The following is a 52,869-nucleotide window of genomic DNA, read 5'->3' on the forward strand; positions in this document are numbered from 1 at the left end:
TTATATCATAAAAATTTATATTTGTATATCATTATTTAATAAAAATATGTTTAGATAAAATTTAATAATGAATAATTATAAAATGTAATTATGATGATAGGAACAAAAGAATGGTAGGAAAAAGATAAAATAATTATTTAAAAAATTTTAAGATAATTTTTCAAATACCAAGAGATAATCTGTATTAAATAGAATAGACTGTTAATTCCCGATTTCTGCTTTCTCCCTTCGTCTTGCAATATTATTATTATTAAGATTATTATTGTCGTGTGAGTGTAACTCTGTGCGAGGGCGTGCGTGCGTGCGTGCGAGTGAATTCGCGCGTGGCGTTGGGCGGTGACCGACCTTTGCTCGTCTTTGCCCCTTACTTGCTATCACCAATTCAATCAATTCGATTTATCGGCAATACGATTATACGATACTGCCATCTCCAAGTTTTTTTCCGGCAAATGAAAAGCTCCGATCGCTGCTTTGGAGCTACGTCCCTTCCTCAATTGCACTCTCTTTATCTTTAGTCGTCCTATCCTTCTCGTGCTTGCTGCTGAATCAGGTTCGTCTCTTCCAAGTAGGGTTTGCCTTTCTTTTTTTTTTTTTGTGCGACTTGTTTAGTTTTTTTGATTCATCAATCGCTGTTTCCTGAAGGTTTCTTAGGGTTTTGACTTCAATTTCCCACTACCCTAATCGGTTCTATTTGTTCATCGCTAATCGACTTATTCATCTGCCTGCGAAGCAATTTGGGGCTTTTCAATTGTGTATGTTGAAAATTGTCAGTTTTGCATCAAGTTTCGGTTTTCACGTTTAATTGCTATCAACCGTGACTGCCCCTGTCATTTATCTCATATTTGTCAACCCTACAGATTTGGACAGAGGACCTGATTATATAGTTGCACTAGCCCCTAGCCCCTCAGGCAGTATTGCCCAAGCATAAATCAGTTTACCCAAACTCAACCCAACCCACTAATAGAAGTAAATAAATAAATAATATGTGCTGTGCTGTGCTGTGTAGCATAGCTTTTTGTTTTGCACATCAGGTAGTCCCATTCTTGCCCTGCCAATTTTTGAATCAGTGCTCTGGAAGATTGCACCCATACAGTCTATTCTTTTGCCTTGTTTTTTGTGGTTTAGAACATTAGGCATCTTCATGCTTGATCGAACCATCATTTGCCCTGTTTCAATTCTTCTCTTCACATCTATGTTTGGTGCCGTTTTAGAAGTTTCATGAAATCTTTCTCATCACACGATCTTGTTACAGTGTTCATACTTGAGAGTATGTAACTGCAATTTTTGCGTGTCAATGAAATTGTTTAGAGTGAACTTAGATGGTAATTCTTAAGAAATTTGACAGGTTAATTGAGTCCTATACCATATCTTTACTAGCTTTGTGGTTCATAATTAACTAATGTGAATATAACACAATATCAGGGCCACAACAAATTTCTACTCAATTCTTACCAGTAATATTGCACTATTGAGACCCAGATGAGATGGCCAGAACTAATTTCTACTCAATTGTTACCAGTAATTCTTATTATCTACCCTGAGATTGCCATAATGAGTCTGTGACCTTATCTATCATAGCACCATTAGTTGGACTGGTTAGAAGAGTTGTTTTGGGAAGTAGCTATTTTAGTTGACTTTTTGACTTTTTACAAAAAGACGTGTAGAAAAGCAGAGAGAAGAGTTGACTTTTTTGTAGTGACTTTTTGGCTATTTTAGGGTGTTCCCAAACAGCTCTTAAGGCTTCATTTGGCATTCCACTTGACGGCAACTTTTTTTACTTTTTTAGCACAGAAAACTAAAAAGATCCTTTTCCAACCCCAAGTTCCTGCCAAAAAGCCCAAGTTTCCTAGCAAAAAAACATTTAAGAAAAACCACTACAAAATTTCGCTTCCCAACCAAAAAACCCACATTCCCAACAAAAAAACCATGTGTGCCAAAAACATGACTTTATTTAAAATCAACTTGGCTTTAAGTTCAGCTAAAATGTTGGCTTAACGAAAACTCCCAAAGGAAGCCTAACAATGTATTTCCTGGAAAAAAAAAAATGAAAGTTTTATTTTGTTAGTAGGGCTACCAAATATATCCAATCTATGTTTCGTTTTAGTGAAGTTATGAAATATATATTTAGGAACTGTAAGTTATCACTTATTAAGTGAGTGAGATTTTTATTTGCTCATGCCTAGATCAATTGTTTGTGATTGACCAACTTTAGGAAGAGGTTTCATTAGAGAGGGAAAATTTACAATTAGAGATCAAAAGCTCTCAAGCTCACAAAATACAATGTCAAAATATCATAAACTAACTACTAAAGCCCCTAAAGGCCAACTAAACACACTAAACATGACAACCACACTAACTCACAATACCTATTTTTACATCAAACTCTCCCTCTAAAGTAAATAACTTGTTCTCAAGTTGGGGATATTAAACCAAAAAAAAAAAAAAAAACTCAACAATGACAAATGGGAAGTACAATGGACAAGCAAATGTGAATAAGACTAAGTGGTTGCAAGTCCTTAATTAAAAGCATCTTGACAAATACTCTTCCTTAAAAGTGAGTTTTCATTTATGCACATCTATTGAAGCCATGTTGAGGTGTGAATAGGCCATCCATGCAGCATGTGTCTTGTGAAGCAAGATGTCATCAAAATAGCTTTTCGTACTTGCTTCCAACACACACCAAGGCACATTCTTCCTAGAAGTTTGAGTTGGCTCCACATAGCCATTTAACTCAAGTTGTCACATGAGTGTTTCCCCTGCACATTGGCATAGGAAACAAAGTTGGCTTGAAGTCCACATCAACACAAAGTTGAACAACTTGCTTCGGAAGAAACACAAGAGGTACTGTTTGAGAGCAAGGTTTCAAAAAGCATTGTTACATAACGATTGCGGCTGTTATGTAATGGTTGTGGTGGTAGGCGTTACCCGTTACACCCAAAGTGTTTAAAGGCGAATGCGTAGCTCGAGGCATTTTACCCTTCATGAGGCGAGGCGTAAGCCTCAAGGCGTTGAGGCGTAAGCATTTCAAATTTCAAATTTTAATATTTAGTGAATAAATTAAATATTTTAAAATAGTAAAAAAAATAAAAACAATTAATTATAAAGGTGTAAATACTTCTCCCCCTAAGGTTTTGAATATTCTACTACATAAAAAGAAGCTTTCCTTCACTAAAAGTGATTGATTTTCTTGACTTTAGTGATTGAGCTTCTCACTTGACCATTAACTGTGCTTTTTTTTTTTTGGATTGATCATTTACTTAATTTTCCCTGTAGAATATAGTTGCAAAAAAGGTTTCTTTTATTTTTATTTTTATTTTTTATTTTTTATGTTTAAACAATCTAATAGACTAAGTTTAACAAAAGTCCAAGGCAACCTCTGCATGTGCGTACTCCTCACATGCTTATGCGCAAAAAACGTACAAAGCGCACTTAAGGCGCATGTCTCAAACTGTGATGCGCAAGCCTTTGGGGAGTAATGCCTAAGAATCAAAGCCTTGATGCGTTTTACCTTAGTCTCGAGGCGAGGCGAGCATCAAGGCGAGTCTCAGGAAAGCCTTTTAAAACTCTGGTTACACCCGCTTTTGTGATGTGATGAAAATTCACATGTGTAACGGCCGTAACAGCCCATTACACATTGTTATAATATTCTGAATAGCTTCTTTTCCAAAAAAAAAAAAGGAAAAAAGAAAAAAAAGCTTATAAAAAATAACAAATACTCAAGTGATCTAAGCTAAAAGAAAAAACCTTGTATGATTTTTTTTATTTATAATTTATTTTTTTATTTTTATTTCATCACATTAGCATGTAAAATAAAAAATATATAAATAATAGTTGTATTTATTTTTATAATTATTTCATTTAATATTTAATTATAAATATTTTTTATTTTGTTACTATGATGTGTTGTCTAAAAAATGTCTTAAAAAAAAAAAATAGTAGGTCAAAAATAATTTTTGCTTATGGCACAATTTTTATTTTTATAATCATTTCATTTAATACTTAATTGTAAATAATTTTATTTAGTTAGCTGTAAAGTGTTGTTTAAAAAAATGTCTTTAAAAAAAAATCATTAGCTCAAAAATAATTTTTATTTATGGTACAATTTTTATTTTATAATCATTTCATTTAATAATTGTAAATATTTTTTATTCAGTTATTTCTGGTATTGGTCAAAAATAATTTTGTGGATATTTAAAATCAATTATTTTTAAAATCATTAACTATTGAAATAAAATGTAAAAACTTCTTTTATAGTGACTTAATAATGTGAAATATATTGGATCATATTTAAAAATTAACAAAAGTTGATCAAAATCTATTTTCAACCCTAATAAATGTGATTCTAGAAAGAAAAAAAAAATGCGTATCGGTAAGTTTTTTTAAAATTGTGCGAAAAACTAAAAAATTTACGGTTCCGGTTACCGCAATCGTTATGTTATGATCTTCACACCCTACAACCGCAACTGCGCCACCACAACTGTTACGGCGACCGCAACTACTTCTCGAAGCCTTGCGTCTAACCCCTTTAGACCAAGTATATGACTCACCTCCTCAGCTTCCATTGAAGTGGAAAGTTGGCTTTCCGCCACATCTTCTTACATGGGAAGCAATTGGTAAGCAACAAAACTTGCTTGATCTTCAATAGCGCACCTTCACTCTCTACAAGAAGGTCGTTCTCATCATCATAATGGTCAAAGATTGGAACTCCCTCTTATTCACAAGCATCACCTTTCTCTTCATATGCACAAGCATTAGCTTTTTCATAATCCAACTCCTCACTTGTTGACACATCAAAGGGGAAAACATCTTGATCGTAATCTTGCTCTACCTCTTTGTCAAAGATAGGAACATCTTGATACCAACCTTGTGTTTGATCATAATCTTCTTCCATATCTTCTTCACTAAAGATGGATGCGTCCTCATCATCATATCTTGGTTCTACAACCTCTTCACTAAAGAGTACCTTATGATGATGTTCATTGTCAAAAGTCTCCTTCATTCCAACACTAGTTGAATAACAGACTTGGACATAGTCATAGAATGGTTGTCCAAAATCAATGATGCTTTCGTATTGATGTCCGAAACTTGAAACACTCTTTCTTTATTGCTTCTCAACCAATGAAGGTTGCACGTGATTGGATGGCAAAAGTTGCTCATTAATCTTTTTTCTCATTTTCTTTCACTCTTTAATCTTGTATTTGCCTTTTCTTTGTTTACAAACTTGTAGTTGTTTCCCCCAATTGGAGGTACTACTTTTAGGGCGTGGAGAGACCAATATCACCTTCTTTCCTTACGGCACATCATGATACTCCAAATGACTCTCGATTGTGTGTGTGTGTGGTTTTTTTTTAATCAGCAACAAAGAAAAATTTTATTAAAAAGGGAGACTCTGAATTGTGTTTAACCATTCTTGAAACACATCTAGAATGTAGCTCCCATGAAATTTGAGAAATCCAAAATCCTTGACTTCATAATCCCGTGTAGACTCAAATTCATTGGAATATGTTCTACCCCAATGCGGACCATCAAGTGGATTATCAAATGCAATTTGACGATCCTTGGATTCATCACTACATTCGGTGAGAAGTTATAACCATTGCACTCTTCCGATCAAAGAAGAAACTTGTTTACTCAACTCTTCCACCTCATTCCTTTCATCTTGGTTTATCATTGGTTCTTCCAATTGATGATTCATGTCCACATCTTTACCCAAATGCAGGGAAAAAGCTTTTCCTCTCCCTCCTTGTTGATCTCTACTTCGTTGGGTCATCAAATTAACTCTACAATAAACAAGAGTGCACTGTATTGCTTCAAGTCTTGATTAAACCAAAAAATTGTAACTCACTCATTGAGTCAAAGAACTGTAAACTCATTTACTTAGTCAAATAAAGGCAAATGCTCCAAATCAAAATTGATGTTCCAAAGAAAAACAAAGTTGACTCCTGGACAAATCGCGAATAAAAGTAATGAAGGGAGATCTCAACTCGATTACTTTGATGACAATCAAATCAGTGCAGTTCACAATCTTTGATAGGGTTCCATAGTAGTCCTTTGAAATCGCAACGCAAACTGAAATCAGAGTCAACCTAGGGTTTCATAGTCGTTTTAGCTGGCTTTGATAACAAGAGAGTCTAGATTGAGAGTTTGAATCGTGATTCCAGAGTCAAGTTGTGAAAGTGGAACCTAGTTTATACAATTTTAGGTCAAATCTGCGATTGATTATATGGGAGACCTAAGGCACCAAAGTCGATGCATGTCTTCAAGTTTGATTTGAAATCACAAGTGAGATCAAGCCTCTATGGTGAGATCACAAGTCTAAACCGAACCTCTAGGTTGAACAATTTGCACAATCTGAGAAGATTTGGCTAAGATCCAACTTGTACATTGATAAATTGTGTTGAGTAGGCTTTGCAAGGCATCATATTTCCACTATAAACATATTCGACTTGAATCGAAGTAGGTCGATAGAAATCTAGTTGCGTGTTACAGCTAAACTGTCATGGGCAATTTTTATTCTCTTCAAAGCAAATACGAGTATCTCTCTCAATCAACTCGAATTTGAGTTAGATAGATTCTTGAATCATGAAATTGTTGAAGCAACAAATTAGGCAAAAATGACCTAAACTTTGCTTTGATACCAAAATGATGGACCAAATTTGGGAAGGGATTCCATTAGAGAGAAAAATCTCAATTGGAGATACAAGAGCTCTCGAGCTCACAAATACAATGTCAAAATCTCATAAACTGACTACTGAAGGCCCTAACCACCAATTACAGGCCAAAGGCAAACTAAACACACTAAACATAACAATCTCACTAACTCACATGAACTCTTATTGCATCAGTTTCCCTTGTTAATGCAACTATCACCACATTAGCCATCTCTGGGGCTGTGGTGCAACTATCACCACTAATGCTCCAATGGTTGTTATTGTCAAGGCTGCATTTAGCTGATGTAAGGGAAAAGAAAAAGAAAACAAACCTAGTTTTCTTTGAAGTATGTTCATTCAGTTGTTGCAAGAAAGTGCGGGTTCCATTGACCCCTTTATTGTATATTGTAAAAATACAGTGCCTAAATGTTATTGTAGGTGACGTTTTAACTTCCCAGTTTGTGTTAACTTAACTCAAACTTGGATCCAAATTGGAATAGAAAATGATCAGTCGAGGCAAACATTAGTAAACTTGTTGGGATCTTGAGAGATTCTGCTGATTAGGAAATTCAAAAGGTACCTGGGCCATAAAGCATGGTACTGACATGAATAATACCATGTTTTCAATCATATGTGGACATGACTTTCCAAGTGTAGATTATTTACTTTTCATCATTGAAATTATTAATCCCTTTCTCTTTAATCTTTTTTGTAAACTTGCCAAAACCTGACCACTTTCATCTTTTGGACTGGCATTGATTTGCTTCCATGGTTTTATCATATTTGTACAACTTTTTTGGGAAAACTTGCCCGATATATTCTTCTTGTTGTGGTGATTTTCGTATGTTAGCATTTAATGTTCGAAATCCCTTTACTTGTATGGAAAATTTTAATTGCTCTGTTTGTTTCAACACTTTATAGAAATGGTTTCCCTTGGACTAAGATCTGGAGGATACAAGCAAGTCGTTAGTTCTAATTATGCCATTCAAACCAGACCAACAAGTTATTTTTAGATTGAATAAATACTTGTGCGGTAGATTTTGGTATAATCTTAAAAAGCAAGCAACAGTCCCGAGGCAATAAAATATGAAAAATATATATTTTGCATGCTATGTGGTTAAGCAACATGATTTGCAAATAAAAATGTTAATGCTATAATAAGTTCATTGGTGGAAGTACATTTGAAAGCATTGAGTGCCATCGTTGCAGGTGGAGGATAATAGCAGCTTCAGGAATGTTATTTAGGTTTAGAGACATCGGATCAAAGATCTTCATTTGTTGTACTGTGATAATTCACATTATTCTTGGTTTATTTATTTATTTTTTCCAGATTTTACGCCGTTGTACATTATGTTTGTTATTTTGTGCTCCCACTTATTTACCAAAGAATTGTTGTGTTCCCATTAATATATCTTTGTTTAGTCATATTACAATTTTGTAATTTGTATTTGCCTTAATTTTTAACCCATAAGACAATGCCTTTTCTTCATGACTTGTATTGCTTGAGTTTGGAAAATAATTTCATAGTTGACTGGAATTTCTTACATTCTTTTGGTACGGAGCATGTGATCATTGTTTATATGATATATGTATTAGTTCATTACTCATAACAGCATTGAATAGATGAAGATTCATCTTTGCAGGTGATGTGACATGGGATTTTCATGTAGATTGTGGAAGTGTAAAATTTTGAGTTCTGCTGTTCTTGGTATTTAGGAGCCTACAGAATAAAGATGAATGTGCAGGCACATATGTCAGGACAAATCTCAGGACAGGTACCTAATCAAGCAGGCACTCAGTTGCCTGGATTACCTCCCCAGAATGGAAGTTCTCTCTCTAACCATATACAAAATTTAGCTGGTCAGCGTAATACACTGAATATGGAGCCTGAGGTATCGCAAGCTCGCAGATTTATGCAAGAGAAAATGTAAGAAATTTCTTAGTTATTTGCTATGTTCATTATGGGTTTGTTGGGGTGAGCATGCTTTTGTTGAAGGGGAGATGCAATGGGTCAAAAAATGGCAGCATTTTTTTTATATGAAATTAGGTTACATTAGAAAAGTCTAGCAAGAAATCAGGTATCAACTTAGGCAACTTTAATATGACCACATTCGCATGACATGACACTATCAGTCTTTACGTGTTATTCAATACCAACTGATTGCTATGTTGCTCAATAATTTTTTCTAAATGAAAATTAATAAATAAGAAAAAAACAGACACTCATTACTCCTTTTCTTTTCTAGAGGGGAAAAAAGAGATGCTTCTTTCATATGTTGTGTATGTCATCACCCTGTGGGTCAACCAAGTTATACTATCATTTAGCTTTAGCATGGTGTGGCATGTGGGTTGCTATTTGACTTGTGTTGTTTAACCATTGAATGCAAAGTCTAAGGATGAAAGCTTGTTCTCAGAAAGATGGAGTATTATTTGTGTGATATTCAAATTAATTGCTAGCTGCATGTATCTTGTTTTTAAAGAGTGATGACCAATAAACACTATGGTGTAAAAGAACATTACACCCTAACCAAAGGCCTGAATGTAATTTGCCCCAACTTGTGTTTCAGTTTAGCAATCTCCACCGTAAAATGGTCCACACGAGACCTCTTTATGGAGATTTCATCATTTAAGTTATGTCAAATGTGCTCAACAATGTTAATTTACAGTAGCATCATTATATTGGGGTTTGGTGGGGGACTGTGGTAGGATCTTTACATGAAAAAGTGTTTGGGTACCGGGCAAGGTTCTGAAAAGCGGTTGCGGTCGCCGTAACGATGGCGGTGGCGCGGTTGCGGTTGTGGTTGCGGAGTGTAAAGGCCGTAGTGCAACGGTTGCGGTACCCAGAACCGCGAATTTTTTTATTTTTGGCACAATTTGAAAAAAACTTACCGATAGGCATATTTTTTTTCCATGATCATATTTATTGGGTTTAAAATAAATATTGATAAATTTTTATAAATTTTTAAGTATGATCTAATATATTTCATATTTTTAAATTACTATAAACTAAGTTTTTACATTTTATTTTAATAATTAATGACTTTATATTATACAAAAAATCAATCACTAACTATTATATATAAGATAAACAATGACAAAAGTAAGAAAATAAATAAGAGTTTAAATATATATATACATACATATTTTAACCAAGCCAAATAGATAATGACCACACTTCTTCTTCTTCTTCTTCTTCCTATTATTATTATTATTTTCAAACAATATATAGATAGGCACACACAAACAAAATGGTTGAGTGATAGTAGCTGAATAGAATAGCATAGGTTTTACAGTTTCAACAAATCAATAACATGTTCTTCATCTTCCCTTTTCTCTCTCTCTATCTCTTGCTCCTCCATCTTCTCTCTTTATATTCCCTCTTCTCTCTATTCCTCTTTTCCCATTTTCAGTTTTTTTTTTTTTGTGTTTTTTCGAAAGAAGTAGTTCGGAACCGTTACGTAACGGTACGTAACCGGCTATTACGGCACCGTTACGACCGCTACGGCACTGTTATGACCGATATGGCACCCGCGACGGCCGACACACCTGTGAATCTTAATCACATTGCAAAAGCGGCCGTAACGGGTGGCGGTAACCACCACAACCGTTACGTAACAGCGTTACTTAACGATTGCGGCTGCTTTTAAAACCTTGGTACTGGGGGTTCCGTCTAAGGCTGCTTTTTTCATGTGGATGGCAGCCTTAGGTCGGAATCTTACGTTGGATAATTTGGTGCGTTGGGGGCATGTTTTAGTGAATCGGTGTTGTATGTGTTGTGGTGATGCGGAGTCTATGGACCATTTGTTTCTTCATTGTTCGGTGGCTTCATATTTGTAGGGTTTCGTTTGCTCACTTTTGGGGTTGGTTGGGTTCACGAGGCGTACGGCTTGGGCGTCGACGTCGGCGGGCGTGGATACGGGTACCGTTTTGTTTGATGTGGCATGTTTGGTTGGAATGGAATAGACGCACCTTTTTAGAGGTTTTTCATGGTGTTTCTTGGTTACAAAATCGTCTTCTTGTAGTTATGCGTAGTTGGTTGGAGGGGAAGGTAGATCCAGATTTATTTGTTTTTTTAGACTTTTTAGATGAGGTGAGTGGTTAGCACTTGTTTTTGTTCTCCCCAAACTGGGGTGGGGGGGGGGGGGGGGGCTTTTTGTATTTGTCATCTTAATGCTTTCTCAATAATATTTGCTTATTTATCAAAAAACTAAATAAATAAATGGTGCTCAACAATGTTAATTTATGAGGAATCACATGTTAGAAATACATGTTTGCTAGTATATGAAGTTATGCACTGTAGATTTTATTTTTGGGAAGGCAAGTTACGTGGTTAAAAATTGCTTGTTACAGCATTGAATGATTTGCAAGAAAACTTTACTAGTTTTGTAACATTGCGGTTCGTCTTTTTCTATCTTCTATATCACATAATTTCTGCATGGAATTTGAGCCTAATGGGTCCTCAATAGACAACCCTTCCCTCCCGTATTTTCCCCTCAGAAAAGATGCTGGGAGGAGTGCACTGGGTGGTTGCACAAACTAATTACTGCTAGACTTGAACCTGCATTCTCATGTTTGGTAGTCCAAGCTTTTACAATTGCACCCAACAATGGGCCCTGCTTAAGTAGACACTCCTGCCAAGTTATTATTTCTGTTCCTGCGTCTATTTATTTATTTATTATTCCTGTTTCTGATATTTAATTATGTATTTAAGATGGATGACTCCATATTGTTTGTGTGGTGCATGTCTATAAGATTTTTCATATAGCATTGAATACTGATCAAACTTTGTATCTCCTTTCCTCCAGCTATGATTTTCTTATGCAGCGGCAGCAGCAAACTCATGATATACCACCAAAGCGGGTTCTGGATATTGTAAGACGCCTAGACGAGGGTCTATTCAGAAATGCTGCCACTAAGGTTTTTTATAGTTGTCCTATGTTTTCATCTTTATGCAAATTATTCCCTTGTTTTCAATTGAGTAATAGCATAGAATGACTGTTCCCTTCTTCTTTTTTGTGTTAATGCCAAAAGGATCTTTTGCATTATTGAACAACTTAAAAAAAATAAAAAAATAATTAACTACCAATTAGTTTGCTATATTATTATGTCGACCCTTGTGTGTTTTATTTATAATATGGGCATTCTTGTATCGCTAGGAGGAGTATGTGAACCTGGAGACTTTGGAGAATCGTTTACATGTTTTGATTAAGCGTTTACCAATGAGTACTCACAACCAACAATATCCGCACCTTGTTAATGCTCCCTCTCCTATTGGTACGATGATACCAACCCCAGGTATGCCTCATAGTGGGAATTCTAGCATGATTGTTGCATCGGCTGTAGATACTTCCATGATTGCTACCGGTGGTGGTAATAGCATGCCATCTGTGGCTGTCAATACTGGAAGCTTACTGCCTACTGCTAATGGGTCTTCTGTTGGGATACATGGTGGTTCTTTCAATTCATCTGATGGTACTTGAACTTTGATTTCCTCCAAGTCAGTATTTATAATTTCTCTTCGAACACGCAATGTAATAGAACCTACTTTTGCAGGGGCTATGTCTAATGGATACCAACAGTCACCTGCCAATTATTCCATGAGTTCCAGTGGAAACAACATGGCATCCTCAATTGGTGTACAAAGAATGACAAGCCAAATGATCCCTACTCCTGGATTTAATAGCAACAATAATCAATCTTACATGAATTTGGAGTCTTCCAATAATACTGGTGCTTTTTCAACTGTTGAATCTACAATTGCATCACAGACACTGCCACAAAAGCAGCATGTCGGGAGTCAAACCAGCCGGATACTACACAACCTTGGTAGCCATATAGGTGGCGGAATTAGGTCTGGTTTGCAGCCGAAATCTTACGGATTTTCAAATGGGGCTTTAAATGGTAGTTTGGGTATGATGCGGAGCAATTTGCAGATGATCAATGGTCCTGTAACTTCTGAGGGCTATCTGACGGCAACAACATATGGCAATTCACCCCAACCTCTTCAACAACACTATGATCAACATCAGCGACCAAAGTTGCAGGGTACTCTTTTATTTTCAGTATGGTACATCTTGTAATGTATGACATGTCACCTTCCAGCCTCCAGAAACTTGTGGAAGACATGACCTTTAAGTTGTAGTTTTTGAATAGAACTGCATTCTTACTGCTCATAATATATTTGGCAGGTGATGGTTATGGGATGAACACTCCCAATTCTTCTGGGTCTGGAAACTTCTATGGTCCTGTAACCTCTTCTGGTTCAGCAATGAATAATCAAAATTTGAATCCAGCAAACTTGCAGTCTATGTCCAGAACCAACTCTCCTTTGATGACTAATCAGCCGAATTTGCATACCACCCAGCAGGCTACACATATAAAGTCTGAATCAATTGATCAATCTGAAAAAATGAATTTCCAAGCCTCAAACTCACTGCGAGAGAGTCTCTTACAGTCTCATCATCAGCAACAGTTTCAGCAGCAGCCTCATCAGTTACAACAACAATTTGTTCAACATCAACGCCAACAGAAGCAGAAAATTCAGCAGCACCAGATATTGTTAAAGAACGATTCTTTTGGCCATTCTCAGCTGACTTCTGATCTAGGGAATCAACTAAAGCCTGACCCTGGAATGGAGTACCACAATGAATCTCTGAACTCACAAGTTTCAGAACAGTTCCAGTTTTCCGAGCTGCAGAACCAACTCCAGCAAGCTTCTGCTGACGATCATTCTGGAGGCTCTCAGTTGCTTTCTCTTCCATCTGTCTCGCAGGATATATGCTCGTCACTTACGCAAACTTCACAACAGATGCAACAATTGTTGCATCCTCACCAATTGGTTGACTCTCAAAATGAATTTAGCTGTCTTCCTGTTGGAGTACAATCAGATAGACTACTGCCAGGTCAATGGCATCCCAAGTCGCAGGACAGGTCTCAAGTACCAGCGAACTTTTTGCATGAGCAGAATATTCAAGAGGAATTCCATCAGAGAATAACTGTGCAAGATGAAGCTCAGCGCAATAATTTATCTTCAGAAGGATCTATTAGTCAAACTGTTGTTACAAGAACAGCAAAGCTGGAAAATTCAGGTGGCGCTACGTGTAGATCTGGTAATCCAAACCGTGAACGGCAGTTCAAGAATCAACAAAGGTGGTTGTTGTTTTTGCGGCATGCCCGTCGATGTATGGCCCCAGAAGGGAAATGCCAGGAAGTTAACTGCATAACTGCTCAGAAACTTTGGAAGCATATGGACTGCTGCAATGTGTCGCAATGTTCTTTTCCTCGTTGCCACCATACAAAGATATTACTTAATCATCACAAGCATTGTAGGGACCTGGGATGCCCTGTTTGTATTCCTGTCAAGAGTTATATAGAAACACAACTGAAAGCACGTGCTTGTACAGATTCTAATTCTGGCTTGCCATGTTCAATCAATGGATCATGTAAACCATATGATAGTGGAGACTCTGTAGCTAGATTTACTTCAAATACAAATCCACCAGTTGAAACTTCAGAAGGTTTACGGCTGAAACGCGTAAAGACTGAGCATCCATCACAGTCTCTTGTTCCTGAAAGTGAAAGTTCTGCCGTTTCAGTTCCTACCAGTGTTGAATCTCGTGTAATCCATGACGCACAATGTCTGGAATATCAACATGGTAACACTAGTATGCCAATGAAATCTGAAGTTACAGAAGTGAAGATGGAAATTCCTTTAAGTACTTGGCAAGGAAGTCCTAATATTAATGATATGAAGGACAATATGGATGACACCTATAACCAAAAGCCTGTTGGTGACCCTATTATATTAGATGATCCTGCTGGTTCTGCTCAACAAGAAAGCATTATGAGTGACAAAGAGATGGACCAATCTAAACAGGAAAATGTGACACTGCCTGCTGATAATGCTTCATCTGGAACCAAGTCTGGGAAGTCAAAAGTAAAGGGAGTATCATTGACCGAGCTGTTCACTCCTGAGCAAGTCAGGGCACATATTACAGGTCTGAGGCAGTGGGTTGGCCAGGTCAGTTTATGGATCTGCTTTGTTATATTTCTTTAAGATCATTCATTTTGTTACTTTTTTCTGGATGAGTGAAGGCTGACTGGCATACATTCTACCCTTGGGTGCATGGAGTGTGCAATTTGCATGAATGTCACTTATTAGATATTTGATAGAAATAACAAGTATTGCTTGCCTTCCAGGAGAGTGGGTTTACTTTAGATGTTACAAACAACTTCATTTTAATAAGTTACAATCCGAACCATCACATTTTCACTGACATTTTTTTTGTAGTAGTATATCTTGTTGCCCTCGTATCATTATTAAGCAGGATCCAAAATAAAGCAATGTTCTGCAATTGTTAGTAGCGAGTATTAGAAAAGTTGGAACAAAACTAGCATATGTGCCTCAGATTATCAATGCTTTTAGTAGGAAAAATTGCACACACAAAAGGAACCAAATTTTGTTTTGTTTAGGGGTGAGTGCGATGGGGATCCATTTTTATTGATTGTGCTCAGGAAGAGGTTTTGGGTTAAGGGTTTATGGTTTTCTCATTATTGTTCTCTTTTTTATTGTTTTCTTTTTTTTTTCTCTAGTTGTGGGTTGTGCCCCCTCATGGCACATTCCCCAGTACTCTCTTTTTTTGTGTTGGATTAAAAAAAAAAACACTACAAAGCATTCTACAATAGTGAGTTGTTTTGACACCTATTATCTAGTAAGAGTTTTTTCTATTTAACCTTTTTTTTTGTTAAGAAAATATTTGAGAACAAAAAAATCTTAATTTTTATTAAATAAACTAAGAAAGTAAAAAGGAAAGGAGGGGAGATAGAGAGATGAATTGAAAGTGAATATGGTCAAGCCACTTATTTTCTTTCTTTTTATTATAGTTACCTTTTATATACATACATATATATATTAACATTCATACTTTCTTAGCATTTCTTATGAACCTCCTTTCTTTACCTAACTTGTTAAACTTTATTCTTCATCTTGTTTAAAAAATATAAAAAAATAAAATGTATAACTCCGTTTTCCCAAAGGTCCTCTCGCATCGTGCTTTGGACTTTGGTTTGGGATGTTGGTTAATTTGGCTTTTTGGCTAAATTAGCCACAAAAAGACAAAATAGGTTAAAAAGCCAATAAGACAAAATGTCACATCCAAGTCATAATCATTGGACTTTTTCTCTCACAAAAGCCAAAAAAGCCAAAAAAGTCAACCCAAACGAACTTTTTAGCCGGGGCTAAAATAGCCAAAAAGCCAACCCAACTTCCCAAATAAATATATATTTAAATATTTTTGTCAATTTTTTAAGGTTGGAACTTTATTGCAAAGAGACTCGTATACACTTATTCTTAATAAGATTGATTTGCTTGACATTAATTTAATGATTCCTAGTTCGTGTTGAATTTATTTTCAAATTGTTTATTTGTGCCCTTATGTAAAGATATATGTAGACCTCCAATGTGTTCAATTAGTTAGCTTGTATAAGCCATATTTGCACGCACCCTCATTCTTTTTTACGTGAGCAAGGCAACTATCAAACAATTCATTCCTTTTCTCTTTCCTGCTCTCCGTCGATTGAGTTTCTTATCGCAAGCATAGATTCTTTTCTTTCAACATAGGTTACTGGCTGAAAGGGGAAGCTCTGCATAATATGAATACTCTTTCATTCAAGAAATACCCCCTCACCTTCATCATAATATAGCTGAGCACACGGTTTTAAAAGGCTTTCTTGAGACTTGCCTCGATACTTGCCTCGAGGCTGAGGTAAAATGCATCAAGGCTTTGATTTTTAGGCATTGTTCCCGAATGGCTTGCGTATCACAGTTTGAGACATGCGCCTTAAGTGCGCTTTGTACGCTTTTTGCGCATAAGCATGTGAGGAGTACGCACGCACATGCAGATGTTGCCTTGAGCTTTTGTTAAACTTAGTCTATTAGATTGTTTAAACATAAAAAAAGAAAAAAAGAAACCCTTTTTGCAACTATATTCTATAGGAAAAATTAAGTAAATGATCAATAAAAAAAAACACAGTTAATGGGAAGTGAGAAGCTCAATCACTAAAGTCAAGACATATCAATTTCCCTTTCAGTAAAGGAAAACTTCCTTTTATGTAGTAGAATGCTCAAAACCTTAAGGAGAAAAGTATTTACACCTTTATATTTAATTGTTTTTATTTTTTTTAGTATTTTAAAATATTTAATTTATTTACTAAATATTAAAATTTGAAATTTGAAATGCTTACGCCTCGCCTCATGAAGGGTAAAACGCCTCGAGGTACGCATTCGCCTTTAAAAACTTTGGCTGAGCAGCTACAAGCTTTTGGTAATGTATCGAGTGCCAACTGACGCTTGACAATTGAGGTGTTGACTTTGGAATAGAACCAAAAAACAAATGCATATACCCAGCATTCGGAAGCAGCAAGTGTAGTCTACAAAGCGAGCTTGAGTGTTTCATAGAACTACATTCACTGTGTAATTTACTTCGTTGTTGTCTGTTGTCAGCTTGACGAGTGAATATTTATATAGAGTTTAATTTTTATTTCCAAACATTTCCATATGTTTCCCCTTTCTTTTTTCTTTTTGTTGTTTCTTTTATGTTTCCAAAATGTTTTTATTTCCAAGCTAATTGAAACAATACATCGAGACAAAATTTTGACTCTTGCATGCATGTATACAGACAAACATATACACGTCTGCGCATATGTATGTATTTAGAAGCTCACAAACTGTACAAGCAAATAAAGATTCATATAGCAATTTAGTGACGAATTGAGCATATTACACTCCTATATATTTGCAAGTTAATTTAGCTTTGTGAAGGTATAATTAAATGCATCTAGATACCACACATAGTTTGTGACATGTGATGCTATTAATTAGATCAGCACTACAACATTGGTTTATAAATTTAAGATCTGGTTTAATTATCTTTGAGTGGATATATTAAATTTTGTCTAAAAGGAGTAAAGAGATAGAAACCAAGTCTCTGTAAGTTTATAAGCAAACAAAATTTCACCTCTTCAATATTAATATCAGAGTTTATAAATTTAACATCTGACATAAGTTAATGGAAGTGGTTACAAAAAGTCACCATAATGGGACCTGCAGGAGTCTACATATACATACAACCATGTGTTTGCGTGTATTGGTAAGCAATCTAATAAATATTTATTCTGCAATCTATTAAGTTAAAGTTGGTAGGTTATGTGGCAGGACTTCCTGCATATGGTTAATGAAAATTTTCAAGATTTGGCTCAACCCATATGCCAAAGTTACTTTATGCATCTGTTTATTTATCAAAAAAAGAAAAAGAAAAAGAAGTTACTTTGTGCATGAATTTGAATAAGTGTTGTCTTTTCTTCTTTTTGATTGTATGTTTCTGTCTTTTTCATTTCTGCGAAGTTGGTCGTGTTCTTTTTTGATGATGAGATTTTATTCCTACTTTTTGCTTTTGACAGAGTAAAGCAAAGGCAGAAAAAAATCAAGCTATGGAGCATTCAATGAGTGAGAACTCATGTCAGTTGTGTGCAGTTGAGAAGCTCACTTTTGAGCCACCACCTTTATATTGTTCGCCATGTGGTGCTCGCATTAAAAGAAATGCAATGTATTATACCATAGGAGCTGGTGATACGCGGCATTACTTCTGCATTCCATGCTATAATGAGGCCCGTGGAGATACTATCCTAGTTGATGGAACTGCTATCCCGAAGGCAAGGCTGGAGAAGAAGAAAAACGACGAGGAGACTGAAGAATGGGTATGTTACATCCTTTCTTTGTTTACCATATTTAATGCTCCTTATAAGGGCTTTAATGTATCTAATCTTTACTTTATTTTATACAGTGGGTTCAATGTGACAAGTGTGAGGCTTGGCAACATCAAATCTGTGCATTGTTTAATGGTCGAAGGAATGATGGTGGGCAAGCTGAATATACTTGTCCAAACTGCTATATAGCCGAAATTGAAAGAGGGGAGCGTATGCCCTTACCACAGAGTGCTGTTCTTGGAGCGAAAGATTTGCCTAGAACGATCCTCAGTGACCACATAGAGCAACGATTGTTTAGGCGGTTAAAGCAGGAAAAACAAGAGAGGGCAAGACTTCAGGGGAAGAGTTATGATGAGGTGATTCCTTTGACTCTCCATATGATGTTATGTGGGGTGACAATTGATGTTTTGTGTTTTAAATTCCATTATTTCAACTTCATAAGACGCTCAAGAAACTCAATTAGGTTTAGTGAAGGACACTTCAAAAAACTTGCACAGTTTATAATTTTAATTCAAAAATTGGATCAACTGTTTCACCTTACTTTTTGGGAATAAATAACCTCTGAAGCTTGGCAGTTCTATTTCCTTTTGGAAATATTGGGTCTCATTCTATTTAATCAGTTATTAAACCCTGCATTAATTATTCTGGTTGAACTTTCTTTATCTGTGTACGCACATATGCACATATGCACACATGCACATGTGTGTGATATGATTAGCTGATGGACAAATTTTTATCGGCCTCTTTTAGAAGACTAGTGTAGGTGATGCTTCAAATTAACATTTGGCAATAGCCACGTTGGTTTATTCCTCACCTCGCTAGTCTTTTCTCTCTGAAATTCCGTGTACTGTAAAAGACTAGTCTTGGTGATATTGCATACTATTGTCTCTTCTTTTTTTTTTTGTGTGTGGCTTATATCTGTTCGTTGATTTGAGTTGTGGCCAAGGTTTTAAAAAGCAGCCGCAACCGTTACGTAACGCCGTTACGTAACGGTTTTGGCGGTTACCGCCACCCGTTACGGCCGCTTTTGCAGTGTGATTGAGATTCACAGGTGCGTCGGCCGTAGCGGCTGCTGTAGCGGTCGTAACGGTGCCGTAACAGCCGTAACGGCCTGTTACGCACCGTTACGTAACGGTTCCAAACTGTTTCTTTAGAAAAAACACAAAAAAAAGCTGAAAATGGGAGAAAAGAGATAGAGAGAAGAGGGAAGATAAAGAGAGAAAATAGAGGAGCAAGAGATAGAGAGAGAGAGAGAAGAGGGAAGATGAAGAACATATTATTGATTTGTTGAAACTATAAGATGTATGCTATTCTATTCAGCTGCTATCACTAAACTATTTTGTTTGTGTGTGTCTATCTATATATTGTTTGAAAATAATAATAATAATAATAAGTGTGGTTATCATCTATTTGGTTGGGTTAAAATATGTATATATATATATTTAGGCTCTTATTTATTCTTTTACTTTTGTCATTATTTATCTTATATATAATAGTTAGTGATTGATTTTTTGTAAAATATAAAGTCATTAATTATTAAAATAAAATGTAAAAAACTCAATTTATAGTGATTTAAAAATATGAAATATATTAGATCATACTTAAAAATTTATAAAAATTGATCAATATTTATTTTTAACCCAATAAATATGATCATGGAAAAAAAATATGCGTATCGGTAAGTTTTTTTCAAATTGTGCAAAAAATAAAAAAATTCACGATTCCGGTAACCGCAACCGTTACACTACGGCCTTTACACCCCGCAACCGCAACCGCGTCACCGCCACCGTTACGGCGACCGCAACCGCTTTTCAGAACCTTGGTTGTGGCACAACACATTTGGGTGCAATTCTAACAACTTGAGCTTTTTGTTTGATGTGCATAGTGTGCATTCAGACTGCCTGCCCATTCCAATTTTTCTAATCTATTTTACCATTGGTATTGTCAGACTCCAGGGGCAGAAGCACTTGTAGTTAGAGTCGTGTCATCGGTTGACAAGAAGTTGGAAGTTAAGCAGCGATTTCTTGAGATTTTTCAAGAAGATAATTATCCAACAGAATTCCCATATAAATCCAAGGTATGCTGGATATACACTAATGTTTTTTAGTCTTTAACGTTCTCTTGAAGTAGAAAGACATGGAATACTGGCGTCCTTTTTTCAAGAGCATTTTGTGTTTCACTGGTGACTGTCATCTGTGGTGTTGCTAAATTATGAAATAAATAATAATTTTTCCCCCCTTCCAGGTCATATTGTTATTTCAGAAAATTGAAGGCGTGGAGGTGTGCCTGTTTGGCATGTATGTTCAAGAATTCGGATCAGAGTGCCAACAGCCAAATCATCGTCGCGTTTATCTCTCATATCTGGACTCTGTTAAGTATTTCAGGCCTGAGATTAAAGCAGTGACTGGAGAGGCACTCCGTACATTCGTTTACCATGAAATTCTGGCAAGTTTACATACTTGCTATTTTATTTTTTGTTTTTGTTTGCTTATTCATATATTTTGTTGATGTGCTGGTGCTTCTTTTATTGTCATCATTAGCCTCATTGTTTATTAACCTTCTCGATTGTATGTCTGATTTTCTTTTCAGATTGGATACCTTGAATATTGCAAAAAACGTGGTTTCACAAGTTGCTATATATGGGCTTGCCCTCCGTTGAAGGGTGAAGACTATATTTTGTATTGCCATCCAGAAATTCAGAAAACACCAAAATCTGATAAACTCAGAGAGTGGTGAGGCAAATAGCGTTTAGATGTGTGATCATTTTACTGTTGTTCATATCATGAAGCAAGATTTTATCTGCCTCAGATTTACATGGATAATTTTTTTTTTTTTTAAATTTAAAATTCAGGTACTTATCAATGTTAAGAAAGGCTGCAAAGGAAAATATTGTGGTCGAGCTCACAAATTTATACCACCATTTCTTTGTATCCACTGAGGAATGCAAGGCTAAGGTGACTGCAGCTCGGTTACCTTATTTTGATGGAGACTACTGGCCAGGTGCTGCAGAAGATATTATCTACCAGCTTCGTCAGGAAGAAGATGGCAGAAAACTACATAAGAAAGGAACAACCAAAAAGATCATAACAAAAAGGGCTCTGAAAGCATCTGGTCAATCTGATCTTACTGGCAACGCATCAAAGGATTTGTTACTAATGCACAAAGTAATACAAATATCCAATATCTCAATTTAGTTATTTTCCTATGAACAAGGTTTCAAAAACTGGTGTTACGTAACAGTTGTGGCTGTTACGTAATGGTTGCTGCAGTAGGCACTACCCGTTACATCCGCTTTTGTAGTTTGACAGAAATTCACACGTGTAACGGCGGTTTCGGTGTCATGTAACGGTCATAGCGGTACCGTAACGGTCATAATGCCCCAGTTACACACCGTTACAAACATTTACAATATTCTGAACAGTTTTCTTTCAAAAATAAAAAAGCTTACAAAATATACATTATACACGTTCTGCAATATTTGGTTGCTCAAAAATAATTTTTGTTCATGTCTCAATTTTTATTTTTATAATCATTTCATTTAATAATTGTAAACATTTTTTATGTAGCTAGTTCAGGTATTGGTCAAAAATAATTTTGTAGACATTTAAAATCAATTATTCTTAAAAAATAAATAAAATTATAGGAACAATATGGACTAATGACGTATAAAATTATTAACTATTGAAATAAAATGTAAAAAACTTCTTTTATAGTGATTTAAAAATATGAAATATATTGGGTCATTCTTAAAAATTAACAAAAATTGATTAAAATAAATTTTAAACCTCAATAAATGTGATCCTGGAAAAAAAAATATGCGTATCGGGCAAGTTTTTTTCAAATTGTGTGAAAAATAAAATAATTCACGGTTCCGGTTACTGCAACCGTTATGCTACACGGCCTTTACACCCCGCACCCGCACCCGCACTCCCGCTACCATTATGGTGACTGCAACAGCTTTTTGAAACCTTGCCTATGAATGTGAATACATGTTCCTTTAGTTTTCCTTAATCTGTGTTCAATTTCTAACTTTGTTGTATTGTTGTTATTGTTGTCATTTGTCTATTTTTCTTTTCATTTCCTGCGTACTGCGTTGGTGGCAAACTCACATTACAAATCTTCTGCTGCTGTTATACATAAAAAAAAATATTGTAGTTTTTGATATTATTTATATTTAGTTTAAAGGTTGTGACCTGTCACAATAGCATAAGTGCTATCTGCCCTAGCGTTGTGGCGTGGGAGTATGTGCATTGAGTACAACCTTTTTATACTATTTTTCTTTTAATGGCTTTGAATTGAGCCAACTGGAGAAATTAGATCCTTGTAGCCGACTCCAAATAATCGGGGATTTAGGGAGTTGAGTACTGTGGTATATATGTTTTGGTAATTTGAAATTGAATATTTATTTGTTTGGCTACCCTTGTTCTTAAAAGCTATCCATTTTGTCCAGCTTGGTGAAACAATTTGCCCAATGAAGGAAGATTTTATCATGGTTCACTTGCAGCATGCATGCACCCATTGCTGTATTTTAATGGTATCTGGAAATCGTTGGGTTTGCAACCAGTGCAAGAATTTTCACCTTTGTGACAAGTAAGAGTTTTGGAACCGGAGCTGTATTATTGTTTGTAATACTGTACATTTTTTGACCTGCTAAACATATGTACATGTACACGCAAGTTTTATGTGGTAAGTTTTTTAATTATGGGTTCATTCACATATTTCTCTAATAGCTATTGTGTTGCCATTGGGAGCCATGTCTCTATCAAAAATGGAAATAAGGAAAGGGAAGAGAAACTGAATTTAAGGCAAGGCCTTGGAACACTGATGTCATAGATCGGTTGAGATTCCAAAATCTCGTGTGTATGGATATAGAAATGTCCATTTGAACAAAATTATTTGTTGATAAACCAATAATAATTATAAATACTCTGTAACTGAAAGAAAAGCAATATAAACATGAACAAACATGGCTTACAAATTGCTAAACCAATACGACTGCCAAGAAAATTACAAAATAAATAATATAATTCAGTGAAATTTGTATTGTTTTTCTTTTCCCTCTAGATATGCAAAACTACCCTGTATGATTACAAAATAATTCTATAGAAAAGGAAAAACGAAAAGAAATATTTTCATTAGCCAACTAGGCTTATGAACTACTGCATTATCTCAAATGAGGTAAAATGCAATGGACACAGATATGACTTTGTGCCTTTGTGTTGTCTTTAATGTAAGTATTTGATTATGAGGCCTCAACTAGTGTCTTAAGTTTCCACAAGCAAACCTAATGGATCTGCAAAAACTGAGACAGATGAAGATTGAGAGAGCATAAGTGGAGAAGGCAGTTTATTATTGTCGCTTCTGTTGCACTGAAAATCAATTAGTCTTCCTGATTTCTAGTTCTTCTTTAAATTTGTTTGTACAGAACTTAGTTCTATTGTCAACCTCACATTCCTTTTCCTTAACTTGGATTCTTCTACAATTTTGTGCATTTTAAACTTTTTTGGCATTATAATACTAATAATAACAATAAACAGTTATAGTAATGATAATAATAATAAGAATTTAGCAGGAGAACTGGCAGGGTAAGACATTGCACTCCTGTTGTGGACATGATTCAAGGCCTTCAATTTCCCCATCTACTTCTTTCTCCTTTTGAAGTGATTCCAGTTAAAGAAATCAATTCTTTAAAATGTCTTAATTCCTTAAATGTGAAAATTCAAATGTATTCATCTATGGTTATGGCTTCATACGGTCCATGGACTGTTTGTTCTGCATCCTTGATGTAGTGGTGCCTATTTGATAGAAAATTTGTAATTGTTGAATTTTTTGGGGTTTCATCTGGATCATCAGTTAATGGTTCTTGTAACGTAATGTATTCTTTAATCTCGATTTTTTGCTATGACTGGTTACAATTTGCATTTGATGTTTGGGCTTATACGCCTACAGGTGTTATGAAGCTGAACAAAAGCTTGAAGAGAGAGACAGACATCCTATCAATCAGAGGGACAAACATGTACTTTATCCGGTAAGGTTTGATATCTGTGAGTTTACTTGTTTGTCATCGTACAGTGAGCTCTATTTAATTATTGATGCATGGTTACTTTGTGACTATCCCGATTTAGAAGTGAGATGATTAAACCTTGCAGGTTGAAATCAATGATGTATCTGAAGATACCAAGGATAAAGATGAGATTCTTGAGAGCGAATTCTTTGATACAAGACAGGCATTTTTGAGTCTTTGTCAAGGAAATCATTACCAGTATGATACGCTCCGCCGAGCTAAACATTCCTCTATGATGGTCCTTTACCATCTTCACAATCCAACTGCTCCTGCATTTGTGATAACGTGCAATGTATGTCATCTTGACATTGAAGCCGGCCAAGGTTGGCGCTGTGAGATCTGCCCTGATTATGATGTATGCAATGATTGTTATCAAAAGGATGGAGGAATTGATCATCCTCATAAGTTGACTAATCATCCATCCATAGCTGAGCGTGATGCACAGAACACAGAAGCTAGGGAACTACGAGTTTTACAGGTTTTTTTTTTTTTTCCTTCTGAATTTCTTTATAAATTTTTACTTCCCCTTAGTTATTGAATTTCTTTTTGTCTTGTTGGCACTTTCTGTTTTTTGTGGTTCGGTCGTTCTTTATTTCTTTTTTCTTCTTCTTCTTCTTCTCCATTTTTTTTTAATTTTTTAATTTTTTTGTGGGAAATTCATAGAAGAAGTCCGATGAGAAATAGAAAATATAGTACTACGCTGGGAGACATTGTAGTTCCAGTTGATGTCATAAAGAAGTGACAATTGAAAATGTCATGTCCTTTTTCCTTTATGAGGAAAGCCTAAAAGCCTTTCTTGTAGGAGCAAGGAAGGGATGGTGATTGGAAAATTAGTTTGTCTTGCAACTTTCAAAATTCAGTTTTTGGGTTACAACTCAGTGCATTTTACAAACCATTATAAGGTTGTATACATTTTTTATAAGTATATTATTTGTATCTTAAGGCCTTTTAATGTTGTATAAAGCTTTTTGATGAGGAAAGGTCATAGGGCTGCTCAAAAACTTATTTAGCTGTCAATTATTCATAAATTGGGATCAGATCCTCTCATGTGCTGTGATGAGCACCACATCTATTTTTTAGTAGACATGTGACATGTGTTATGCATAAAACAAAACAGAGTTTTGAGGAATACACTGATGTCACGTGGGGGGGCATGACCTTTAGTTGACTTGAGCCTTAAGGCTATCTTGGAGCATATTCCTTTGTCCACATCTTGATGCAAGTTTATATATTTGAGCCTTAAATATATTTTCTAACTGTTGTGAGCGGATATTAGCTCTTGATGTGGATATCATTCTGTGTGGTTGATTATTATAAAAGGTTCTGCTTATCTGGGATGTTTTGTGGTAGGGGATTTGGTTGGGGAGGGAGGTTTTTTGGGAGAGGGTTCGGTTTAGAGTGGGGGTTGCTGATCAAGTTCGCTTTTGGCAAGATCGGTGTTGTGATGGCTTGACTGTGGCGGCCATGTTCGCTTCGATTTATGCTATTGCCGCTGATGGGGAGGAGTTGGTTGCTTCGGTTAGGGGGAAGCAAGGGCAATCAGTTGTTTGGAATGTTCGTCTTCGTCGTGCTGTACTGGATTGGGAGCTAGACCAATTGGTGGATCTACTAGGTTTTTTGTATGGGTTGCAGAAGGGATGGGATGGATTCTATGGTCTGGGTTGTCCAGAGTTTTAAAGGTGTTTTCACAGTGTCCTCTTTTTATGGGGTGCTTGCCGGGGGTGTTGGTGGTGTGTTTCCTTGGAAAGGTATTTGGGCAACGGGTTCTCTTTCCAAGGTAGCCTTTTTTGTTTGGATAGCTGCTTTGCGCTGTATCCTTACTATTGATAATTTGATCCGGCGGAGGCATGTGTTGGTCAATTGGTGTTGTTTGTGTTGTAGAGATGCGGAAACGGTTGATCATTTGCTTTTGCAGTGCCCGGTGGTGTCATGGCTTTGCTGTAGGGTGGTTGCTCTTTTTGGGTTGGTTTGGGTGCAACCAGGATAGGTGTTGGAAGTATTGCTCAGTTGTTGGGGGGAGGGGGGCAGGTAAGAGGCGGCAGAAGGCTTTGTTATTTGCTTCCCATTGTTTGTTGTGATTGGTTTGGTTGGAGCGTAATAGGCATGTATTTTAGAACATGTGCCATTCCTTTCTTTGGTTAGAAAGTAGGCTTCTTATGATATTGCATAATTGGGTTACCAGTCCAGTTGATCCTGATGTGTTGACTTTTATACATTTTGTGGAGGATTTGCTTAGATCGTGTGCTTTTGCAGTCCATTCTGGGTTGCTATTTTCCATGTATTCTTTGCATCGTCTTGATACTTTTTTATAAAGTTCGTTTATTTATCAAAAGACCACATTTCTCCAATAAAAAGACTAGTTCAAATCTCGTTCACTTACCTATAAAAAGAAAGGTTCTTTTTAGTGTTTAGACCACAATCCCCCCAATAAAAGGTTCTCTTCAGTGTTTTGTCAGTAGCCTCAATCTGTAGGTCCATTTACCCTACAACTTCCATCACTCCTTGCTATTTAAGGTATTGATAGAATGATTCAAAAGAGTTGTATGTTTTCTACTTGAGGCCTGGCATGATTTGATTATTTGATGTCGCAGCTTAGGAAAATGCTCGACCTCCTGGTTCATGCGTCTCAGTGTCGTTCTCCTCATTGTCAATATCCAAATTGTCGCAAGGTGAAGGGTCTTTTCCGACATGGGATGCAATGCAAAACACGTGCGTCTGGAGGGTGTCCTCTCTGCAAGAAAATGTGGTATCTTCTTCAACTTCATGCTCGAGCTTGCAAGGAATCTGAGTGCCACGTACCACGTTGCAGGTTTGTATATGAATGTCCTCCTATTTACAAACTTTGAAGTGCCACAGTCCCTCTCCTTTTTCTTTTCCTCTCCTTGTTTCTGGTGGCTTTACTTGTTAGACCTGTCATAAATATTATATATGTTGACATTAATTCAGAGATTTGAAAGAACATGTGAGGAGGTTGCAACAGCAGTCTGATTCCCGGCGAAGGGCAGCAGTGATGGAGATGATGAGGCAACGGGCTGCTGAGGTTGCTGGCAATGCTGGATGACTGAGTTGTACATAATTAATGTTTCGCAGAAGACCTTCCAGAGGGAGGTAGCTTCTTGTTCCCATTAACTCTGTTAAGAGAGTGGACTGGACAGTGATATCTGAAGTGGGGTTTTAGAATTAAGATGAAGACAGCGAAAAGAAATTGCAGCAGATTGGTTAATAATTTGGTAATGGACAATTCTTTCATTCATATCTTCATGGCTGCACTCTCCCTAAGGAAGACAGTGAAATTTGTTGATCGGAGCTGCCTCATCTTCAACAACCACTAACTATATCCTTTGGAGAAAGAGTACTTGAGATGTCTTCGTCTGTGGCAAATTTGGTGATTCTTTGATTTTATCCGCCTCGTGTATCCATCCAGTGCCATCATTGGTGGCGAGTGTACTATAGTTGTCTGACTTGTGTAGAATGTTTTGTTACAAAGGAATTTGGGAGGGAGCCGAGTTTTCGAGTCCATTTAAGTATTTCTTCTGTTTGTTGTTCTTTCCTCCCTAAATATCCTTTTGTAGACTGTCTTCTTATTTAAAGATGAAAAAATAAAGTAGTGATTCTAAAACAGAAATCAATTGATTTTTGGGGGAGATGGGTGGGGTGGGGAAGTAGTTTAGGAATCAAATTTTTTATGTGACAGCTGATTTTGTCTTCATCCTTTAATTTCAGTATATTTTATTTCAAAGATTAATGTTCTATTATTGCATGTCACATCAATCTTTTTTTTTTTAATTTATAAATATTGTTAAAAAAAAAATTGTGCCATATTTTTGTACAAAATATTCAACAAGAGCTTTTATCTGTTTCTGTAAGTTACGATTGTTTATCAGCCGCGCTACCAAGGGATGTAAGGGTGGTGTTTATTAATTTAGAATCATGGTTTTACATAATTTATTGGGAAATTTACCAATAAATTTCATTTCACAAACTATTAAACCAATTAGTCCCAACTTTATTCTTTTGTTCGGATAAGTCCTATCAGTGAAAAAGTTTATTTCTTGTTGATCCTATTTTTCATATTTAGTGTAAGTGATGTGATTTGATTACATTTGTTTTTACACCAATACCTTTTTCATGATTGTTTAACATTATTTCATTATTACTGATTAACATTATTTCATTTCTCTTCTCCTCCTTCATGTTCTCTCTCCGCCGGCGATGCAATCTCCATTTTCAAACTCAGATTCCGACAGCCGAAACCCCAAAGAGTTCGCCGGAATCTGACATCAACGCCGGTGGCATCCATGTTTTCTGAAAACCCGATCGAGATCATCGGAAATCCAACAGATCTGAGATAGATGCAGCGCTGATCTAATATACACAGAGGCGCCGAAGAAGACGTCGGAGAAGACCCATCCGCCATTGCAAAAATGATCCTCACCCATCCGCCATGTTGATGATGTCTACCACTGATGTTGATGATGGATCGGTGTGGATCTGCGCTGATGTTGACGATGTTGAGCATAGCGTTGATATCGCTGATGTTGATGATGGAACCAATGTTGATGATGTTGATCATGGCCCTGATGTTGATGAAGATCCGGAAGAAGACTATCTTCCTCCTCCTCCTCAGGCGCTGGACCGGTGGGGTAGAAGGGGAGGATGTTGTTAGCCACCCAGGTCACGGCGTATGCCCCTCGTAATGTATGTGTGTATCTCTGTGTGTGTGTGTGTATCTGTGTGTGTATCTGTGTGTGTGTGTGTATGTATCTGTGTGTGTATCTCTGTGTGTGTGTGTGTATCTGTGTGTGTGTATCTGTGTGTGTGTGTGTATCTGTGTGTGTGTGTGTGTGTGTATCTGTGTGTGTGTGTGTGTGTATGTATCTGTGTGTGTATCTCTGTGTGTGTGTGTGTGTGTATCTGTGTGTGTGTGTATGTATCTGTGTGTGTATCTCTGTGTGTGTGTGGGTGTATCTGTGTGTGTACCTGTGTGTGTGTATATGTGAGCAACGGTTAGATGAGGGTAGTTACGTCCCTCACAATTAAATGGGACTAAACGGTTTACTAGAATAAAAATGGGACTAATTGGTTCATAAGTTTACATTTTGGGATTTATTGGTAAATCTCCCTAATTTATTTATAAAAAAATTACATAACATTTTACAAAAAAATTTACTTATCATAAATTTTAAAAATAATAGTAACATGTTCATCAAACAAATTATTTTCATAATATTCACAAGTTAAGCAAATAATAATCTTTCATACAAATTATTTTCATAATATTCACAAGTTAAGCAAATATTAATCTATCATAATTTTTTAAATGGATAAATTACAAATACGTCTCTTGAGATTTAATTAAAATACGAATCCTGTGATTCTGGAATTTACATTTCATCCCTTGAGATTTTTAATTTCATAACAAATCGTCCTTATTATTAATAAATCATTAAGTCAATTAGCAGTTTTTAATGATGTTAGAAATATATTTCAATAATAATTTAAGTAATTTTATTATTGTATAAGAGAGCAATTATAAATTTTATTTTTTTAATTAATTCTGTTAAATAAATTTTTTTAACAAGGGTATTTATAATTTTTTATACCACGAGAGGTAATTTATACTTTAAACAAATCTCAGGAAGTGTGATTGTAATTTACCTTCTTTTTAAAGGGTGTTCAATTTAAAAGTATGTTCAAAAGATGAAATATTAACTAAAAGGATAAGTTCAAGTAAAATGACTAACATACCATTCTTTATATATCTCATTGCACTGTTCCAAAACCCCAAAACAAGTCACGGTTCCTCTCTCTCTTTTTTCTTTCCTCTTCAATCGCTTTCTCTCTCTTTCTCTCTCTTCATTCACTTTCAGCCTCGCCGCCTCCGTGGCTTGGTCCCCACTACTGCCGCTGTGGCGGTGGCCATGGATGTTGCCTCCGCCACTTCTTTTTCATTCCAACTCTCTCTCTGTTTCTGATCCGATCGACTGACCTTGATTTCTCTTCCTCACGGCAAGGCCTACGGAGGCGACCTCTTCCACAATCGCCACTGTAGCCACCGAATCGCCCAAAACAGCACTCAGATCAAAAAACAACTCAGATCTGCTAGAGGAGAGAGAAAATGTAAAGAAGTGTGAAACCCTAACCCTCGCCAACGCCGACATCAACACCTTATCGCCTTCTCCGTCTTCGCCTCATCTACAAAAACAACAAAAATCAAGTTTATTGAGTGGAGGTTTCATGTATAGATCCGTACTTGTTCTCACCGAAGGCACGGAGGTGTTCAAGTAGGTGAAAGGAGCTTCAATAAGCTCTTTTTCTTGCTCCTCCTCTTCAGCTTCTTTTGGTTTTAGATTTTTAGCCAAAAAAAAAAAACACAAAGACAAAATTAGCTACATAAGTTAATAAGACAAAATGTCACATCTAAATCATAATCATTATATTATTTTTCTTACAAAAGTTAAAAAAATCAAATCGAATGAGGTTAAAAAAAGTCAAGCTAAAAAAATTCTAACACAAAAAAATCAGCTAAAAAAATCAATGCCAAACAAAGATTTCATCATCACCAAGAAGTTCATCAAGTGGTAAAGAAAAGGTATAATGATTATATTATTGTGGGGATATATTTTCTGAATACCAACACGTGGCAAGGTGACGCCGACGTGTCAGCCGAGGTGCCATGTGTTTTGGTCGTGACGCCGAGATTATCTCGGCATGCCGAGGTTATCTCCGAAGATATCGGAATCCGAGATAAGAAGATAAAAGATAAGGGACAAGAGTCCTAGGTAAAAGAGGAGACTTAGTTAAAATGAGGATAAAACTCTTAGGGAGTTTATCTTTATCTCTTGAAGAGTCCAAAGTAAGTACTGAATTGGAGTCCATAGAAGACGGGCTTCCTGTGGGACTAGGATTAAGTGAACTATAAAAGAGAGGCACTCCCGTGGGTCTAAGGTACGCAATTTATATTCTAAGCATTAAGTTTAGCACTTGATTATCTTTGAGAGATATACTGACTTGATCGTCGAAGTGCCCCCGGGTGGAAGAGCCATCGCCGGAGCTTTTTCTTTCTGTTGCAGGATAACTGAAGCCATCTATTTTACCAGTGCTCTCAAGCTGATTACTAAACGGGCAGTGTGATCAGAAAATCACTCACACAATTTGGCGCCGTCTGTGGGAACTTAGAAGAATAGATGGCCAGTAACGGACAGAAGGAAAACATTGGGGGCGACACTCCTATTGGGAGTGGCAGACTAATTGACCTTGACGTTGAAGGAGACAACCATAATGCAGGAACTCATGACCAGGGCCACGGAGAGAAAGACGTCGGCCAGGAGGGCGACACTTCGAAGAGGACAGACCAAAGCAAGTACTATAACGAAGATAACCTTCAGGTATGGAGGGATAGGTGCCTACGGAGGGATGAGGAAGTAAAAGAATTGGCAAACAAGTTGGCAGACCTACAGTCGGTCGTCAACTTCATGATGCAAAACAATGTCATGCAGCCACCATACCCGCTGCAGGATACGCCGATGCCAGCAACTAATACCCAGAAAGGAGGAAGAAGAACAATCCCCGAAGTCCCTCAACACACCAGGAGCGGAAGGCACTCTCACCGACCTTCCAGGGAAGTCGGACGAGAGGAGCCGAGACGAGAGGAGTCCCGAAGAACATATCACACGAAGGACCCAGAGCCCAAAGAACATCGGCATGTTCAAGGGCAGGCACTCTGCTTTGACACAACACATGGAAAGAGATCAAAACGAGCCTACCACGAAGCCGAAAGTAGTGTGCCGAAGAAATTGAAGTCCAGAGATAGCCGAGCTCCAGGGAGGAGTAAAGAAGACTTGAGAGATTACCTCAAGAGGAAGCAACAGAATGTTGAAGCCGAGGTAACTTCCCCGGTTAAGCCGAAGACACCATTCTCGGTGGAACTGGACAAATTTGAAGCACCAAAGAGATTCAGTATGCCGAGGTTCCAAATATATGATGGTAAATCAGACCCCAACTTTCACATTGGACTATACCTGAATTCAATGGCATTATATAGTGGGAACGAGCCGTTGCTCTGCAAAGATTGGTTCCATAAACTACCGAAGGGAAGCGTAAAGACTTGGGAAGGCCTGGCCGAGATGTTTGTGGCCAGGTTTGTGACAAATAAACTACAGCCCTTGAGGGTCGACGCACTGATGGCTTTAAAAATCACCAAGGATGAAGGCCTTAGGGCCTACGCAAAAAGGTACTACGAGGTGTTCAATCGAATACCCGAATGCAACCAAGAGGTGGCAGTCGTGTCTTTCAAGAACGGCCTGAAAGATGACTGCCCACTACGGAAGTCTTTGGCAAAGACATCGCCAAAAAGCATGGAAGAACTCATGGCGAGAATCGAGAAGTACGCCAGAGCCGAGGAGGATGCGTCGGGAAATAAAGAAACAAAGCAGGAGAAAGGAAACGGCTCGCCGAAGCGAAGCCGAGGTAACAATGGACCAACCAAACAAGAAACAGAATTAAGGGCTAAACAGGCAGTAATGACTATATTCCGAGTCCCGATCCACAAAGTCTTGGATCAAATACGAAACCAACCCTATTTTAGAGGACCGACAAGAACACCAGGGGAATTCATGGGAAGAAACGTCGGTAGGCGTTGTGCTTATCACAATGAAGAAGGGCACCCAACTCAGGGCTGTAGAGCCCTAAAAGCACACTTAGAAGACTTGGTAAGGCAAGGACATATGAGGGACCTTGTTGATGAGGCCAGGACTAGAGAAGAACATGCAAGATTGCCTCAAGCACTAGCAGCTCCGCCTCCCCCAGCTCAGCAACCACAGGCAGGAGGACCGCGGGTGGTTAATGTAATTCACTCAAAGGTGAACGAAAACGACATACGTGGAGAGACCCAGAAGGTAAAACACCTACTGCACGTGAACCAGGTCGGCCATAAAAGACCTCGGCCTGAAGAATGCCAGGGACCAACGATAGCCCTTACTGAAGCCGACCTAGAGATGGTCCAGCACCCGCACAATGATGCCTTGGTAGTATCCCTCCAGGTTGGGGAGTGCCAAGTGAAACGCATCTTGATTGATCAAGGCAGCTCTTACGACATCATGTATGTTAGATGTTACAAGGAACTGGGCCTTCATCCTGATGACTTGGAGCAATCCAACGGCCCGATGGTCGGCTTCAATGGAACGCCAACGTGGCCACTGGGCGCAACAAGCTTGGAAGTACAAGCTGGCACTAAAAAGATCAAGACAGAATTCATGGTGATTGACACGCCTTCGCCATACAACATCATCCTGGGAAGGCCATGGTTGCATGCAATGGGGGCAGTTCCCTCAACATTGCATCAACTACTGCGATTCCCAACAGAGCATGGGATAGAGGAAGTTAGAGGCGATCAGCTACAAGCGAAGAGTTGCTCCATGGCAGCAATGAAATCTACCTGCAGCGTGCGAGAGCCAGAGAAGGCAGAAATTGAAGATGAGGACTTGGAAGTCCTAGAAGACGTCGGCAAATAACCAGCCGAGAAGAGAAGAGGCACTAAAGAAAATCCTCGTCCAGGAGGGAAATGAAGAACGTTTCTTTCTTCTCGGCTCCGGCTTAGCCGAAAAAGAGGAAAAAGAGTTGGAGACTTTTTTAAGAGCAAATATTGAGGTGTTCGCTTGGACACCTTACGAAATGCCTGGCATTGACCCCGAGGTCACTTGCCACAAACTGAATGTTTGACAAGTCGGCCAAACCTGTAATTCAGCGAGCCAGAAGACCGACGTTGATACACGTCGAAGTAGTAGAAGAAGAAGTAGATAGACTTCTGGAGGCCAGGGCCATTAGAGAAGTACATTACCCAACATGGCTATCCAATACAGTGGTGGTAAAAAAGAAGAACGGTAAATGGAGAGTCTGTGTAGACTTCACCAGCCTCAACAAAGCCTGCCCCAAAGACAGCTTCCCTCTGCCCAAGATTGACCAGCTAGTAGATGCTACTTCAGGGCATGGAAGAATGAGCTTTCTAGATGCCTACAGGGGGTACCACCAGATAGCCATGTACCCTCAAGACGAAGAGAAGACCGCGTTCATCACCCCAAAAGGCCTGTACTGTTACAAGGTAATGCCTTTTGGGTTGAAAAACGCAGGAGCAACTTACCAAAGATTGGTAACCAAGATGTTCAAACACCTGATTGGCCAAATAGTAGAGGTCTACATCGATGGCATGGTCGTGAAGGGTCATCTTGCCGACCTAAAAGAGGTCTTCGATATACTCAAAACATACCGGCTCCGACTCAATGCATCAAAGTGCGCGTTTGGAGTTGGATCAGGTAAGTTTTTGGGGTACCTGGTAACAAGAAAGGGCATTGAGGCCAGCCCAGATCAAATCAAGGCCATCCTAGAGCTGAAAAGCCCAACGTCGGCAAAACAGGTTCAGATGCTTACTGGAAGGGCCGCAGCCCTAAACAGATTCATCAGCAGAAGCTCAGATAAGTGCAGACCCTTCTTCAACTTGATAAAGAAGGCGACAGACTTCCTATGGACTGAGGCATGTGAGGCCGCTTTGGCTGACCTAAAGAAATATCTGACCACGGCTCCAGTCCTCTTAACACCTGAACCTGGGGAAGAACTGTTTTTGTATTTAGCAATTTCAGAACACGCAGTAAGTGCGGTACTAATCTGAGAGGAAAAAGGGGAGCAAAAAGCTGTTTATTATGTAAGCAAAACCTTGGCCGATGCAGAAACAAGGTACCTACCACTAGAGAAATTAATGCTAGCCTTAGTAATGGCTTTAAAGAAGCTGAACCATTACTTTCAAGCGCACAAGATTATAGTGCTAACAGAGCACCCATTGAAGTCCTTGTTACAACAAGGAGACTTAACTAGAAGAATAGCAAGATGGGCAGTGGCCTTGGGCTAGTACGACCTGGAATTCAGGCCGAGAACAGCAATTAAAGGTCAAGTTTTGGCCGACTTCGTGGCCGAATTCACGCCAAAATCCATCGAACATCGGGCTCCGTTGAGCCAAGATGAACGATGTTCAAGCAAACAAAGAGAAGCCCAGCCAAAGGCAAAAGAACAAGGAAAGGAAAAACTCAGACCCTGCAGCATTTACATCGGCGACTCCTTTCGCCTGTTTGTTGATGGGAGCTTAAATCGGCAAGGAGCGGAGGCAGGAGTAGTGTTAATATCTCCAGATGGAGAAATATTGGAACAGTCCATTCGATTAGGGTTCAAGGCCTCCAACAATAAGGCAGAATATGAAGCATTAATTGTAGGACTAAAACTGGCCTTAGCAGCAGAAGCAGATAAGGTAATAATTTTTTGTGATTCTCAACTTATAGTAAATCAGACAACAGGAGAGTTTACAGCCCGAGATGAGAGGATGTCGACATACGCAAAGAAAGTCATCAGGCTGGCAGCCTTGTTTCGCAACTGCCGACTTCTTCAAGTTACCCGAGATGATAACAGCCATGCCGACGCATTGGCCAACTTGGCAAGTTCAATACAAACTGGAAAAACAAGAACAATAATGATTGACTACTTGTTAGGCCCAAGCATAGAACCACCGATCACAGAACAAGAAGCAATGCGTGTGGACTTGGGACCAAGCTGGATGGATGCAATTGTTGTATTCCTAAGAGAGGGAAAACTGCCAGAAGACCATAAGGAAGTACATAAGGTCAGATTGAAGTCGGCAAGATTCAATCTGATAGCGGACGGGCATCTTTACAGAAGGTCCTTCACTGGACCCTTTTTAAGGTGCGTACACCCTTTGCAGGTTGAAGATTTTTTATATGAAATTCATGAAGGGATTTGTGGAAGCCACGCTGGGGGCAGATCACTAGCTCACAGGGCCATTACCCAGGGGTATTGGTGGCCCTACATGCAGAAAGATGCAGAAGCCTACGTAAAGAAGTGTGAACAATGCCAAAGGTTCGCACCTTTGATACACCAGCCAGCTGCTGACTTGAATCCTGTATCTAGTCCATGGCCATTTGCCCAGTGGGGCATGGATCTTGTTGGGCAGTTGCCCCAAGCAACTAGGCAAAGGAAGTACTTACTAGTAGCAACAGATTATTTCACGATGTGGATAGAAGCAGAACCTCTTGCCAAAAGCTGAGATGTAGACGTCAAGAACTTCATATGGAGAAACATCATCACCAGATTTGACATTCCAAGAGCAATAGTTGCCGACAACGGAACGTAGTTTGACAGCAAACTCATCAAGAACTTCTATGCTAAATTCAAGATAAAGAATTACTTTTCAACACTAAGTTTTCCCCAAAGCAACGGGCAAGCAGAAGCATCCAACGAAGTAATCTTGGATGGGATAAAGAAGAGACTGCAGGCAGCAAAAGGAAAGTGGGTAGACGAGTTACCCAATGTACTCTGGGCATATCAGACTACGCCAAGAAGATCAACAGGGGAAACCCCCTTTGCCATGGCCTACGGCACAGAAGCCGTCATCCCACTGGAGATCGGCATCCCAGGGATCAGAACCCAGGGAGTAGAGAATGGGACTAATGACATACTTCTAGCCCGAGATCTGGATCTCTTAGAAGAAAAAAGGGAGAAAGCTGTAATTCAGCTCGCAGCATACCAGCAGCAGCTTGCTAGAGCTTACAATAAGAAGGTCAATCCAAGGGAATTTCAGGTCGGTGACCTAGTCCTGAGAAAAGTTGTTGGCAACAAGAAAGACCCCAGAGAAGGCAAGCTTGGACTAAACTGGAAAGGACCCTACAGAATCACTTCGGTATAGGGCAATGGAGCATACCGGCTTGAAGACAATGAGGGCAAAGCATTGCCAAGACCCTGGAACACTTGTAATTTGAAATTTTTCTATCATTAGATGTTCCTTGTTATTTTTTACCGACGTCATCAATAAAATTTTAGCACGATTCTCCAAAGACTTGTGAATTGATAAAAGATGCATAATGTTGTTTCTGAATAATGAGAACTCAAGTGGAGCTCAGGTTCACATTGGGGGCAGGGAGAAGACAAAAATGCTTAACGCTTGTTGAAATTTGTAGCAATTTACAAGTTAAAGTTAAGCCGAGATAATTGTTTATCTTCACTTGTTGAAATTTGTAGCAATTTACAAGTTAAAGTTAAACTGAAGTAATGCTTAACGCTTGTTGAAATTTGTAGCAATTTACAAGTTGAAGTTAAGCCGAGATAATTGTTTATCTTCACTTGTTGAATTTTGTAGCAATTTACAAGTTAAAGTTAAGCCGAGATAATTGTTTATCTTCACTTGTTAAAATTTGTAACAATTTACAAGTTGAAGTTAAGCCGAGATAATTGTTTATCTTCACTTGTTAAAATTTGTAGCAATTTACAAGTTGAAGTTAAACTGAAGTAATGCTTAACGCTTGTTGAAATTTGTAGCAATTTACAAGTTGAAGTTAAGTCGAGATAATTGTTTATCTTCACTTGTTGAAAGTTGTAGCAATTTACAAGTTGAAGTTAAAACCAGAGACAAGAACTTGCCGAGGTAGATCATCGGTTGGCATAACCGAGGTGTGTCACCCCGAGAAGGTTACACAAAGGAGGAAGAGTATACATATGCAAGATATTCTAAGTATAGAATCATGCAAAGACAAAAAAGAAAATACAGGAGTGCAAGCACTTAGAAAAGAATAGTTATATTCATTCACCAAGAAATGGGCACATCGGCCATACAAAAAGCATACATTGTTCCAAAAGATTAAGAAGCAACAAAATACAAATAAGCAAAAGAAAAAAAAAAATGAAGCTAAGACTCCTCTCCCTCAGTTGGTTGAATTTGAAGATTAAATGCTGGTTGAGAAGACATCCCAGCAGCCTTATCCGCCGCTATCTCGGCATCAATTTCTTGCAGAGTTTCTTCAACACTCTTTTCCGCAGATGAGATGTCGGCTATTACATTCTCGGGAACAGTTTCTATGGGAACCTCATCACCTTCCTCATCCTGAGTCAAGTCTAGGACTTGCTCATTCTGATGAGAGGACTTGGCCCCATCAGCATCCTTGGATTTTCTCACCAAGGCCTGATCCTCATCCTCATCATTTTCCTCGGATTCGGATTCGCCGACGTCATGATTTGGAGGTTGAATTGGAGGAAATGGCAGAGGAATGACATCAGGTTTTCTTAATGGCGAGTCCTCTGGGATGTTAAGTTTCTTCAGAAGGGACATCCAACCAAGGGTAAAACCCTTATTGCATGCCTCCTTCACTTGCTGTTCGTAAGCATCAGTGACGTCGGCCATGCCTTGGGCATATGCCTTTTCATCCGCTTCTTTTATTTCGACGTCCTTGGTGGCCAGAGCCTCCTCAAGCTCATTTTCAGCCTGGGCCATTTTTTCTTCTACTTCTCTCTTGTGAGACTCAGTCACTTTCCTGATGGCTTCAGCGGCCTCTGCCTTCTCTTCGGCATTGATCTGGGCTTTTATTGCAGCCTCGGCTTGGTCCTCCAGTTTTTTCATCTTCGATTGAAGACCTTTGTTGGTCTTTTGGAGGGAAGAGAACTCCCTCTTCATCTCAACAAACCTTTCCCGATTCTCAAAAGACTGCATTGAAAATGAGTGGGCATGTTGGATGGCCTGAAAGAAAACAGAGGTGTTAGAGAATACTTAAAGTATAAAACAAAGGGAAGGAAAGAGGAAAAATACCAAATAGAAAACATTTACCTGAACGGAGTGTTGAAGCATTAGAGCATAGTTCTCATACTCACTATACTGGGCATTTCGCTCCAGGTCACCTGGAAGAAGCAGGGCGGTACTGAATGCGACGTCGACGTTTATATCATCAGCACTATAACTTGCCATGACAGGCTTGTCTTCCAAAGTAATTGTGGGGGCCCAGGGAGCATCGGGCTTTTTTGATCCCGAAGTTGTTGCAGAAGAAGACCTCGGCTTTTTTGGTTGTTGGATTTCTGGTGGTTGAGACTCAAAGCGCCTCTTTCCAGCAGAAGGCTGAGATTTATCACTCTCAGCCAACTTTGAAATAGGCAGAGTGTCTTCAGACTCAACTTGAGCAACCTTGGCCTTTGGTTTAGCCTTTTTTATTCTTTTTGGCTTAGGTAGAGGAAGGGTTTGTGCAGGTTGATCGTCAACAGACGATGGAATGCTGGCCAGAAGATCTTTTGCAACTGGTTTTAGGCGGCCCATCTCGGCAGTAAGGACAAGTCGTCGCCGACGTTTTCGTTCTGATATCGGGACCAAGTATGGAGCTGAGGTTGATGGCTGATCAGCTGGATCAGATGTTGATCCTTGATCTGTTCGTGATGTGGATACAGTCAATGGAGTTGTAGCAGAAGGTGGAGACAGGCTTTTCTTCTTTCTCTTAGGGACGTCGGGCAAGGTTGACTTATAAGTTGGGATAAAATTAAGGAGCAGAGGCGCCTTTCTTTTGTGGATTGGCAAGTCCAGAAGTTTCTTCAAATCCTTGCTGGAAACAAAGGATTGACGAAAATTTTTTGGTGGCTGACGAACAGCTGCAAGAAGAACAGACGTCATAAACAGACAAAGTATCTAAGACTTCAAAAGAAAACAGGCAAAGCTGAATATTGGGCTCTTACCCTTGCCCTCTAAAACTGAACGAGAAAGAGTGTAGAGATGGACGTCCTCGTCTGGAGCAAACTCCCAATTTTCCGAGGTAATGAAATAGTCATCTCCAGTCCCCTTGTTAGAGTCTGGGAGGTCGGCTACGATTTTGAATTCTGTAGACCTCGGCTTAAGGTAATAAATGTATCCTTTTTCTTTCAAATTAAGGGCACACATGGTATAGCAGTACTGGATATCGGCTAGGGTGATCCTAACGTTTTCCTGTTTAGCTAAAGCAATAATGCCGTAGATCACTCGATAAGAGTTAATGGCCAGTTGCATGGGATTCAACTTATAGTAATGAAGAATCTCGCGAAAAAGGATATTAAGTGGAAACCGGAGTCCACACTCGATAAAGGCAACCACAGGGAAGGGCATGGAGTTTTCGGTAGGCATGATGGAGTCATCATCCCTAGCCAACCTCAGATTGACATCGGCTGGGATTTCAAACTCTTGCCTAAAAAATTCCAGCTTAGAGGGGGTGTTTACCCAATGTTCCCACATACCCATGATGTCGGGATAACTAAAGGTATTGGGTTTCAATAAGAAGATGGTTCAAATACGGTTATTGGGACCTCGGCAAAAAACCTAGGTTTTAGTTGATGAAGAAATTTGAAAGGGATGTTTCAGTTTTGCCCTAAAAATGTGCATTCTACAAACAAATCCCAAACCTAAAGCTATGAAGATGAGGATCAAAGGCACAGATCTGGAAAAGATACAAAAAACAGAAAACAAATACGAAGTTTCAGAATCAAGAACAGAGATGGACTATCAAGAATATGAAGAATACAAAGGGTTGAAGGCCAAGAACAGTGGCAAAGCGTGCAAGAAAAACTATGAATAGTACATGTATTTAGGGCATAAGCAAAAGTGAAATCAACACATTCAGGTGTATTAATCGCAAATTAAAAGTTTCAATAGATGCAGTAAAGGCAACAGGTAATGAAGAATATTAACAGAATTGAAAACGAAAGGAACAGTAGCTTACTAGAAAAGAGTGAAGCCGGTATGAAGATTGCCAAAGTCAGACTATAGCGATCCCGGTTGTCCCTTTACTGTTCTGTTGTATTCCGGACTCGGTTCCGTGAAGTTGGTAGTTGTATCCATCTTGTTGTCGTCCTTTAATTCTATTTGTTTGAGTTATAGGATGTGTTGGGCTTGTTTCGAACAGGTGGGTTGAACCTTGGTCTGAAGTCTTGTTGCCAGGTTTTTGGTCGTTCCGCTCAAGCGGGTCTTGTTGTGCTCGAGCGGATATTGCACACTCCCAGTTTTTCGTGTCCCTGCAAAACTTCTGCACGTGTGATTTCTACGCTCGAGCCGGTTTTTTTACGCTCGAGCGGTGGCGCTCGAGCGGGTAGTACCTTTTTGGTGTAAGTTCTGGGAAGGAGAAATCTACGCTCGAGCGGACTAGTTTTCGCGCTCGAGCGGATGTGCTTTATTCTTGTGTCTTGGCGCTCGAGCGAGTCTTCTTGCGCTCGAGCGTACCTAGTTTTTTTGTTCTTGACGCTCGAGCGTTGTGTTCTCCGCTCGAGCGGGGAGGTCGTATATCAGTTGGCAGCTGGGCATTTTAAAATCACTTTTTACATTCTCTCTCTCTCTCTCTTACTTTCTAAAAAGCTATTTTGAGAGCTCCTCTCTCTAGAAACTCCCTTTCTTTAGGGTTTGATCTAGTTAGAGTGTCTCTCCATCCTCCGGCCTTTGTAAAAAGTGTGTTGATCGTCAAGGGCTTCGTTTTGATCCGAGAATCGTGGTGTTTGGAGCATTTTCACTTTCTTCTCCTTCCCCATTTGAGCTCTAACTTCAAGGTAGGGATATCCTACTCCTTCTCATGAGTTTTGTCTTTGAATTTTAGTATTTTGATGAGGTGGGGGTTGTTGGGTAATTTTGAGAAAGTTTGGGCCTTTGTGAAATTTTACAAAAGTTGGGGTTTTGTTTATATAAACGTATATGCATGTTTGGCATAGAGAAATGAGATCAATATTGGTCTATTGGTAAAAATGGAACCTTAGGATTGTGATGTTAATTATGGGAAATGCTCTAATTACATTGATGAATTAATTGGTATAATTAATTTGAAGAAAAGGGGAATTAAGTTGAGAATGTTGGAATTGGAGGTGTATGGGATTAAAGGGTGTAGTTAGATTCGTTTATCGCTCACCTAGTTGGAATGTTGATTATATATCCATTTGGTGCATTTATTTTCAGTATAGAAATAACTGCTTTGGGCTATCGGTGGAGGATAGTCTTGATTGTTGTAGGCACTGCATGATGATTAGGCAAACTAAAACTAATCGATCGAGTATGCTATTGAATATAGCAAGTGGAATAATACCTAAATTCTATGTATTGATTGAATGTATATGATCTATGTTTATATACATGGGTGGTGTGGGAGGAGATGGGGGATGTACTTCACGGTTTAGGGAAAGATAGGGGATGGACCTCTAAACCGGATTTGTGTGACAGTGATACAGCACCACAATGTGTATCAGGCTGCGAATTAGAAGTGTTTTTGTTTCATTAATACAGCACTACAATGTGTATTATTTGAGACTTATGGAAGTGTTTGAATTGATTTGATATAGCACTAAAATGTATATCGTTATCAATTGTAAAGTATAGAAGTGATTCTATGTTATGTTGATACAGTACCGAAATGTGTATCTTTGGCAAAGTGTGGGAATGGTTTATGTGTTATTGATACAGCATTAAAATGTGTATCCCTCATGAATTTTTAAAGTGTTCTAAAGATGAGTCTAAACCTCATTAAGTTATTTGGTTAAGTGTTGAGCCTTGTTTTCAAAAACTAAAATTTGAAAGGACGTGGGAAATAAAATGTAACATGAACTTAATGTCATGAAATCGAATGTGATGTAAGTGGATGCATCTGTGTTGACCATCTATCAACTGCTAATCTTTTAGTCATTGTTCATGGCTGGTTTAGTGTAATTCTACTGGGCTGTGGCTCACCCTTTATGGGACATCATTTTCAAGTACAGGTAGCATGCCACCTCCAAGGACATAGCTTGGGAGGCTAGAGGCAGACGGACTGTTTTGTTTATTTTCTTTTGGTGTATTACATGTAAATTCAGGCCAAGGGCTTTATATGTATTGAGTTAGCACTCTTCTTTTTGTAACCAAGTGTTAACTTGGAAAGCTGTAAGCCTATAGGGCATTTGCTTTTGTCGTTAACATGTAATATTTTTGTAAGGAACTACTCTGTTGAATAGAAGAATATTTAGCTTTTTTTTTTACCACTGCATGTCTATGTTGATGGGTTTTAATGTTATTATTTTGAGGGCATTACAACTTGGTATCAGAGCGTACCGGGTTCGAATACTTTAGGTACGTGGGAAGTGATTAGTATCACAATGGGTTCGTCTCGCTTGTTAGAGACTTATGTGTGACATTATGTGTTTATTTGATAACATGTTTATGTGACTACTTGGGTATGGGATTTAGTTTCTAGGATGTTGATTGGATCCTTGGGTTTCTGTGAGTCTCGTTGGAAAAACACTTGATCAATGCTGTTTCTAATCGGAACTCTAGTAACGCCTCGGGACTATCATTATCCGGAAATGAAATTCGTAAGTGCTTATGTGTTTATGTGCTTACGTGGAGTGAATTACAGTTGTCTATGTATTAGGACGCATGTGTTTAGTTTTGGCACATTTATGAATGTGCTAACGTCCTTCGTTACCTTTATTAGGATGTCAGGACGAGGACGTGGTAGACGTGGCAGACGTGGCAGGCAGGAGATGCCTTTACCGGATGATATTCCGGCACAGCAGGAGGGGGTTGGCCAGGCCAATGTGGCCGAGCCAGCAGGTCAGGAGGCTATAGGCGCTTTAGCCCGAGGGATAGCCAATGCTTTGAGGGAGTCTGTGGGTATTTTTCGAGCTGAGAACCCGGTTCAAGCTCCAGTGCAGGCCCAGGTTGTTGAGGCAGGGCCCTCCTTCTTGAAAAGGGAGTTCTTCCGGTCTAACCCAGACGAGTTTATTGGGGATTCGAAGGAGCCACTGAAGGCTAACGAGTGGTTAGAGCAAATGAGTAAGACGTTCGAAATGCTTGGCATCGAGGACGGAGCGTTGAAAGTGACCTTGGCATCCTTCCAGTTTAAAGGGGGTGCGGGTCAGTGGTGGAAATACATGAGGGGCCGTATTGCTGGCACGTGGGAGGCTTTTGTGGAGGCTTTTCAGGAGAAGTATTTGTCTCCAGCAGTCAGGGAGAAGCTGAGAGATCAGTTCTATTAGCTTTTGCAGTTGAGTTCTTTAGTAGCCGAGTATGAGGCTGCCTTCACTAGCTTGTCCAGGTTCGCACCTGAACTTGTGGCGTCCGAGGAACGCCGCTGTATTGAGTTCGAGAAGAGATTGAGGCGCGGCCTCAAGATGAGGGTTGAAGGTTCGATGATCTGAGATTATGGGCGCTTGATTGATGCTGCAGCCCATATGGAGATCATGATGCCGGAAGAGGAGGGACAGAGAGGCTCCAAGAGGAGCCAAGATGGTCAGGGTGATGGCAGGAGACAGAGGAGTGCTAACCCTCAGCAGTCTCAGGGGGGTGTTGCTAGATCGAACTTTCCGGTTCCGAGTGCAGGCTCGGGGAGAGGTAATCAGGGGGAGTTCACCTGTTACAAGTGTGGTTGGTTAGGCCACAAGGCTTCAGTTTGCCCATAGAGGGGAGGAGGTCAAAGAGTTGCTTCATCTTCAGCTAGACTGCAGAGCCAGAGTTAGGGCAGGCGTCAGCCCTTGTCTTGTTATCAGTGTGGTCAGCCTGGGCACCTGAAGAGGTTTTGCCCACAGTTGAGTGCCACTTCGGGCGCGTCTGGTTCTATGCAGACGCAGCGTTTTCAGCCAGCTCAGTCTGTGCAGGCCTCGAGGGCCAATCAGGGGGCTTCATCGTCCCAGTCTGTGCAGCAGTCGTATGCTCCGAGGGGTGAGCAGTTGGATCAGGGGCCTACTGGGCGCGTGTATGCTGTTACCGCGCAGGATCTTGTGCCTGCTCCATCAGTAGTGAGAGGTACCTTTCTGTTTTGCAACTCGGTTGCTAGTGTGTTGATTGATACGGGTGCATCTCATTCTTTTATATCTGCTGCATTTGCATCTGTTTTGGAATTGGAGTTGGCACAGTTAGCATCTCCTATTTGTGTAGTATCGCCTGTTGGTGGTAAGTTGATCTTGAAACAAGGTGTTAGAGGTTGTGATATAGAGGTCGCCGACCATAGGCTTCCTTTTCCTTTTGTTGTCATGCCCATGAAGGGTTTTGATGTTATTTTAGGTATGGACTGGCTATCGTCATACCGGGCTGTTATTGATTGCTACCGCCAGAGGGTCACTGTTTGTACCTTGAGCGGGGAGTGTTTCCACTTCTTGGGGGATCGGATTGGTAGTGTATTGCCACCATTGTATGATCCGCGAAGGCGGAGTGAGCTTAGTGGTCTACTTGCTAGCTTTTTGAGTGGTGAGTGTGATGAGACCCAGATTGTATTGCCGAGGGTGGTTTGTGAGTATTCGGATGTTTTTCCCAAGGATCTCGTTAGTTTGCCACCTCACCGAGAGATAGAGTTCTCTATTGATTTAGTGCCCGGCACAGCGCCGATTTCTATGGCACCTTATCGTTTTGCCCCAGCCGAGTTGAGTGAGTTGAAGATTCAGCTCCAGGAATTGCTAGATAAGGGTTTTGTTCGCCCTAGTGTTTCGTCGTGGGGAGCACCGGCCCTCTTTGCTAAAAAGAAAGATGGTGCCTTGAGATTGTGTATAGACTACCAGAAGTTGAATCGGACTACGGTCAAGAATAAGTACCCTATGCCCCGTATAGATGATTTGTTTGACCAGTTGAAGGGTTCTCGTTGTTTCTCTAAGATAGACTTGAGATCGGGTTACCACCAGTTGAGGGTCAGGGAGGAGGATATTCCGAAGACGGCATTTCGTACGCGGTATGGCCACTATGAGTTTCTGGTGATGCTATTCGGACTTACCAATGCACCGACAGTCTTTATGGACTTGATGAACCAGATCTTCCGGGAATTCTTAGACCGTTTTGTAGTCGTTTTCCTGGACGACAATCTGATTTATTCGCCTTCAGAGGAGGAGCACGAGGAACACTTGAGAGTGGTGCTTGAGTTGCTTAGAGCCCATAGGCTTTATGCCAAGTTTGGGAAGTGTGAGTTCTGGCTAGGAGAGGTCAAATTCTTAGGCCATGTAGTATCCGGAGAAGGAGTGTCTGTTGATACATCCAAGGAAGAGGCAGTACAAGATTGGGCACAGCCTAAGAGCATGTTTGAGATCCGCAGTTTTCTGGGATTAGCTGGGTATTACCGTCGGTTTGTGAAGGATTTCTCCAGGTTAGTTTCGCCGTTGACTAGGTTGACTCGGAAGGGAGTGAAATTTGTATGGAGTGAGACTTGTGAAAAGTCGTTCCAAGAGTTGAAAGTTAGATTGACCACTGCCCCGGTCTTGATTATTCCGGAGAGAGGGTTGGGTTATGCAGTCTATTGTGATGCCTCACGAGAGGGTTTGGGTTGTGTGTTGATGCAAGAGGGGAAAGTGGTAGCTTATGGCTCACGTCAGTTGAAAATACACGAGAAGAATTACCCTACTCACGACCTAGAATTAGCAGCAGTGATCTTTGCCTTAAAGATTTGGAGGCATTACCTTTATGGTGAGAGGTTCGAGGTGTTCTCGGACCACAAGAGTTTGAAGTATCTGTTTACACAGAGAGACTTGAATTTGAGGCAAATGAGATGGATGGAGTTCATTGAGGACTATGATTTTGAGTTGCACTATCACCTGGGAAAGGCCAATGTTGTGGCCGATGCCCTTAGTAGGAAATCCATTAGTGATGTAGCTTGTATAGCCATCCGGGAATGGGAGATGTTGGGTGCACTTGGCGAGTTCGATTTGCTACTAAGCAAATCTGTTGAGGCTGCGGCCTTGTTTTCTGTCGTTGCACAGCCTACACTTGTGACCCGAGTATTAGAGGCACAGAGAGGTGACCTTGAGGTAGAGTCCTTCCGAGAGAAGATCTCCAGTGGAAAGGTTGAGAAGGGTTTGACAGGGTATCCCGACCAGAGTGTGAGATACCGAGACTGTTTGTTTGTGCCGGAGTCTTGCCGAGAGGAAGTACTCCGAGAGTTCCATCATTCACGCCTTGCGGTGCATCCGAGAGGCACTAAGATGTATCGGGATTTGGGTCGCCAGTTTTGGTGGCGGGGTATGAAGAGAGATGTGGCTGTTTTCGTATCAAAGTGCCTTATTTCTAGCAAGTGAAGGCCAAGCATCAGAGGCCAGCGGGTTTGTTACAACCCTTGCCTATTGCCGAGTGGAAGTGGAAGCATGTCACTATGGACTTCGTTGTAGGTCTTCCGAGAACTCAGCGGGGTAGTGATGCCATTTGGGTGGTTGTAGACCGGTTGACTAAGTCGGCGCACTTCATTCTTATGCGCGTGAGAGATTCGGTAGATCATCTCGCCGACTTGTATATTCGGGACATAGTGAGATTGCACGGGGTCCTAGTGACGATCGTCTCAGATCGAGATCCTCGTTTTACTGCTAGGTTGTGGCAGAGTTTGCAGAGTGCCTTGGGCACTAAGTTGACCTTTGGTACGGCTTATCATCCTCAGACTGACGGGCAGTCCGAGCGTACTATTCAGATCCTTGAGGATATGCTTCGAGGTTGTGTCCTTGACTTTAGTGAGACGTGGGCGAGGCACTTGCCCTTGGTGGAGTTTGCCTACAACAACAGCTTTCAGTCTAGCATCGGTATGGCACCGTTTGAGGCCTTGTATGGCCGCCCGTGTAGGTCTCCAGTGTGTTGGGCTGAGGTGGGTGATGCACCTTTGTTGGGTCCGGAGTTGGTTAGGGAGACGACGGAGAAAGTTGAGCTTATCCGTAGGAGGCTTGTTACAGCCCAGAGTCGCCAAAAGAGTTATGCCGACAGTAGGAGGAGGCCTTTGGCGTTTGAGGTAGGTGATCATGCCTTCTTGAAAATATCACCTAGGCGAGGTTTGATGAGGTTCGGGAAGAGTGGGTAGTTATCCCCTCGGTTTATTGGTCCCTTTGAGATCCTTGAGAGGGTAGGCGAGGTTGCTTATCGTTTAGCCTTACAGCCGCAATTGTCCGGAGTGCATGACGTGTTTCATGTGAGTATGCTTCGGAAGTATGAGCCGGATCCATCCCATGTGTTAGATTGGACCGACTTGGAGGTAGATAAGGATGCCTCGTATGAGGAGAGACCGGTTCGGGTCTTGGATAGGCGGGATCAAGTCCTGCGTGGCAAGACCATCCCTTTGGTGAAGGTTTTGTGGAAACATCACGGAGTGGAGGAAGCCACTTGGGAACGTGAGTTGGAAGTCCGCGAGAAATATCCGGACTTGTTTGTTGATGTGTAATCATGTATTGGTAATTTTGTAATATCGTTGAACTTTAAGAACAATATATGTGTCTTAAGTTGTAAAACATTGTGAATGTTTTGGTTAATGGCAATTTGATATAACATTGCATGTGTTCAATGTATTGTGGAAATGCAGGCATGATGTAAATGTTGCATATATTATGGAATTGTGGAGAATGAGTTGAAATTGGTAAATTTCAAAAGAATGCATGTTGGTAATGCAGGCTGTTATGAATAATGTGTTATGCCTCTTGTAAAGAGATAAGATTGACCGGTAATGGGTCGGGTTGTTTAATATTATGTTGTAATATTGTTGAGCATGGAGAAAACCTGTTTTTAAAAAGCTTGTGTTTAATTTCGGGGACGAAATTCTTTAAGGGGGGGAGGTTATAGTGATCCCGGTTGTCCCTTTACTGTTCTGTTGTATTCCGGACTCGGTTCCGTGAAGTTGGTAGTTGTATCCATCTTGTTGTCGTCCTTTAATTCTATTTGTTTGAGTTATAGGATGTGTTGGGCTTGTTTCGAACAGGTGGGTTGAACCTTGGTCTGAAGTCTTGTTGCCAGGTTTTTGGTCGTTCCGCTCGAGCGGGTCTTGTTGCGCTCGAGCGGATATTGTACACTCCCAGTTTTTCGTGTCCCTGCAAAACTTCTGCAGGTGTGATTTCTACGCTCGAGCGGGTACTCTGGCGCTAGAGCGGGTAGTACCTTTTTGGTGTAAGTTCTGGGAAGGGGAAATCTACGCTCGAGCGGACTGGTTTTCGCGCTTGAGCGGATGTGCTTTATTCTTGTGTCTTGGCACTCGAGCGGGTCTTCTTGCGCTCGAGCGTACCTAGTTTTTTTGTTCTTGACGCTCGAGCGTTGTGTTCTCCGCTCGAGCGGGAAGGTCGTATATCAGTTGGCAGCTGGGCATTTTAAAATCACTTTTTACATTCTCTCTCTCTCTCCCTTACTTTCTAAAAAGTTATTTTGAGAGCTCCTCTCTCTAGAAACTCCCTTCCCTCTAGGGTTTGATCTAGTTAGAGTGTCTCTCCATCCTCCGGCCTTTGTAAAAAGTGTGTTGATCGTCAAGGGCTTCGTTTTGATCCGAGAATCGTGGTGTTTGAAGCATTTTCACTTTCTTCTCCTTCCCCATTTGAGCTCTAACTTCGAGGTAGGGATATCCTACTCCTTCTCATGAGTTTTGTCTTTGAATTTTAGTATTTTGATGAGTTGGGGGTTGTTGGGTAATTTTGAGAAAGTTTGGGCCTTTGTGAAATTTTACAAAAGTTGGTGTTTTGTTTATATAAACGTATATGCATGTTTGGCATAGAGAAATGAGATCAATATTGGTCTATTGGTAAAAGTGGAATCTTAGGGTTGTGATATTAATTATGGGAAATGCTCTAATTACATTGATGAATTAATTGGTATAATTAATTTGAAGAAAAGGGGAATTAAGTTGAGAATGTTGGAATTGGAGGTGTATGGGATTAAAGGGTGTAGTTAGATTCGTTTATCGCTCACCTAGTTGGAATGTTGATTATATATCCATTTGGTGCATTTATTTTCAGTATAGAAATAACTGCTTTGGGCTATCGGTGGAGGATAGTCTTGATTGTTGTAGGCACTGCATGATGATTAGGCAAACTAAAACTAATCGATCGAGTATGCTATTGAATATAGCAAGTGGAATAATACCTAAATTCTATGTATTGATTGAATGTATATGATCTATGTTTATATACATGGGTGGTGTGGGAGGAGATGGGGGATGTACTTCACGGTTTAGGGGAAGATAGGGGATGGACCTCTAAACCGGATTTGTGTGACAGTGATACAGCACCACAATGTGTATCAGGCTGTGAATTAGAAGTCTTTTTGTTTCATTAATACAGTACTACAATGTGTATTATTTGAGACTTATGGAAGTGTTTGAATTGATTTGATATAGCACTAAAATGTATATCGTTATCAATTGTAAAGTATAGAAGTGATTCTATGTTATGTTGACACAGTACCGAAATGTGTATCTTTGGCAAAGTGTGGGAATGGTTTATGTGTTATTGATACAGCATTAAAATGTGTATCCCTCATGAATTTTTAAAGTGTTCTAAAGATGAGTCTAAACCTCATTAAGTTATTTGGCTAAGTGTTGAGCCTTGTTTTCAAAAACTAAAATTTGAAAGGACGTGGGAAATGAAATGTAACATGGAGTTAATGTCATGAAATCGAATGTGATGTAAGTGGATGCATCTGTGTTGACCATCTATCAACTGCTAATATTTTAGTCATTGTTCATGGCTGGTTTAGTGTAATTCTACTGGGCTGTGGCTCACCCTTTATGGGACATCATTTTCAGGTACAGGTAGCATGCCACCTCCAAGGACATAGCTTGGGAGGCTAGAGGCAGGCGGACTGTTTTGCTTATTTTCTTTTGGTGTATTACATGTAAATTCAGGCCAAGGGCTTTATATGTATTGAGTTAGCACTATTCTTTTTATAACCAAGTGTTAACTTGGAAAGCTGTAAGCCCGTAGGGCATTTGCTTTTGTCGTTAACATGTAATATTTTTGTAAGGAACTACTCTGATGAATAGAAGAATATTTAGCTTTTTTTTTTACCACTGCATGTCTATGTTGATGGGTTTTAATGTTATTATTTTGAGGGCGTTACACAGACGAAGGTTGCAAGAGTAATAGAGTAGCGAAAGCTTCACAGAAAGGAAGAACGGAAGACAATTGCAAAGCTTGGAGCTTGAGCAATGGCAGATTCGAAAGAAAGAGTTTAGAGAGAGGAAAAGCAAGAGAAATCAGATGCAAAAGTAGAAAAGTGAAGAAAGAGGTAAAGATTTTGTCAAAAATGAAAACGGCGGCAAAAAATAATCAATACGCCTAGAAGAACGCATACGTCAGACGACGCACGTGAGAAAGAGATGACTTACGGGCGCGTCACAGGTACGAACCAGTGAAAAAGAAACGCGTGGATAGAAACGGTTGAATTATGGTATATGACAGCTCATACGCGTGGAAGGGTTCTTGAAATTCTTGTTCTTCAAATAAAAGGATATCGGCCAAAATAACGATCTCGGCTGAAATACTGAAAACTGACGTACTGGAAAAATGAAATGATATAGGTTCCATCACATCAGAATGCCGAGGTAATAGAACCTAGGGAGCAGTTGTGGGGATATATTTTCTGAATACCAACACGTGGTAAGGTGACGCCGACGTGTCAGCCGAGGTGCCACGTGTCCTGGTCGTGACGCCGAGGTTATCTCGGCATGCCGAGGTTATCTCCGAAGATATCGGAATCCGAGATAAGAGGATAAAAGATAAGGGACAAGAGTCCTAGGTAAAAGAGGAGACTTAGTTAAAATGAGGATAAAACTCTTAGGGAGTTTATCTTTATCTCTTGAAGAGTCCAAAGTAAGTACTGAATTGGAGTCCATAGAAGACATGCTTCTTGTGGGACTAGGATTAAGTGAACTATAAAAGAGAGGCACCCCCGTGGGTCTAAGGTACGCAATTTATATTCTAAGCATTAAGTTTGGCACTTGATTATCTTTGATAGATATGCTGACTTGATCGTCGGAGTGCCCCCGGGTAGAAGAGCCACCGCTGGAGCTTTTTCTTTCTGTTGCAGGATAACTGAAGCCATCTATTCTGCCAGTGCTCTCAAGCTGATTACTAAACGGGCAGTGTGATCAGAAAATCACTCACACAATTATATATATTTTGTAGTTCTTGTGGTAACAGATACATTAAGTTGCTGAACAGATTTCTCAGATCTAGATCTGTTCAAAGTTTTTGTTTATTTGTTTGTTTGTTTGCTTGGTTTTTTTTTTTTTTTCCTGTGAATTACACTAATGATCTTTATAGTTTAGGACTTGTATTACTTTGGTCCGTAACTTTTTAATTATGACACATTTGACCTTAAATTTTAAATCTTGTTCCAAATAAAAATAATTAAAGATACCATTATTCAGTTTCAAGGATAAAGTCGTCAATTTGATAAAATATAAATTAATTTGACAAAAATAAATGTCAAAAAAATATTTCTAAATTTTTAAAAATTATTTCTACACTCTAAAGATAAAATTATGTAAAATTGATAAATCTTTTACACATTTATTTCTTTATTTTGTTACCAAATTAATTTTTGTTATGTGTTTAGATGATGATGTAATGGGTTGCTGTTTTTATTTTCATTAAATTAGTTTTTATTTTTTCAAAAATCAAATATGGCAACAATTTTGATATCATTACTAAACCAATCTATTAAATAAAAAAATTCAAAACTAAAAATATTTCATACATTAAATGTATTGATTACACATTAAAAACCTAACAATTACCTATTACATGATTATCATTCAAACACATAATAAAAATTAATTTGGTAGAATAAATAAATGCGTAAAATATTTATTAATTTTACATAATTTTATCTTTGGTGAG

General features: G+C 39.2%; 1 protein-coding gene across 2 annotated transcripts; it reads left to right on the forward strand.

Annotated features, from left to right (window-relative positions):
- The first annotated feature begins 215 nt into the window (after positions 1-215).
- On the forward strand, positions 216-28,102 carry LOC114320306 (histone acetyltransferase HAC1). Of its 2 annotated transcripts, none has more exons than XM_028267459.2 (17): positions 216-550; positions 8,294-8,577; positions 11,456-11,567; positions 11,807-12,122; positions 12,204-12,695; positions 12,839-14,670; positions 18,108-18,404; positions 18,491-18,769; positions 20,362-20,490; positions 20,658-20,858; positions 21,003-21,145; positions 21,265-21,577; positions 22,864-23,003; positions 24,363-24,441; positions 24,563-24,955; positions 27,069-27,286; positions 27,424-28,102. In XM_028267459.2, the coding sequence occupies exons 2-17, from the start codon at positions 8,384-8,386 to the stop codon at positions 27,536-27,538; spliced, it is 5,253 nt and encodes a 1,750-aa protein (XP_028123260.1). In that variant the 5' UTR covers positions 216-550; positions 8,294-8,383; the 3' UTR covers positions 27,539-28,102. The 2 variants fall into 2 exon arrangements, with proteins under 2 accessions (XP_028123260.1, XP_028123262.1); XM_028267461.2 differs by having other exon boundaries at positions 272-550; positions 11,807-11,945.
- The last annotated feature ends 24,767 nt before the right edge of the window (positions 28,103-52,869 follow it).

This window comes from Camellia sinensis, chromosome 15, assembly GCF_055761805.1.
Source record: "Camellia sinensis isolate YWXY chromosome 15, ASM5576180v1, whole genome shotgun sequence".
NCBI lineage: Eukaryota > Viridiplantae > Streptophyta > Magnoliopsida > Ericales > Theaceae > Camellia > Camellia sinensis.

Coding starts and splice junctions, on each gene's coding strand:
- LOC114320306 (XM_028267459.2), top strand. CDS start 8,384: ATGAATGTGCAGGCACATATGTCAGGACAAATCTCAGGACAGGTACCT. Junction 20,859..21,002: donor TCGTTTACCATGAAATTCTG/GCAAGTTTACAT, acceptor TTTTCTTTTCAG/ATTGGATACCTTGAATATTG. Junction 23,004..24,362: donor AATTTTCACCTTTGTGACAA/GTAAGAGTTTTG, acceptor ATACGCCTACAG/GTGTTATGAAGCTGAACAAA.